The sequence below is a fragment of the Haematobia irritans genome, chromosome 2, assembly GCF_050003625.1.
Source record: "Haematobia irritans isolate KBUSLIRL chromosome 2, ASM5000362v1, whole genome shotgun sequence".
Taxonomy (NCBI): domain Eukaryota; kingdom Metazoa; phylum Arthropoda; class Insecta; order Diptera; family Muscidae; genus Haematobia; species Haematobia irritans.
The window spans coordinates 46,689,871-46,761,959 of NC_134398.1; positions in this window are offsets into that span (position 1 = coordinate 46,689,871).

The following is a 72,089-nucleotide window of genomic DNA, read 5'->3' on the forward strand; positions in this document are numbered from 1 at the left end:
TCTATAGAAATAAAATTTTGACAACATTTTCTATAGAAATAAAATTTTGACAACATTTTCTATAGAAATACAATTTTGACAAAATTTTGTAGAGAAATAAAATGTTGACATAATTTTCTATAGAAAAAAAAATTGATAGAGTTATAGAAATAAAGTTTTGATAAAACTTTCTACAGAAAAATTGATAAAATTTTGACAAAATTTTGTATAGAAATAAAATTTTGACAAAATTTTCTGTAGAAATGAAATTTGGAAAAATTGTCTATAGGAATAAAATTTTAAAAAATTTTCTAAAAGAAAAAAATTTTGACAAAATTTTTTAGAGAAATAAAATTTTGACAAAATTTTTTAGAGAAATGAAATGTTGACAACATTTTTTAGAGAAATAAAATTTTGGCAAAAATTTTTGTGGAAACAAAATCTTTACAAAATTTTCCAAAAAAATTAAAACTATACTTTATATTCCAATTACATTTATCAACAACAATTTTGAAAAATTTTCTATAGAAATAAAATTTTGACAAAATTTTCTATAGGAATACAATTTTGATAAAATATTCTATACGAATAAAATTTTAACAACATTTCTAGAAAAAAAAATTTTGACAAAATTTTCTTTAGAAATATTTTAAGAAAATTTTCTATAGAAATAAAATTTTGACATAATTTTCTATAGAAAAAAAAATTTGATAGAGTTTTCTAAAGAAATGAAGTTTTGATAAAACTTTCTACAGAAAAATTGATAAAGTTTTCTATAGAAATAAAATTTTGACAACATTTTCTATAGAAATAAAATTTTTACCAAATTTTCTAGGGAAATAAAATTTTGGCAAATTTTTTTAAAGAAACAAATCCTTTACAAAATTTTCCAAAAAAAAAATCTGATTTTGACAAAATTTTCTATAAAACTAAAATTTTGACCAAATATTTTTTTGCATGCTAAGCACAAAAAATTTGACCAAAATTTTCAAAATAATATTTTGTTTTTGTTAAAATTTAAACTATTAAAACTATTCTTTAGTATCAGAATGGTCTATAAAATTGTTCTACAATTTCTACCTCGGATATCATTCATTTATCCTCAATATCATTCAGCATCCCTTACATTTCCTCATACACGCAGAGAAGAAACATGATTGTCACAATCATATTCGAAGAGCAAAATAATATGATAACAGCAATTTTTGCGGCGACCTTGTAACATTTTAATCTGCAACCATGTTGGCTCAGTGAACATGGTTCTAAGAAAAATACAATTGTCCTCATCTAAAATGTTATTATATTGATAAAAAGAATTTTGTTTCCATTAAAAGACAATGGTCACGATCTAAAATGTTATGTTATTCGTCAAAAATGTTTTTCTTCTAGTTAAAAGAACATGGTCACAACCTAAAATGTTTTGATTTTTATGAAAAACCTTTTTTCGTCGTCGAAAAAAGGACGCCACTTGAGAAAAGAAAACACAAAATCAACTTTATTTATTTGTTTATATTTATTTATAAACTAATTCATTGTTTATTTGTATTTATAATGTCGTGCAAGCAAACATCACATATTTTTACACACTCTAGTTTGGTTCAATTTCAACAATAAGTAATCATTCCATATTTACTTCGTGCCCATCAAATGTACAAACACAGACATCATATAACTGCAAATAAAAATAAATTATGCCATATGTCAAAATGCAGAACAAAAACCAGGTACATTTGTTTCAATTACACTTTCCTTTTTTGTATTCACATAAAACCACGTGCCATTTCTGAATAAATAAATTAACACAAAACACAATAATTCCGTATTCTCCGTCCATTCCAAGAAACAATCAACACACGACTGACGCTCAAAATGAAAATCGTGTGTACCTGCTCAATGTTTTTATAAATTTCTTGTCGCTGCAAAAAAATTAAATGGTCACGAAAACAATGTACATGGTCTTTATGGCCATGTAATGGTTGTAGACATGTCTATACGTAAACTATAAAAATATTTTTTTCTCTGCAAAGAAGTAAAAAAAATTGAATGGTCAGGTACATAATTTTCCTGACCATATAATGGTCTCAAATTTTATCATTTAAATAATAGAACATGTTTGTGGCATTTGAGAACCATTTAAATGCTTATTGCCAACATATATTTTTCTCCGCTCGAATATTATTTTTACAAAGACAAAATACATGGTTTTCGCGACAATTACATACTCCAAATAAGCATTAAATGGATGCGGCAACCATGTCCAAACATGTTTTTTCTGTGCGTGTACTCCAATTACATTTATCAACAACAATTTTGACAAAATTTTCTATAGAAAAAAAAATTGAACAAAAATTTCTATAAAAAATAAAATTTTGACAAAATTATCTATAGAAATAAAAATTTGAAAAAAAAAATTCTATAGAAATACAATTTTGACAAAATTTTCTATAGAAATACAATTTTTGAAAAAAATTTCTATAGAAATACAATTTTGACGAAATTTTCGATAGAAATAAACTTTTTTCAAAATTATCTATAAAAATGGAATTTTGACAAAATTTTCTATAGAAATAAAATTTTGAAAAAAAATTCTATAGAAATAAAATTTTGAAAAAAAAATCTATAGAAATAAAATGTTGACAAAATTTTCTAAAGAAATAAAATTTTGTATAAAATATATATAGATATTATATATATTTATTAAATTTTGAAAACATTTTTTATAGGAATAAAATTTTGACTATATTTTCAATAGGAAAAAATTTTCTGTTTTTGACAAAAATCTGTACTTTAGTATCAGAAAGTTCTATAAAATTGTTCCACCATTTCTATCTCGAACTTCAAATAAAATCGTTTTTTCATCAATATAATTGGCATCCCTTACATTTCCTCATTTTCCAATTACATTTATCAACATCTTCTCCATTGTCCACCTACATAACCGGAGACTAGTCGAAATTCAGCAAAGACATTGTAATTTTCATTCTTTCAATAGCCAAAATTTCGCTATGATCATCATTATCCTTGAATTGCTGGTTACAGGATATTTTAACAGTCAATCGCATAGCTGTGTAGTCTGTGTTTCCAAATTAAAGAGTTATGCTGGAAATGTGTGTGTTCAAATAGCCTCCATTGCTTTACAAGCTCGTTGTCTTGATATCCGTTTAGTGGGAAATTTAGGTCACGTTTTTTTACTGCCAAGCGAAAATGGTGAATTGACAAAAAGCCGGTCGTCTATTCAATAGAGCCCACAGGCGAAAAGTGTGGATGAAAAATGAAAATTTTATCTCTTTTTTTTGAGTTTAGGCTTTAAGGATTGTAAAACAAAATGGATTGAAGAAGAATTCTTGATTTAAAATATTTTTATTAAATATTATATTTTTGGTTTAGAATTCCACATTTGCTAACCCACCAAGAAGAAGTTTTTGGTCAAAATTGCCAAGCTATGGTAATCCACCGAAACTATGTACCACGTAATCATAATTAAATTGCTTCTCTTTTACTTGATAAAAATTTTTAACGAAATTTATAAAACAAACAATGACCCCTCATTGAAATGTTAAACCTCTTTAAAGTACTTTCCATTAATATTCCCAGGCTATTTTGTTGTTTTACACAGTCTAATATTCTTAGGAACAAAGTTTCCTTTGCTGGGAAACTTTTTTCTCGGTTTTTTTTTTGGAAATAACTTTCATGGCTACTTTACAAAGCTTTTGAGTAGGTTGGAAAATCTTATGAGAAATGCCTTCGACCATCTCATTATCGTCTGCCAAGTACATTAGATGTAAGGCCAACGGATGTGGAGAATATGGTAAAGTTAGACAGGATAACTCTAATGAAGCCTTCACTATAGTGTAAAGCAATGTTGAATAATGTTTTATATTCTCAGCAAAAAAAAAAAAAAATGGAGCACTATTTCAGCAGAATTGTAAAGGGGATCTCCACTTAATTAATTACTCGAATTAGTAAAGAAATGCAGAAATTACTAATAACAGGTAAGGTTTGTTTATTGTTATAGAGACGTAGCCCCAATGGAAAGAGCCGAGGTCGTCTATAATGTTGGAAAATTGGCCTAATTGATAAAGATTGTTTAAACTCGGTCTTATCAATGATAATATTCACTATCTTTCGATGAGATTGGAAAAGCATGTAGGAACTTGCATTTGAATTCAAGTATATTTCGGGATCAATTTTGTAAGGTCATTATGGTCCCATACAATAATAGCCAATTTTTTCTAATAGTTATTATTAAGCACTTCTACTTTGGAGTATTGACATAAACAGTAATTTGTTCTCTATAAATGAACCCGGGCCGTATCTTAAATACCCACTACCATGAATCAAATATAACACAGAAAAAATATCACCAAAATATTTCCAATTAAAAAGTTGATTGAAGTTAAAATTTTTTCAATTAATAAATTAATTGATACTAGAGGTCTGCATCGAATAACTTTTTACTACATGCACGCTCACAAAAAATCGCTTCTGTAACATATACTCCCAAACATATTTTGCTTCAAGCATATACATTCTTGGGTATTGCCCAAACATTTATATGTTTGATCTCTACCAATATATAATATGTTTGAAAGCATATTTGTCTAAACAATTTATGTTTGGGTAGTCTAAGTTCCAAACATGTTGTATTTTTGCATCCAAATTCAATAATGTTGTCTTCCAAAAAACAATATGTTATTTTGTGAACATATAATATGTTTGGAAGCATTTTGCACCCAAAAATATTATATGCTTAAAAAATTCTCCCAAACAATATTGTGCTCAAAATTTTATTTATTTATTTATATATTTACAATCATAGTGAATTATGAAAATAAACAGGTAATATAGGTGCTAACAACATAGGTTTTCGACCTGAATGCTCAAAATTTTGTTTCTGTCTAATTGTATATTCCCCCACATCTTTCTCACTTCCAAGATATTTTTTAGTTCTTAGCACCTTTTTCTGTAATACAAACATTGTAGAAGAAATTATTCAATTTTTTTTATTTTAATTTTACCTTTTGCCGGACGGGGATTCGAACAGCGGACCACACAGTTTGTAAGGATCAAAGAAGTAGCTGATCAATTGCCCAAGGAAAAATAAAATGTTAATTTTGTAATAACAAGCAACAACCACCAACTTAATTCAATATCGCTCCCTGTTAAATAGCGCTCCAAGCTACTAAACACATATATGTTTATAGGCTATTTCTAAATTAATATATGTTTGCATCCAAGCATATTATATTTACAAACATTTTATGTCCCAAACATAATATGTTCTAACATATTAACATATATGTCCCAAACATGTTATGCTAGTTTATGAGCATTATATGCTTGCACTCAAAAATATTGTGTTTAAAAATTTGTGTTCCAAACATATAATGTTTATAGCCAAACATATGAAAAACAGTCTTTTTCATCCGTGTGTATGTAATTCGCTGTCGAATATAGTACAAACACTGTCTTTCTCTCAGAGCGCAAGTAGTGAAATGAAGAGAACACTTGCTTGTCAAATAGCACTTATCAGTGCTGCCGCTAGTGAAAAATTGAGTGAAGTAGATTTTGGAAAAAAGTGGAGTAGATTGAATAAAATTGAAGTAGCATACATTTTTGAAAACAACAGAATTCATTGTATTATACCCTCCACCATAGGATTGGGGTGGGGTCGAAATATTGCTCTAAGACCCCATAAAGTATATATATTCTGGGTCGTGGTGAAATTCTGAGTCGTCTGTTGAAATCACGCTAACTTCCGAACGAAAGAAGCTGTCGACTTGAAACTTGGCACAAGTAGTTTTTATTGATGTAGGTCGTATGGTATTACAATTGGGCCATATCGGTCCACTTTTACGTATAGCCCCCATATAAACGGACCCCCAAATTTGGATTGCAGACCCTCTAAGAGAAGCCAATTTCATCCGATCCGGCTGAAATTTGGTACATGGTGTTAGTATATGGTCTCTAACAACCATGCAAAAATTGGTCCACATCGGTCCATAATTATATATAGCGTCCATATAAACCGATCCCCAAATTTGGCTTGAAGAACCAAAAGAACCAAATTTCATACGATCCGGCAGAAATTTGGTACATGGTGTAAGCATATAACAAATAAAAATTTGAAGCAGAACAAAAAGTGAAGCAGATTTTTGGAAGAAGGAGTGACGAAGTAAATTTTGTGAAAATGAAGCAAAATACTTCGATTGAAGTAGTAGCGGCAGCACTGGCACTTATCCGAAACAATATGTGGTCTGAAAAGGAACAATAAAAATGTAAATAATTGAGAAAAAGTACAACATGGATTCTCTTCACTTCACGACGTACCACAAGTATTTCTCAGTTATGTGCGAAGCCAAGCTTTCCATTATTATTAATCATAGATATGTATGTATGTCACACACTTACTTTAACGTTTGCCGTTCTTTATAACAAACCGAAAACATATATTATGGAGAGTAACTGTTTTTTTTTTTGTATTTCTGAAACTGCACGTGATCACTCTGAGTACACTTCAAAAAGAGAGAAAGAGGAATATGTGTTTGTTGGTAGCAGTGGTGCCAACTGTTTTGGGCAGAAAATCGTCAATTTTAAAAATATTTCGTCAAAATCATCAATTCATCCCAAAGAATCGTCCCTCATAAAACAGTTGAAAATAAGATTTAGGAACAAAATAAAAGTTTTATTCAAACATCTGAGGCATCCATATATTGTATACACGATAAAGCTGTTATTAAACAAGTAAGTAAAGTAGAAAGTCGGGCGGGCCGACTATATCATACCCTAAACCACTCTTGCTGAATTAGTAATCATAAGCATTTGTGGGGTAACATTAATATAGGTCTGGGAAATAAACCGCAGTTGCATATTTAAGAAAATTAAGGGGTACGTGTTTATGGGTGCTTTGTCTCAATCTGACTATAGCTCATAGTCAATGTTGCCAGGGAAAATGTTCGGTTTACTCTACAAGGACAAAAAAAGTTCCCTACTTTCCCATACATTCCCAAACAATTTGCCCTACAATATTTTTCGTTAAATTTAAACAAATTTTACAAAACAAAAATGGTTCTAAGTATTTCATTATCTTAAAATATGAAAATGCAACGTATATAACCTAGAAAATTAATTTGTATTACCATCACGGTTGCCACAGTTGGTAGAATTCTACCAAAAATAGTATTTTTTTTTTTTGTTAAATCTCTATAGAAATAAAATTTTGGAAAAAGTTTCTATAAACAATTTTTTTGAGAAATTTTTATATACAAATAAAATTTTGATAATAAATTCTATAGAAATAAAATTTTGAGAAAAAATTCCATAGAAATGAAATTTTGAGAAAAATTTTTATAGAAATAATATTTTGAAAAAAAATTTCTATAGAAATAAAATGTTGACATAATTTTCTATAGAAATAAAATGTTGACAAAATTTTCTACAGGAATAAAGTTTTGACAAAATTTTCTCTAGAAATCTTTGTTTGGTAGATTTGTGGTAATTTGTAGTAATATTCAAATTTTGTTACATTTTTTTGCACGAGTGGTAGCTGTTGTTACCACACATTGTTAAAAATTAAGCCTTGCCGGCTTCTAATTTCCTAATCTAGAGCCACCAAAATGTAAAAATTTTTACAAATTGTGTTGAGTGAAAATGTCCATACATTGCGGCCTTACGTCCTACAAGACGCTAAATATTAGAAAAAACCTACATATAGGCAATTTCCCCTACTTCTAGCAACACTGGCTGTAGTTGATATTGCACCTACGGAGTTAGTATGCCACTAATATTGAGCCCATTATTAAAAAAGAGTAAATCGCTCAATTAGTGTGGGTAATAAATCCAAATTTGTAAAAATCGAGCAATATTCTTATGTAAGAGCTACAAATACGTACACCCTCAAAAAAAAATCGCTTCTCTAACATATGTTCCAAACATATTTTGCAGGAAGCACATATATTATTGGATACTGCCGAAACATTAATATGTTTGTTTTATGTGAGCATATTATATGTTTGGAAGCATTTTGAGTCCATAAATAGTATATGCTTGGAAGAATTCCTCAAAGAAGATTCCCTCACATAATTTTCACTTCCACGAAATTTTTGAGTTCTTCGCATCTTTTTCTGTAATACAAATATGCTGTTTTTCAAATGTATATTCTCTTGGTTCCGAATGTCTATTCTCTTTATTCCGAATACTCATTCTAATATTCAAATTAAATAATATTTAGACTTAAGCATATTACATTTTTGGCCTTATCATGAAACAGTTTTCCGAAACTACATACAAGCGGTTTCACACAAATTTCTCTCATTTCATTCTCGCTGTGTTATGTTGATATCTTTTTATTCAACCCTCCCGCTTTCCATCTCTATTTCTTTCTCTATACTAACTCTCTCTATCGCTCTCTGAATAAAGTATCACAACATATATATGTTTGCTCGAAATTTGTAAATTTATATATGTATACATTCACACATATTATTTTTATGAAACATTCATGCCCCAAGCATAATATATTCTAACATATTTACATATGTGTCCCAAACATTTTGTGTTGGTTTAGGAACATTACATGTTTGCACTTAAATATATTGTGTTTAAAAATTGTGCCCGAAACACATTTTGTTTATATCGGAACATATGAAAAACAAATTTTTCTAATAGTGTATAAATACGATCGGCCAGTACATCAAAATTTGAAATTTGAGTAACATTGGTTAATAACTAAAAGTATTATGGCCATATTTGGGAAAATCGAGCGATGCATATATATGGAAGCTATATGTAAATCTGAACCAATTTTCATAATATTTTGCGGGTTTGATTAATACCACAAAAGGTTACCTTGTGCACAATTTGAGTAAGATCAGTTAAGAAATGAGGCCTGTATGGTCAAACATAAGGTTATTAGGGACGAATTTTTCAAAATCGGGCGATACATATATGGGAGCTATATCTGCATCTGAACCGATTTTGATGAAATTTTGCACATATAGTTAGTACTATAGAGGACTGGATCTAGCCAACTTTGAGTAAGATCGGTTAATACATAAGGATTCTATGGCCAAATTTGGGAAAATCGGGCTATACATATGTATGGGAGCTATATCTAAATCTGAACCGATTTCGATGATTTTTTTTTCACATATAGTTAGTGCTATAGAAGACTACATTTAGCCAAATTTGACTAAGATCGGTTTGATAAATAAGGGTTTTATGGCCAAATTTAGAAAAATCGGGCGATACATATATATGGGAGCTATAGCTAAATCTGAACCGATTTGGATGAAATTTTGCAGACTTGAAGGGCGATGAAAAGGATTACCTTTTGCCAAGTTTGGTGACGATCCGTTTGAAAAAAAGCGCAACGTGACCCCATTTGTCGAAATCGGGCGATACATATATATGGGAGCTATATCTAAATTTGATCCGATTTCTTCCAAATTCAATAGCCTTCGTCCTTGTGCCCAAAAAACTCCCCGTAACACATTTCATCAAAATCGGTTGATAATTGCGACCGGAATCCTGTGAACAACAAATACGTGGACAGACGGACGGACACCAAGCGCTAGATCGACTCAGGAGGTGATTCTGAGTCGATCGGTGTATATTTTATGGGCTCTAAAATCAATATTTCTGGTAGGCACATTTTTTGGCAGATCAAACTTATTATATCCTGACCACTATGTGGTTTACGCTATAAAAATGTAGGAAACATTTCACGTACAACTTTGACCTCTGTGGTCATATGACGGAAAATCGGGCGAAAGATATATATGGGAGCTATATCAAAATCTGAACCGATTTCAAAATTAGCACGCATATGCAGAACCTTAATTATACTCCCTGTGCAAAGTTTCAAGTTTAATTCTACTCCGTCTGCAAAATTTCACGTAAATCAGAGTAACACTTTTGCCTCTGTGGTCATATTAGTGCAAATCGGGCGAATGACATATGTATATGGGAGCTATATCTAAATCTGAACCGACTTCAACTAAATTTGGCACAATTAACGATACCATTAAACGTACCTCTTGTGCAAAATTGAAGCAAATCACGGAAAAACTGTGGTTTTTGAGGCCATATAAGTCCAAATCGGACGAAAGATATATATGGGAGCTATATCTAAATCTGAACCAATTTCAATCAAATTTACCAAGCATTGGTAGAATGCCAATTCTACTCTCTGTGCAAAAGATGTGTATGGGAGCTATATCTAAATCTAAACCGATTTGGGTAATATTTTGCAAGTTTTTCGAGACTCATAAAATATTCGGATGTATAAAATTTGAAGAACATCGGTTGATAAACACGCCAATTATGACCAGATCGGGGATAAATATATATGGCAGCTTTATCTAAATCTGAACCGATTTGTTCCAAAATCAATAGCGATTGTCTTTGTCCCAAAGAACGACCCTATGTCAAATTTCAGGCGATCGCACTTAAACTGCGACCTGTACTTTGCACACAAAAATACATGAACAGACAGACAGACGGATATCGCTAAATCGACTCAGAATTTAATTCTAAGACGACCGGTATACTAAACGGTTCTCAGACTTTTTCTTCTCGGTGTTACATACAAATGCACAAACTTATTATACTACAGTAGTGGTGAAGGTTATAAAAAGCGAGTTATAAAAATTGAATTAAAAGAACTTTCTGTATAGTTAACATAAAGAACATGTTTGGGAGGACGTTCTTGGAAGTGCTATTAAAGTAGTGCCTTTAGAAGAACTTCTAATTTTTTTTGGTGGGTTCATATGGCACTAAAGACATTTTTGCAATTTTTAAACTCACTTTTTCCTTCAAACTACGAAATTTTCTTTAACAAGTGAATGAAAAGAATTATGTCTAATAACTTTGTTTAATTTGTCGAAAAATATTTATTTATTTTTTTTTTTGAAATCGGCATGACATATGCAAATGCAGTTTAGTTAAAATTTTCTAAAATTAACCTAATTTTTCTAATATTAACCCAAATTTTATTTCTGGTGGGTTCAATGTTGTTTGAGTGAATGTACACGGATGAAAAAGACTGTTTTTCATATGTTTGGCTATAAACATTATATGTTTGGAACACAAATTTTTAAACACAATATTTTTGAGTGCAAGCATATAATGTTCATAAACTAGCATAACATGTTTGGGACATATATGTTAATATGTTAGAACATATTATGTTTGGGACATAAAATGTTTGTAAATATAATATGCTTGGATGCAAACATATATTAATTTAGAAAAAGCCTATAAACATATATGTGTTTAGTAGCTTGGAGCGCTATTTAACAGGGAGCGATATTGAATTAAGTTGGTGGTTGTTGATTGTTATTACAAAATTAACATTTTATTTTTCCTTGGGCAATTGATCAGCTACTTCTTTGATCCTTACAAACTGTGTGGTCCGCTGTTCGAATCCCCGTCCGGCAAAAGGTAAAATTAAAATAAAAAAATCATAAAATTGAATAATTTCTTCTAAAATGTTTGTATTACAGAAAAAGGTGCTAATAACTAAAAAATCTCGTGGAAGTGAGAAAGATGTGGGGGAATATACAATTGGGCAGAAACAAAATTTTGAGCATTCAGGTCGAAAACCTATGTTGTTAGCACCTATATTACCTGTTTATTTTCATAATTCATTATGATTGTAAATATATAAATAAATAAATAAAATTTTGAGCACAATATTGTTTGGGAGAATTTTTTTTAAGCATATAATATTTTTGGGTGCAAAATGCTTCCAAACATATTATATGTTTACATAATAACATATTGTTTTTTGGAAGACAACATTATTGAATTTGGATGCAAAAATACAAAATGTTTGGAAATTGACTACCCAAACATATATTGTTTAGACCAATATGCTTTCAAACATATTATATATTGGAAGAGATCAAACATATAAATGTTTGGGCAATAGCCAAAAATGTATATGCTTGAAGCAAAATATGTTTGGGAGTATATGTTACAGAAGTGATTTTTTGTGAGCGTGTACGTTAAAAAAAAAACAATATTTCCTCCGAAACAAAATTTTAGACCCACGAACAAACCTTTTATTTTAAACACATATTTATTTTAGTGTCTCAATAACTTCAATTATTTATTTTAATTTTAATTTAATTTAGTTCATAAATAAATAAATATTTTTTAGTATAAAATATTATACTGAAATGTTTAAATATTTCGTTTTTTTCAGTTCAGTAGCAAAAAGCTTTAGCTCCCCCTTTAAGTGATGATTTTGTTTGCAATATTCCTTTTGTTTTCTCAGGTTTTACCTTTGGGAAAACTTCAACAAATTGCTGGTTAATAATTTTCAAACTTGTTCGACACGAACAAAGAGCAATATGTTAATGACAAACCAAGCCATTATGAACGACACTTACATTTTTTTTCCAAAAAGTTTTCACTTAAGTAAGAAAATAGAAAAAACTTCACTGTTGCCACAAGAGCCACTAATTATGCCGCAAGCATACCTCAAAGAAGTTCAAAGAACCAAAGTTAAAATTGTGGAAAATAATATTTTCCTGGCAGACATTCCATGATGTGTGCAGAATCAAATCCGAGAAAGTTTTACGAAGGCAAACTAAAACTTCATAGAATATAGAAATGTGACACAAAGTTTAAGAATGAAGGACAAACTAAAATACAATGAAAAACAAGAAAACTAAATATTTCCTTAAGTTGAAAACCAGAATAGAATGGACAAATGGTTATTAAATTGTGGGGAACATGTCCACGGGGAAAGAAGCAAATTTGGGTAAAGTTTTCTTATCTCGAGAAACATAGAAATTTTCTATTGATAAGTTCTAAATTATTTGGAAAACTGGTTTAATTGTCGAGGAGTTTTCCCAAGCAGAAGCTCATACACCATCAAACATTTAAGCTGTAACACATGGCAGTTAAGTGATATGAAATATGAGACTAGAGTGAATTTCGGATTAGTCTTATCGCTGGTCAGGAAGTAAAATTATGAAAAGATTTTTTTTAACTTTCGGACAGAAAAGGGGAGAACCCCGCAGTACACCCACGAATGATTTTGTACCTTTTGCGTATACAAATTTAAACCGATTTTAGTTTTCATGGTTCAATACTTTTGACGAAATAATTCAATATTTTGAGAAAGTCTTATTTATTTGTTAAAGGCTGTTTGTAAATAGTTGAAAAAGTTTTGACAACATTTTCTATAGAAATAAAATTTTGACAAAATTTTCTATGGAAAAATTCAAAAAAAAAACAAGTAAGGAAAGTCTAAAGTCGGGCGGGGCCGACTATATTATACCCTGCATCACTTTGTAAATCTAAATTTTCGATACCATATCACATCCGTCAAATGTGTTGGAGGCTATATGTAAAGGTTTGTCCCAAATACATACATTTAAATGTCACTCGATTTGGACAGAATTTGATAGACTTTTACAAAATCTATAGACTCAAACTTTAAGTTGGCTAATGCACTAGGGTGGAACACAATTTTAGTAAAAAAAATATGGGAAACATTTAAATCTGAAGCAATTTTAAGGAAACTTCGCAAAAATTTTTTTATGATTTATCGCTCGATATATATGTATTAGAAGTTTAGAAAAATTAGAGTCATTTTTACAACTTTTTGACTAAGCAGTGGCGATTTAACAAGGAAAATGTTGGTATTTTGACCATTTTTGTCGAAATCAGAAAAACATATACATGGGAGCTATATCTAAATCTGAACCGATTTCAATCAAATTTGGCACACATGACTATATTACTAATTGTACTCCTAGTGCAAAATTTCAATCAAATTGGGCCAAAACTCTGGCTTCTGGGGCCATATAAGTCCATATCGGGCGAAAAGTATATATGGAAGCTATATCTAAATCTGAACCGATTTCAATCAAATTTGGTACACATGCTTATACTACCAATTGTACTCCTTGTGCAAAATTTCAAGCTAATCGGGATACAACTCTGGCTTCTGGGTCCATATAAGTGCATATCGGGCGAAAGATATATATGGGAGCTATATCTAAATCTGAATCGATTTCAACCAAATTTGGCACGCATAGCTACAATGCTAAATCTACTCCCTGTGCAAAATTTCAACCAAATTGGGCCAAAACTCTGGCTTTTAGGACCATATTAGTCCATACCGGTCGAAAGATATATATGGGAGCTATATCTAAATCTGAACCGATTTCAATCAAATTTTGCACACTTGACTATACTACTAATTGTACTCCTACTGCAAAATTTCAACCAAATTCGGCCAAAAATCTGGCTTCTGGGGCCATATAAGTCCATATCTGGCGAAAGATATATATGGGAGCTATATCTAAATCTGAACCGATTTCAATCACATTTTGCACACTTGACTATACGACTAAGTGTTATGTTTGTACAAAATTTCAAGCAAAGCGGTATAAAACTCTGGCTGCTGGGTCCATATAAGTGCATATCGGGCGAAAGATATATATGGGAGCTATATCTAAATCTGAACCGATTTCTTCCAAAATCAATAGCGTTCTATTCTGACCCAAATTAGGGACATGTGCCAAATATGAAGGCGATTGGACTTAAATTGCGACCTAGACTTTGATCACAAAAATGTGTTCACAGACAGACAGACGGACGGACGGAGGGACGGACGGATGGAGGGACGGACGGAGGGACGGACGGACGGACGGACAGACGGACATGGTTATATTGACTCAGGGACCCACCCTGAGCATTATTGCCAAAGACACCATGTGTCTATCTCGTCTCCTTCTGGGTGTTACAAACATATGCACTAACTTATAATACCCTGTTCCACAGTGTGGCGCAGGGTATAATTATAGAAACACAATTTTGGCAAAATTTTCAACATAAATAAAATTTTGACAACATTTTCTATAGAAATTAAATTTTTGCAAAATTTTCTATAGAAATAAAATTTTGAAAAAGTTTTCTATAGAAATAAACTTTTGAAAAAAACTTTCTATAGAAATAAAATTTGGCAGCAGTTTCTATAGAAATAAAATTTTGACAAAATTTTCAATAGAAACAAAATTCTCTACAGAAATAAAATTTTTACAAAATTTTCTACATAATAAAAATGTTGACAGAAATAAAATTTTGGCAAAATTGTCTATAGAAATAAAATGTTGACAACATTTTCTATAGAAATAAAATTTTGATAAAATTTTCTTTAAAAATTAAATTTTGACAAAGTTCCCTACAGAAATAAAATTTTGAGAAAAATTTTCTATAGAAATAAAATGTTGACAAAATTTTCTACATATATACAATTTTGACAACATTTTCAATAGAAATAAAATGTTGACAAAATTTTCTTTAAAAATACAATTTTGACAAAGTTCGCTATAGAAATAAAATGTTAACAAAATATTTTATAGAAATAAAATGTTAACAAACTTTTTTATAGAAATATAATGTTAACAAAATTTTTTATATAAATAAACTGTTGACAACATTTTCTATAGAAATAAAATTTTGACAAAATTTTCTATAGAAATAAAATTTTGACAAAATTTTCCATAGACATAAAATTTTGACAACATTTTCTATACAAATAAAATGTTGACAAAATTTTGTATAGAAATAAAATTTGGCAACATTTTCTATAGAAATAAAATTTTGACAACATTTTCTATGCAATCGGTTCAGATTTAGATATAGCTCCCATATAACAGGTTGATAAGTCCACGGTCTGACACATTGTTGGCTTTGCTAGTATTAAATGCATATTATTTTTATATAGTACCAACCTTCAAAAGATTCGTGTCAAAATTTGACGTCTGTAAGTCAATTAGTTTGTGAGATAGAGCGTCTTATGTGAAGGAAATTTTTTTTATTGTTGAAAAAAATGGAAAAACAGGAATTTCGTGTTTTGATAAAATACTGTTTTCTGAAGGGAAAAAATACGGTGGAAGCAAAAACTTGGCTTGATAATGAGTTTCCGGACTCTGCCCCAGGGAAATCAACAATAATTGATTGGTATGCAAAATTCAAGCGTGGTGAAATGAGCACGGAGGACGGTGAACGCGGTGGACGCCCGAAAGAGGTGGTTACCGACGAAAACATCAAAAAAATCCACAAAATGATTTTGAATGACCGTAAAATTAAGTTGATCGAGATAGCAGAGGCCTTAAAGATATCAAAGGAACGTGTTGGTCCTATCATTCATCAATATTTGGATATGCGGAAGCTCTGTGCAAAATGGGTGCCGCGCGAGCTCACATTTGACCAAAAACAACAACGGTTTGATGACTCCGAGCGGTGTTTGCAGCTGTTAACTCGTAATACAACCGAGTTTTTCCGTCGATATGTGACAATGTATGAAACATGGCTCCATCACTACACTCCTGAGTCCAATCGACAGTCGGCTGAGTGGACAGCGACCGGTGAACCGTCTCCGAAGCGTGGAAAGACTCAAAAGTCCGCTGGCAAAGTAATGGCCTTTGTTTTTTGGGATGCGCATGGAATAATTTTTATCGATTATCTTAAGAAGAGAAAAACCATCAACAGTGACTATTATATGGCGTTATTGGAGCGTTTGAAGGTCGAAATCGCGGCAAAACGGTCCCATATGAAGAAGAAAAAAGTGTTGTTCCACCAAGACAACGCACCGTGCCACAAGTCATTGAGAACGATGGCAAAAATACATGAATTGGGCTTCGAATTGCATCCCCACCCACCGTATTCTCCAGATCTGGCCCCCAGCGACTTTTTCTTGTTCTCAGACCTCAAAAGGATGCTCGCAGGGAAAAAATTTGGCTGCAATGAAGAGGTGATCCCCGAAACTGAGGCCTATTTTGAGGCCGAAGGAGTACTACCAAAACGGTATCAAAAAATTGGAAGGTCGTTATAATCGTTGTATCGCTATTGAAGGGAACTATGTTGAATAATAAAAACGAATTTTGACAAAAAAATTTGCTTTTCTTTGTTAGACCGGGGACTTATCAGCCAACCTGTTATTTGTATTGCCCGATTTTGAAAAATTTTCCTTAATAACTCTATTTTGACCAAAATAGCCTTAATTATTAACCGATCTTACTGAAATTTAGCAGAAGGTAAACTTTTGTGGTATCAACCAAATATCTTCCAAATCGGTTCAGATTTAGCTTCCATATATGCATGGCTCGATTTTTCCAAATTTTACCATAATACTCTTAATTAGTAACCAATGTTACTAAAATTTCAAATGATAACCCACAAATGCTTTTGTTTCCTAATTCAGTAGGGGTGGTTTAGGGTATGATATAGTCGACCCGTCCGAGTTTCTACTTTACTTACTTGTTTTGAAATAGGAAATTATGGAAAATCCTTAACAACGTAATTACTCGTTTAATTAGATTATTTCCCGGTAAGAGAAAAAAAAACCTTGAAAATAAATTTTTTGTTTCTGATTTTAAAGTGCTAAAACAACAAAAAACATGATGGCATTAGCAGTTTTTGCAGAATGCCAGCCTCATTGAAAATGAATTAGTTGAACTCATAGGCAGAGAATGAAACCGCCGCGTTGCGCCGCCGATTTTCGCCGCCGTCGACCATTTTTTGCCAGTCGACGCCGCCGCAGAATATTTTGAAAATTTAGCTCAGAAAATTTAAATGAAATGGAGATCTGATTGTAAAATTTGTTGTACAACTAATCTCATTACCGTTCGGATAATTTCAAATTGATTTTATTATGGATAATTGTCCGCCGCCGAATAGGCAAATTTATATCCTCCGCCGCCGAAGGCAAAAATTTTGTGTCAGCTGCCACCGACAAAAACTAGTCGGCTTCATTCTCTGTTCATAGTATGTTTACATTTTATAAAACCCGAAAATTGGTAAAAGTATTTTTTCGCTAAAAAAATTACCTTTCTAAAAAATTGAATTTTCCATTCGTGCTCTAAAATCAATCATGTTTCCTTCCATTACAAGCTTAAGTAAACAATCTAAATTATTCTTGTTTTAGTTGCTTGAACACTTGATGTTTTTTTTAGTTTCTCGATTGTTATATTCCTTGTCTTTTGTTTTCCCCAAAATAAAATAAAGAAACAAAAACTTCATTGCTCCCAATTGATGTGGAGCAATTTAGTAAATGCCCTAAAAGACATTTAATTACAGACAACTAGAATGCTTCGATGGAATGTTGTACTTAAGCGGTCATTCTCATCTTGGCCAAGATGGGTCACTGCTTGGAATGGTTTTTCGTAATGGCATCTGTGATAGCGGTATCAAAAAAAAAAAAAAAAAACTTAATGCTTTTTTGCTTTGTTAACATTTTGAAATTCATTCGGAATTGATAAACAAAATGTTCTATTAAAAAATTTCCATTACACATTACAAGGATTTTAGGTACACCTAGAACCAAGGAATGCAAAAATATTGAAAAGGTCTTGTATTCGATTATAATACACTCCACTATTGAATATAAATTTTCACCATCTACACTGTGTTTCATATGTTTGGGTGTAAACATTTTATGTTTGGAACTCAAATTTTTTAACACAATGTTTTTAGTTCTAGCATATAATGTTCATAAACTAGCATAATATGTTTGGGACACAGGTCGAAAACCCATGTTGTTAGCACCTATATTACCTGTTTATTTTCATAATTCATTATGATTGTAAATATATAAATAAATAAATAAATATGTTTGGGACATAAAATGTTTCTAAATATAATATGCTTAGATATATTAATTTGGAAATAGCCTATAAACATATATACGTTTAGAAAGAGAGACCTAGAGAGTATGTTGTAAGTAAAATAATGGAAGTAACCAACTGGCGCCTTAAAAATATATCCACACAAAGAAGCTTTCATTAAAATTTTTTACTACTTTAGTGTATGCCTAAGGTGAAACATAATATGTTTGAACAATACAAACAATATTTTGTTTCGACCAATCCTGAAAATACATATGCTTGAAGCAAAAAAATCGCTTTTATTTTTATTTTTATAGAAAATTTTGGCAAAATTTCTATAGAAAATTCGGTCAAAATTTTAATTCTACAGAAAATTTGGTCAAAATTGTATCTCCATCGAAAAATTTGTTTGACAAATAATTTTGTCAAAATTTTAATTTGCTGGAAGATTTTGTCAAAATTTTGTTTCTTTAGAAAATTTTGTCAACATTTTAATTTGATAGAAGATTTTGTCAAAATTTTATTTCTATAGAAAATTTTGCCAAAATTTTATTTCTATAGAAAATTTTGCCAAAATTTTATTTCTATAGAAATTTTGTCAAAATTTTATTTCTATAGAAGAGTTTGTCAAAATTTTATTTCTATAGCAAATTTTGTCAAAATTTTATTTCTATAGAAAATTTTTTCAAAATTTTAATTCTGTAGAAAATTTTTTCAAAATTTAAATTTGATAGAAGATTTTTTCAAAATTTTAATTTGATAGAAGATTTTGTCAAAATTTTGTTTCTATAGAAAAATTTTGTCAAAATTTTATTTGTATAGAAAATTTTTTCAAAATTGTATTTCTATAGAACATTTTGTCAAAATTTTATTTCTATAGAAAATTTTGTCACAATTTTATTTCTGTAGAAAATTTTGTCAAAATGCTCTCCTTGATATTAGAAAGTACTTTCCTGCTTCCCAAAGGAAATTAGTGAGAAATACTTGGATATACAACAAAATTGTATACTAATCGAATATTTTTATATATTAAATTTTTTATTTGTCATGTTACTTACCTATTCATTTATTGACAACTTCCGGTGTTGTTTATACTCTCCAAAAATAGTTACATCCTTGTTGTTTGTTTATGTCTTCCATTTACATATTGAAAATTTTTTCCAAAGAAAGCATAAATATTTGCTGCTTTTGTTTTGTTGTTTTTTTTTTTTTCAATAACACATTTTCTAAATATTTTCTTTGAACTTTTCAACACAATTTTGAAATTCTTTTGGCTTTTCTTGTTTACACAAACTCAAAATTATTTAGTGCATTGATCTTGTCGTTGACATTAACACTGAAATATTTTTAAAGGCGGAATTCTCTAGCATTATTTTTTTTTTTTGTTTGCATTTGATCTAATTTTACTCGTTTTTCTTTTATTCTATGAAATTCTTTGCGACATTCTGTCGCTTCAAAATGCCTATGAGGCATCATTGCATATTTAAGCGTAGGATGTGAATTTGTTATTCATTGGAGATAAATGTTGACTAGATTAGTGGTTGTCAATGTACACGGGAGAAGCAAATAATTCCATATTTTCCAAAATGCTGATATATGGTAAAAATGTCGGCATATACACTAAAAAAAACATGCCCGTTTCCAAGATTTTGTCTTTACTTTAACAAAGTCCTTTAATAACGAATTAACGACAACTTTATTTTCCAAATGCAGACTCGACTTCCAGTAAAAATGATGCTATGTTTCCAGTAAAAACGTCTTTAAAACAAAGTGTTGGAACATATGTCCTATTTTTGAACGATTTTTTGCTTTGTAGTCAAGATGCCAAAAGGCGACAAATTAAAGACAATTCCATTAATTTTAAAGAATTTTTCTGAATTATTAAAGTTAAGTTGACTTTAGCTCAAAATTTTTTTCTTTCATGTTATGATACCCATTTTTAAGTCAAATCACTTAATTATAACGACAATACGACTTCATTTAAAAATGTATCAACTTTTGGACAATAAAAAAACTTTATAATTGAGAAATACGTCTTCTATGCTAAGCAAAATTTGAATTCGTATTTTAAAGACCTGAAATCTTTGGCCTCACAACAATATTTTTTTCAGTGTACATGTATGAATTTAAGCACTTTGATTATATTTATATAGAAACTATTTAGTGGAAATACAAAATATTGCAATAAAATTAGATAGCAGTTTGGAAGTTCCTCACCAAAACATGGCCTTTAAATACCTGTAGATATTAATTTCTAGTACCAATTATCACAGAAACCAAGACGAAATATCCTCAAAATAAGTAATAGAAGATTTTTTATCCTTAATTCAAAGATTCCGTATCTCAGTTATTTTAAATCAAAAATGTTTGTCTTTACTTTAAGGAAAATTTTCCTTAGTTCCAAGCAGGTCTGTGGAGTCGGAGTCTGAAGATTTTGTTGGAGTCGGAGTCGTAAAAATTTTGCTCGATTCCAACTCCGGCTAAACCAAAATTTTAACAAGTATATACGACCGTAAGTTCGGCCAGGCCGAATCTTATGTACCCTCCACCATGGATTGCGTAGAAACTTCTACGAAATCGAATTACTTGGGTTGTGTTATCGTAAAACTTCTTAACATCGTTTTCTAAATTGTGAGTTAGTGGTATTTATTAGACAACAAAGTTATGTATAGGTAAGTCCACAAATAGTTACGATAATCGATATGGACCTTTGCACGGAACGTAGAGAGCCAGAATTGAAATATGGAGGTCGCTTATATGGGGGCTATATACAATTATGAACTTGATATGGACCAATTTTTGTGTGATTGGGGATCGATTTATCTGAGGGCTATATATAACTATAGACCGATATGGACCTAGTTAGGCATGGTTGTTAACGGCCATATACTAGCACAATGTACCAAATTTCAACTGACTCGGATGAAATTTGCTCCTCCAAGTGGCTCCAAAACCTAATCTCGGGATCGGTTTATATGGGGGCTATATATGATTATGGACTGATATGGACCACTTTTGGCATGGTTGTTAAATATCATATACTTCCACCACGTACCAAATTTCAACAAGATCGGATGAATTTTGCTTCTCCAAAAGGCACCGGAGTTCAAATCTGGGGATCGGTTTATATGGAGGCTATATATAATTAAGGACTGATGTGAACCAATTCATGCATGGTTGTTGGATACCATATGCTAACATCACGTACCAAATTTCAAGCGAATCGGATGAATTTAGCTCCTCCATGAGGCTCCGGAGGACAAATCTGGGGATCGATTTATATGGGGGCTATATATAATTATGGACCGATATGGACCAATTCTTGCGTGGCTGTTAGAGACCATATACTAACACCACATACCAAAATTTCAACCGGATCGGATGAATTTTGCTCCTCTAAGAGGCTCCGTAGGTCAAATCTGGGGATCGGTTTATATGGGAACTGTAAATAATTATGGACCGATTTCGACCGATTTTTGCATTGGTGTTTGAGGGCATATATTAACACCACGTACAAAATTTCGACTGAATCAGATGAATTTTGGTCTTCTAGGAGGCTACGAAGGTCAAATCTGGTGATCGGTTTATATGGGGGCTATATATATAAATATGGACCGATGTGGACCACTTTTTGCATGCTTGTTAGAGACCATATACTAACACCATGTACCAAATTTCAGCCGGATCGGATGAAATTTTCTTCTCTTAGGGGATCCCCAAGCCAAATTTGGGAGTCCGTTTATATGGGAGCTATACGTAAAAGTGGACCGATATGACCCATTTGCCTGAGGTCAAAGATTTCATGTCTTTAAAATACGATTGCTATTTTTTCTTAGCATAGAAGACGCATTTCTCTAATATAAAGTTTTTTCCTTGTGCAAAAGTCGATAAACTTTTCAATGAAGTCGTATTGTCCTTATATTTAAGTGAAAAAAGAAAAAATGTTTGGGCTAAGGTCAACTTGAGTTTAATAATTCAGAAAAAATCTTCAAATTTAATGAAATTGTCTTTAAATTTGTTGTCTTTTTGCATCTTGACTACAAAGCAAAAAATCTTTCAAATATAGGGCATGAGTTTCAACACTTTATTTTAAAGACGCCTATATCTATATATTGTCCATATTTTGGAAGTGGCCACTTATACGACGTTATTTTTAATGTGATAATAGGCAAATGTCTCACAAAAATTGTCCACTTAAGTGTCCAGTTTTCAGAGTATCCAAGTTTGAGAGGTTTTAATGTATATATTTTTTTTAATATGTTAATTTATAATATTCTAGAAAAATTAATATTTTAACATTATGACATTGAGATTAATAAATTCTCCAAACAAAAATACCTTTTTTGTGAAAAATAATCCTTAAATTGATTATGTCTGATTATGAGTTTACTAATCCAATATACTCCAATATGCTCATTTTCATATATTTCACAATTTTTATTTTTGACATCAAGAAGGAAAACGAGTAAAAAAGATCACATCATAATTGACGCCCACCGACGAAGGTCAACCACATTGAAATCGTTGAACGAACATTCTCAAAATTTATGGGAATTATTTTATTGGAATATATATTTTTTTTCAATATTTTATTCTTAAGATTTTTTGCATTCCTCGAAAATAATTTCACAATAAACACATAGCACTTTTAGTTTTATTATTTTTTTTTTTTGCAATAAATTTTCTTAAATTCAATTATAACTATATATTAAAACGCTATGCATTGACACACATATGTTCAAAATGATTATTATTTTTCTTTCTTTTTTATGTATTTTTTGTTTTTCTTTTTGGCTTGCCTTATAGAAGTTATGACACATTTGTATTAATTACTAAAAACAGAAATAGCAAGATTAAATTAACAAAAAAAAATAATAATAAAATAATAATTGAAAAATAAACGCGCGTAACCGTATTAAGCTGGGTGCTAGCTGCTAGCTAGCTAACGTAACGATCTGATGGCAGGCACTGACAAAAATCACACACTCTAATAAAAATTAATTTTGCGTATGATTTGCACCAAATTCAATTGCCACAGCATCAACAACACACACGACAAGGCGGACGACAACAAACGAATTAAATTTTTCAACCAATCACCGTAACATTGGTGGCCAAAATTGAGAATGCATTTTAAACAGTCACCATTAGCTGTTCTCAACTTTGCAACAAGCACTCGTTGCATTCAAAAACAACTAGCCCCCCCCCCCCCCCAAAAAAAACAACAACTTGATATCAACGAGCTACATATGCGTCGTCGTCATCGTCGTCTTGGTCGTTGTTGAAACGTCACAAATGTTGACAGACATTTCAAGCCAAAGAAATCGAAAGTGAATTGTGTGACGAACACGACGTATGGCCAGATTATGTGGGCATTGTAAGACGTCAACGTTGCCGATAAAGCCGGTGTTGTTGCTGATATTCGTTGCTGCAATTCATGTTTGAGCCTCGATGCAAAATTCAAATCAATAGAATAGAGTGTGTGTATGTGTGTGTGTGCGTATGTCACCAAACAAACACTCATTCTATTGGAAAAAGCCAAAAGATAAACATCACGACACTGGTGAACAACAACAACAACATTAACGTAATTTAGGGAGCTGTACATTTGTTGGAGCCTACCCCTCATAAAATCTAAAACAAGCTTAACACTCACACTTCCACACACAAACTCACTTTTATTCATGCCTCACCATGGGTAGGAGAACATTGTAACTGCACTCGAAGGCGATGACAGAAATATCGGCTCAATAGGCAGGCATTGTAGCTGTCTCTGCCCAAAATGCCGAAAAGTAAACGACCTTTATGGCCATATAAACATCAACACTAGATTCTTGATAATGTTGGTTCAACAACAATAACAATAAATAAACACTTTGGATATTTTTTATCTCTCTCACTTTTCGATATGGTCTTGCTTGCCACATGCAACACTTCATTCAATTTTTTTTGGAAACCACATAAATTTTCCTTAAAATTTTCTTTGGGTTTTTTGTCACACCACACAATGTTTCACCATTTTATTCTCCCAGCTGGGTGAGGAGTGTTTATTTTTTTTTGGTTCACTTAATATTGTTGTTCGCTTTTTTGAATTCCGTTATACTACAACCGCTCACGCCGAACGCACAATTTAAACTGAATATACACGCATTGTTGAAATATTTTCATCAGTCAATTGCTTGTTGCAATTGTTCGTTTTGTTATGTTGAGGGGGTCGGCTATCTGTCCAATTCATTCGTGCGGTTTTCGTATGTTTTGATTTTTTTCTTCGGTTCAATTGTCTTGCAACAAACCGCTACATATTTTGCTGGCAACATTGTTGCCTTGAAAATTTTGTTTTAGTGGGTTAGCAACATGCGTAAGCAAATGGAAACATACGAAAACAGCAAGCTACAAAATTATGTTTGCAACAAATGTTGATTGTGTTTTTATTGATGAGAATAACATGTTGAAATTGCATATCTTATATTACGTTCACAATAGGCAAGAAATCTCGACCAACATTTTTTTACAAATTTTATATGGCGGAATTTTGGTAATAAAAAAACAGTTATTATAGTAACCGCTAAGGACATTAACAGAGTCCACATTCAGCTCTAAACAGTTCCCACTAATGTTGCATTATTTGAGTGTTCTGCACTTCCAGACTTAACGAATTTTTAGTGCGTGCATTGACAACATCATGGACTTCTTAGGTGTATTGGAGTGACAACCAGATACGATTCGCATCGCGATTTTCGGGACCATCTATCGATTTATACATTGGGTTTCATTGATGACCGAATGAAGAAAATCCGCTCTGGTGGTCGGCTAAGAACCTTATGCCACTCTCCAAATGCTCCAATATCTTCGTAGAAACTATCTGGGCAACGGAGCTTTTGGCGGCCTTTATCGCTTAGGGGACCTCCAACTGACTAAAGATCATACGGGTTGTCCCAATTTTCTGCCTCCACCATCTTGAAGCCTAAAGTTCATTGTGATTGGAAGGGGGGCTGGGGTCGTACTATGCTTACATGTCACATTGTCAGGGCCACAAGGTCGGAACTGTCTTTAATTACACCGGGTGAATTATAGCAAATCGCCCTAATACGGTCGTCGACCCTCACTGCAGTCGGTCCTACATACCGGGGTCGACACAAGGAACCCAACCTTGTCCAAGGATTGCAACCCCCCTATGGGAACACAGGTATGTATGAAATTCCATACCCTCTCCCTTTCCCAAATCCCAATCCAAATTCCATCCCAACCCCATCTCTTTTTCCATCCTGGGCAGAATCTGACGGCCAGTCTGCTCAGAATTCTTCTCCTATGTGTCGGCGACATTTAACGCAATCCAGGACCAGTGAAGTACGTGTGTCCAGTATGTTCTCGGCAAGTCACGCGTGGAGGTTACTGGTTAGCTCTGACCTCGTGGCGCAGACTAAATGGCATGTAGACATAGCCATGAACTCTGAACACCTCCACGGTGACTTTGGGACAGATACCGTTATTCCAGAGAAAAGAACGTCTATGAACTTTTGTAAAGCTAGCTGGGAGCTGTTTACCTCGCTAACCGAGTACGAGTTTGCCACTGCCCTCTACCAACGTCAGCGCCGGCTGGAGAGAATTTCTTCAGGGATGTCTTAAGTGGGGCTTGCACTGTATACCAGTGGGATGGATCCTCGACATCCGTCCGAATTTCCCCATGGAGGCATCTAGGTTGGCAGATAAGAGGGATCCGGAAGGTAGAAGGTAGAGCTGACCCCAGGATCCCGAGTCTCGCTAAGAAGATTGGCCGGCTTGTGACCACCCATATGTGAGAGAAGTGGCGCAAGCATTTAGAGGAGTCTGATTTTGGATCCAAACGGCTGTGGTGTACCATCAGGAACCTCTCGATGTTTGTACGATCGTAAAGCTGGATGTGTTCAACGAATTCTATGGGGAAAACTGTTGCTAAACGGGCAGCTTCATTGGGAGTTCGTCCCTCAAAACCAATGGCAAAATGCTTCGTTTTTGGTGGGTTACGGAAATTTAAGATGGTTCGATTCATCCAAGATACTTTCTGCTCCCTGATGGTGGTGTTTATATCAAGCCTAAGGTTCACTACGAATGGGAGGTGGCCTCAGGTTAGGACTATGTCTACGTCGCCACGAGCATGAACTGACTATGATCACATTGGGGAAGCTACGGCAAATCGGCTTTATGCGGGTTGGATGACTTTCACATTCTGATCGACAGGTAGGACAGTCCGCTTAACATTGAGGTGTTTCTCGACTGCTGGTGACGTAGCATCTAGGGCAGTCGTGGTACTCCTCTCTGAGCGAAATCCGTGCTGGTGATTGGCTATGTACCTTGATCCTCACCTAACAATCTGATGCAATATCTTTTTAGGAAACCATATGGGACGTTGAGTTTTTGCCTGGGTTTATCGTCTGTAGAATATGCTACTTAGTGACAACTATAGTGGGGACGTATGAACTGTGGGCACGGGAACTACGTCCCAATTTTCGGCCAGCACGTAAGGATGGCAGAATTATCTGCTGAATTATCTGCCGAAAACTGTCATTTTCGGGTACCATCTCTTGGAGTTTATCCTTTTTGGGTAAGAGAGGTTCATGAAGATTAGATCTACCGTTCTGTGGAGCTTACTCAAAGCTCAATCATTCTAAGAAACCATTTGGGCGGCCAGACTTTCATCACTTTGTAAGCATCCCCTTGACTGAAGATTATCGAGGCCATCTTAACACTATGTCTGCACGATCTTGAAACTGGAGGTGCTCAACGGAAGATTCATGATGATTAGCTTAAAAAAAAAATCACAAAAGATCTGTTCCCTAATAGTGGTGATTTACCCAAGCTCAATGTTCTCTGTGCTTGGATGGTGTCCTGAATGTAGGAATATGGCTATGGAACGTTGGGTGAAGTACTGCAAATCCCCAGGTGTTGCCCGGCGGCTTTTATGGCCTTGTGATCATCCGTCTGAACTCTATGTCTGCACGATCTTGAAACTGGAAATTCTCAACGAAAGATGTTGCTATATTGGATTCCTTCAGAGTTCATCCCTCAAAATACAATAACACATACATTCAGTTTTTGGGGTTAGAGAGATTGATGATGATTAGCTTAAAATAACTCCACAACCATCCTGTTCTCTTATAGTGGTGCTTATTCCAAGCTCAATATTCTCTGTGCTAGGATGGTGTCTTGAATATAGGAATATGTATACGTCGTCAGGTCCACAAAATCAGAATGACTATGGTAACGTTGGGGGAAGTACGGCAAATCACGTGTATGCGATTTGGTTGGTCCTTGTTTATGGCCAAGGAATCCGTGTCTTTCTCGTTCATCCCTCGTGTGAGCATACAGACCGCCAGGACGGATAGTGCGGTCACCATTGATGTATTGTCCATCTGTTATTGTCGCGTCGGTCAAGCTTTCATTGGCTTTTATCGCATTATGGACGTCCTCTTGACTGAAGATTAGTGAAGGCCGTCTGGGACTCTATATCTGCACGATCTTTAAGCTGAAGGTGTCCAACAAGAGATGTTGCTTTACTGGATTCCTTCGGAATTCGTTCCTCAAATACAATGACAATTAACTTCCTTTTTTGGGTTCGAGAGATTAACAAACGTTCTGTTCTCCTATAGTGGTGCTTATTCTAAGCTCAAATTTCTCTGTGCTTGGCTGGAGTCCTTAATGTAGAAATATGACTATGTCGGTAGGTCCACAAATCAGCATGACTATGGAAACGTTGGTACAGTTCTGATAGTCCGCTCACCAATGAGGTGTTTCACCTCTGTTGTTAACATAGCACCTAGATCAGTTCTACCTGCGCGCAAGCCATGATGGTGGTTTGTTAATTACCTTGCTCCACGCCTACTAATGAGCCATGAGAACAGAACTTTTGTGCGGCCTATTGCTACTCAGTCCCTCTGATATTTGGTGGATATCTCAACCTGGGTTGTTGTGGTACTACGCTCTGTGGAAAAGCAGTGCTGATGGTTAGTTATATACTTTGCTCCACACCTACTAATGTGCCCCAAACGCAGAGAGCTTGTACGGGGCCACTTTCTGTTCAGAGCCCTTATATCTCGCCCATGGCAGTGGTGACACTCCTACATACACACACAAATCGTGTATGCGATTTGGTTGGTCCTTGTTGATGGCCAAGAAATCTGTGTCTTTCTCGTTCATCCCTCGTGTGAGCATACAGATCGCCAGACCGGATAGTGCGTTCACCGTTGAGGAATTGCCCGTCTGTTATTGTTGCAGCAGTCAAGCTTTCGGTGGCTTTAATCGCATTATGGACATCCTCTTGACTGAAGATTATTGAAGGCCGTCTGGTCTCTATATCTGCACGATTTTGAAGCTGAAGGTGCCCAACAAAAGATGTTGCTTTACTGGATTCCTTCGGAATTCGTCTCTCAAATACAACGTTTTTGGGTTCGAGAGATTAACAAACGTGCTGTTCTCCTATAGTGGTGCTTATTCTAAGCTCAAATTTCTCTGTGCTTGGATGGAGTCCTTAGTAGGAATATGACTATGCCGTTAGGTCCACAAATCAGCATGACTATGGAAACCTTGGTACAGTACTAAAAAGCATCTATCATGGATGGCATTCAGTTCGTCAGGCTGAATAGTCCGCTCACCAATGAGGTGTTGACCATTGGATCAGTTCTAGCTGTGCGAAAACCATGCTGGTGGTTTGCTAATTACCTTGCTCCACACCTACTAATGAGCCATGAGAACAGATGTTTTGAGCGACCTATTGCTACTTAGTCCCTCTGATAACCACTTGCTGTTAAGCCCCCTGATATCTCACCCATGGCAGTGGTGATACTTCTACATACACACACGTCAGAACATTGCATCAAACTTTTGTGGGAATCTAGAGGGTGTTATTGAGTTACATTGGGAATTTTTCACGGTTTAATATCGGAACCGGAAGGGACCTTGCTACGTTTTACTTATTTACTTCAAATTTTCAAGAGATCTCTTGAGACGAGGACAAAATCTGTAAGAGAGACTGGCAATCGTCAGTAAGACTTTTAAACGAATGCCAATAGCCGAATCTTTGGATCCAAGTCAACTTTTCTTCGAATTGTACGTGAATAGGTCATTAAAACTAAAACAGACGGGAGCCTCTGAGCCATATAACCTTGAAAATAATATTAGAATTTTTCAACAAACTCTCACCATTGAGGAAAAAATTGCAGACACAAAAGAAAACTAAAGTGAATGGATTTCGTATGTCCCATCCCATCAGAGTAAATTGAACGAATGTTCGGCATATCATTTGAGTAACTTCTTGTTATTTCTAATGGCATTTTTGACTAATTAGTCAAACCTAAAATGTCCGGTGACACATAAGAAAAATAGTTTTTCTTTCGATTCCATTGCATTGCGGTTGCTTACAGCCACAGGGATGGATAACAATGTGGCTGTGTTTTTATTGGATATATGCCATTTTTTTTTTTGTTCTGTTGGTTGTTTGCTAAGCGCCACCAAACCAATAGAACTGGCAGCAAGTGTTTTAATTTGTATTTTCACAGCTTTACACTGACAGTTCGTTGACAGTTTCATGATGCCTTACGAATGGATTTGCTTATTAATGGCCTTATGTGTTCTTTAGAATTTAAGTGATTTATGATTTTTGTCGAGGAGGCGGAACACTGGCAATAGAGCTTCATTGTTGGCATGAAGATGATTACGATATAAAAACTAAAATATATTTGTCATATTCCGAAAATTTGTGGAAAGTTTGAGACCGATACAAAGTTCGGTTTCGCAGTAAAAATCGTGAAATAAATCTAAAATAAATGTTTTTGAATTAATTCCTCTAACGGCCATTTTCATGTAGCTCCGTTAGGCTTTAACTGTCAGTTAACGGAAAGTAAATTGCAAATATCTTCTCTCCGGTTAACTTTAACTGAAAAATTTTCGTCAGTTAAGTTCCTGACTGGCCTATGGAATATAAAGGGCAAGATGGCAGATTCGTCTATAATACGGTTTAAAAGTTGGTTAGTTAACGGAACACTAACGGAGCTTTATGAAAATGGCCGTAAGTTAGTTCACCTGTGAAACATGAACTAAGTTCATTTTAATACTTTCAGTAACAGAGATTCTATATCCAATTTTTCATTGCTTTTATACCCTCCACCATAGGATGGGGGTATATTAAATTTGTCATTCCGTTTGTAACATATCGAAATATTGCTCTTAGACCCCATAAAGTATATATATTCTGGGTCGTGGTGAAATTCTGAGTCGATCTAAGCATGTCCGTCCGTCTGTTGAAATCACGCTAACTTCCGAACGAAACAAACTATAGACTTGAAACTTAGCATAAGTAGTTGTTATTGATGTAGGTCGGGTGGTATTGCAAATGGGCCATATTGGACCACTTTTACGTATAGCCCCCATATAAACGGACCCAAAGATTTGGCTTGCGGAGCTTCTAAGAGAAGCAAATTTCATCCGATCCGGCTGAAATTTGGTACTTATTGTTAGTATATGGTTTCTAACAACCATGCAAAAATTGGTCCATATCGGTCGATAATTATATATAGCTCCCATATAAACCGATCCCCAGATTTGACCTCCGGAGCCTCTTGGAGGAGCAAAATGCATCCGATCCGGTTGAAATTTGGTACATGGTGTAAGTATATGGTCTCTAACAACCATGCAAAAATTGGTCCACATCGGTCCATAATTATATATATCCCCAGATTTGGCTTGCGGAGCCTCTTAGAGAAGCAAATTTCATCCGGCTGAAATTTAGTACATGGTGTTAGGTATTGCAAATGGGCCATATCGGACCACTTTTACGTATAGCCCCCATATAGACCGATCCCCAGGTTTGACCTCCGGAGCCTCTTGGAGGAGCAAAATGCATCCGATCCGGTTGAAATTTGGTACGTGGTGTTAGCATATTGTCTCTACCAACCATGCAAACATTGATCAATATCGGTCCATAATTATATATAGCTCCCATATAAACCGATCCCCAGATTTGACCTCCGGAGCCTCTTGGAGGAGCAAAATTCATCCGATCCGGTTGAAATTTGGTATGTGGTGTTAGTATATGGTTTCTAACAACCACGCAAAAATTGGTCCACATCTGTCCATAATTATATATAGACCCCATATAAACCGATCCCCAGGTTTGACCTCCGGAGCCTCATGGATGAGCAAAATTCATCCGATTCGGTTGAAATTTTGTATGTGGTGTTAGTATATGGTCTCTAACAACCAGGCAGGAGTTGGTCCATATCGGTCCATAATTATATGTAGCCCCCATATAAACGGACCCAAAGATTTGACTTGCGGAGCTTCTAAGAGAAGCAAATTTCATCCGATCCGGCTGTACTTGGTGTAAGTATATGGTCTCTAACAACTATTCAAAAATTGGTCCATATCGGTCCATAATTATATATAGACCCCATATAAACCGATCCCCAGGTTTGACTTCCGGAGCCTCTTGGAGGAGCAAAATGCATCCGATCCGGTTGAAATTTGGTACGTGGTGTTAGCATATGGTCTCTAACAACCATGCAAAAATTGATCAATATCGGTCCATAATTATATATAGCCCCCATATAAACCGATCCCCAGATTTGGCTTGCGGAGCCTCTAAGAGAAGCAAATTTCATCCGATCCGGCTGAAATTTGGTACATGGTGTTAGTATATGGTCTCTAACAACTACTCAAAAATTGGTCCACATCGGTCCATAATTTTATATAGTCCCCATATAAACCGATCCCCCGATTTGGCTTGCGAGGCCTCTAAGAGAAGCAAATTTCATCCGGCGGAAATTTAGTACATGGTGTTAGCATATGGTCTCTAACAATCATGCAGGAATTGGTCCATATCGGTCCATAATTATATGTAGCCCCCACCGTGGTGCAATGGTTAGCATGCCCGCCTTGCATACACAAGGTCGTGGGTTCGATTCCTGCTTCGACCGAACACCAAAAAGTTTTTCAGCGGTGGATTATCGCACCTCACTAATACTGGTGACATTTCTGAGGGTTTAAAAACTTCTCTAAGTGGTTTCACTGCAATGTGGAACGCCGTTCGGACTCGGTTATAAAAAGGAGGTCCCTTGTCATTGAGCTTAACATGGAATCGGGCAGCACTCAGTGATAAGAGAGAAGTTCATATAAACCGATCCCCAGATTTGGCTTGCGAGCCTCTAAGAGAAGCAAATTTCATCCGATCCGGCTGAAATTTGGTACATTGTGTTAGTATATGGTCTCTAACAACTACTCAAAAATTGGTCCACATCGGTCCATAATTATATATAGAACGCATATAAACCGATCCCCAGATTTGGCTTGCGGAGCCTCTAAGAGAAACAAATTTCATCCGATCCGGCTGAAATTTTGTACATGATGTAAGTATATGGTCTCTAACAACCATGCAAAAATTGGTCCACATCGGTCCATAATTATATATATACCCCATATAAACCGATTGCCAGGTTTGACCTCCGGAGCCTCATGGATGAGCAAAATTCATCCGATTCGCTTGAACTTTGGTACGTGGTGTGAGTATATGGTCTCTAACAACCATGCAGGAACTGGTCCATATCGGTCCATAATTATATGCAGTCCCCATATAACCCGATCCCCAGATTTGACCACCGGAGCCCCTTGGAAGAGCAGAATTCACCCGATGCGGTTGAAATTTGGTACGTGGTGTTACTATATGGTCTCTAACAACCATACAAAAATTGGTCTTAATTGTATATAACCCCCATTAAAACCCGATCCCCAGATTTGACCTCCGGAGCTCTTTGAAGAGCAAAATTCATCCGATCCGGTTGAAATTTGGTACGTGGTGAAATTTGGTACATTGCGCTAGTATATGGCCGCTAACAACCATGCCAAAATTGGTACAAATCGGTCTATAGTTATATATAGCCGATCCCAAAAAATAATCTACCAAAATTTTATGGCTATAGAAAATTTTGTCAAAATTTTATTACTATAGAAAATTTTGTCAAGAGTTTATTTCTATAGAAAATGTTGTCAAAATTTTATTACTATACAAATTTTTGTCAAAATTTTATTACTATACAAAATTTTGTCAAAATTTTATTTCTATAGAAAATTTTGTCAAACTGAATTATTTATGTATTTAATCGGCCTTTTTTGTGTAGTATATACCCCGTATGGACTAACTTACAATTGAGAAGACGATGTTAAGAAGTTTTAAGATACCTTGCCATTGGCGAGTGTTACCGCAAACCAAGTAATTCGATTGTGGATGACAGTCTTTAGTACAAGTTTCTATGCAATCCATGGTGGAGGGTACACAGGATTCGGCCCGGCGGAACGGGCCGTTTTTTCACTTTTAGAAAGAATTAAAATTTAACAAAAATTGTCCCAATGTGCATGTCATCTTTTCTTTTAATGAATATATGGTCGATATTGTTTCATTGGACATATGGATATTGTTTTCCCGGGAAATGTTAGATTAGTTTTTCCCAAAGGGACATATTTAGTTTGACCAAGATGTTTCTTGTTTTTTGCTAATTGTGATGTCACTTTTACCCCATTAATAAGTAATTAATAATAATGTCACATTTACGTTTGCCAAGGTTCTATCACATTTACGTTTGACAAGGTTCTCCACCATATGTCGTGTCGGTTAGATTGTCGATTTTCTGTATGTTGCAGCAAAAAATCTTAAATTATGACTGTCACTGAACCAAACTTCAAACAAATTAATAAACTCATTGGATGGCCTCATTTAATTCAATTGAATGGCTTAGCCCTTGTTATTGTTTCCCAGCACTCAGATAATAAGATATCTGATGTACTAGGGATACAAAAGATGAAAATCGACTTTTCGACTAATCGATTTTTTAATAAAAAATCTTATGTTCCCTCCACCATGGATTGCGTAGAATATTATACTAAAGACTGACAAATACCTTGCCAATGCCAAAGTATCTTAAAACATTGTCTTCCAAATTTTAAATTAGTCCATATGCAGTCCAAGTTACACAAAAAGTGAGATTATATACCTATATCGCTCTTGATCGGTTTATAAACTGATATAAATCAAATTTCTCCACGTTAATTAGAAAACCAAATTTCAAACGGATCGAATGAAATTTGGTTCTCCATGAATAGCCATAATTCAGAACCGATGATGGGTCCATAATTGCATGATTAGTAAAAATCATGCCACGTACCAAATTTCAAGCGGATCGAATGAAATTTGCTTTTCCAGGTGGTTCAAGAAGTAAAATAGATCCATCAATTTATGTTATATGGTGGCTATACACTATCTCACCAAACTGCTAAAGCTATATTTCATTGTATCTCAGAAGCTATAGGGTCGATTCGTTTCAAGTGAATTGTATTTTAAAGATCAAGCTTGAATAATTACTTTCTACTTGACACAAAATCGAATTAAATCATACTATCTAGTTTCTGAGATACGATGAGATATAGCTTTAGCAGTTTGGTGAGATAGTGTATAGCCACCATATAACATAAATTGATGGATCGATTTTACTTCTTGAACCACCTGGAAAAGCAAATTTCATTCGATCCGGTTGAAAGCTTTAACGTTTGGTGTACGGACAATGGTTTTGGATAGTGTATATCATTATGGATCGATATGAACCAATTATTGGATAGTTGTTACAGGACATATACTAAAATTTCATACCAAATTTAAACCGGATCAGGAGAAATTTTCTCCTCCAAGAGGCTCCGCTAATACGATTGCCACAGTTGGCAGAATTCTACCAACAATGGAAGATTTTTTACTGTTTGGTAGATTGGTGGAACTCTTGAAATTTTGGTATATTTTGCAAAATATTCCTCTCCAATTAAGAGGTACTTCAGTTTTCAATAGAAATAAAATTTTTGTCAAAATTTTCTATAGAAATAAAATTTTGACAAAATTTTCTATAGAAATAAAATTTTGACAAAATTTTCTATAAAAATAAAATTTTGACGAAATTTTCCATAGAAATAAAATTTTGACGAAATTATCTATAGAAATAAAATTTTCGGTTATAGTCAGTGGCACTTACCGAAATATTGGATATGAAACAAAATAATGACAAAAGTGACAAAATTGTGTATAGAAATAAAATTTGGACAAAATTTTCTATAGAAATAAGATTTTGACAAAATTTTCTATAGAAATAAGATTTTGACATAATTTTTTATAGAAATAAAATGTTGACAAAATTTTCTATAGAAATAAAAAAGTTTGACAAAATTTTCTATAGAATTAAAATTTTGAAAAATTCATTTATAGGAAAAAAATTTTGACACAATTTTCTATAGAAATAAAAATATGACAAAATTTTCTATAGAAATAAGATTTTGACAAAATTTTCTATAAAAATAAAATGTTAACGCAATTTTCTATAGAAATATAATTTTGACATAATTTTTTATAGAAATAAAATGTTGACAAAATTTTCTATAGAAATAAAAAAGTTTGACAAAATTTTCTATAGAATTAAAATTTTGACAAATTCATTTATAGGAAAAAAAAATTTGACAAAATTTTCTATAGAAATAAATTTTAACAAAATGTTCTATAGCAATAAAATTTTTGGAAAATTTTCTATAGATCTACATTTTTGAGAAAATTTTCTATAGAAATACAATTTTGACAAAATTTTCCATATAAATAAAATTTTGAAAAATTTTTCTATAGAGATAAGATGTTGACAAAATTTTCGATAGCAATACAATTTAGAAAAATTTTCTATAGAAAAAAATTTACAAAACTTTCCATAGAAAGAAAATTTTAACAAAATTTTCTTTAGCAATAAAATTTTGTCAAATTCTTCTATAGAAATAAGACATTGACAAATTTTTCTATAGAAATAAAACTTTGACACATTTTTCTATGGAAATAAAATTTTGACAAAATTTTCTAAAGAACTAAAATTTTGAGAACATTTTCTACTGACAAAATTTTCGATAGAAATAAATTTTTGACAAAAGGTTCTATATAAATAAAATTTTGATAACATTTTCTATAGAAATAATTTTTTTCTTTTGTTATTGTTGTTTCTGTAGCAATAAAATTTTGTCAAATTCTTCTATAGAAATAAGACATTGACAAATTTTTCTATAGAAATAAAAGTTTGACACATTTTTCTATGGAAATAAAATTTTGACAAAATTTTCTAAAGAACTAAAATTTTGACAACATTTTCTACTGACAAAATTTTCGATAGAAATAATTTTTTGACAAAAGGTTCTATTGAAATACAATTTTGATAACATTTTCTATAGAAATAATTATTTTCTTTTGTTATTGTTGGTTTATTCTTTAAACATTTTGTTGTTTTTGATTTCAGCTTAAAACCATGCATTGACTAAACTACAAGTGTAGCTTAACCAACAGAGGAAAAAATCTTTGTCAAATTTATTTGGGCAAAGCCCTACAGACTGCAAGATGGTTGGATGGACGCACGTTTCGGAATTACCACATTCCTCATCAGCATCCTCTACTTAATTTTCTATAGAAATAAATTTTGAAAACATTTTCTATAGAAATAAAATTTTGACAAAATTTTCTATAGAAATAAAATTTTGACATTTTTCTATAGAAACAAAATTTTGACATAATTTTCTATAGAAATAAAATTTTGACCAAATTTTCTATAGAAATAAAATTTTGATAAAATTTTCTATAGAATTAAAATTTTGACAAAATGTTCTATAGAAATAGACAAACATTTTTCTATAGAAATAAAATTTTGACATAACTTTCTATAGAAATAATATTTTGACCAAATTTTCATAGAAATAAAATTTTGATAAAAATTGCTATAGAAAAAAAATGTTAACAAAATTTTCTATAGAAATAAGATATTGCCAAAATTTTCTATGGAATGTGGCCAAAATTTTTTATAGAAATAAAATTTTAACAAAATTTTCTATAGAATTAATATTTTGACCAAATTTTCTATGGAAATAAAATTTTGACATAATTTTCGATCGAAATAAAGTTTTGACAACATTTTCTATAGAAATAAAATTTTGACAAAATTCTATAGAAATAAAATTATGATAAAAATTTCTATAGAAATAAAGTTTTAACAGCATTTTCTATAGAAATAGAAATAAGATATTGCCAAAATTTTATATGGAAATAAAATGTTGCCAAAATTTTGTATAGAAATAAAATTTTAACAAAATTTTCTATAGAATTAAAATGTTAACAAAATTATCTATAGAAATAAAACTGTTACAAAATTTTCTATAGAAATAATATTTTGACCAAATTTTCTATAGAAATAAAATTTTGACAAAATTTTCTGTAGAAATAAAATTTTGATAAAATTTTCTATAGAAATACAATTTTGAGAAAATTTTCTATAGAAATAAGATATTGCCAAAATTTTCTATAGAAATAAAATGTTGCCAAAATTTTCTATAGAAATAAAATTTTAACAAAATTTTCTATAGAATTAAAATTTTAACAAAATTTTCTATAGAAATAAAATTTTAACAAAATTTTCTATAAAAGTAAAATTTTCTATAGAAATAAAATTTTGACAAAATATTCTACAGAAATAAAATTTTGACATAATTTTATATAGAAATAATATTTTTACCAAATTTTCTATAGAAATAAAATTTTGACAAAATTTACTGTAGAAATAAAATTTTGATAAAATTTTCTATAAAAATACAATTTTGACAAAATCTTCTATTTAAATAAAATTTTGACAAAATTTTCCATAGAAAGAAAATTTTGACAACATTTACCATAGAAATAAAATTGTTGAACTCATTATCTATAGAAGTAAAATTTTGAGAACATTTTCTATAGAAATAAACATTTGACAAATTTTTCTATAGAACATTCTTTTGATTACATTTTCTATAGAAATAAAAGACTACTTTTTCACATTACAAAAAAAGTCGAAAAATCTACTTTTCCCAATTTGGCAAAAGTCGACTGATTTCATTTTCATTGGAATTCCTACTTCGCACATGCAAGCAGCTTTAAAGTGTCAGTGGTTTCGCCTCATACAAGAGTATAATTCATAATTTTATGACCAAGTGTTTGCATGGCTGTTATTGTATGCATGTATTAAAGTCCAATCTACGCAACACATACACACAAACATACATTGTACACAGGATAATCGTGCATGGTTATCAATGCATATATGATGGTCTTACATAGTCGTTGAAATGCCATAAAACAGCGAGTTGGTGATATAGATCTCATTATAAAGCCAATCATCATGCAATTGTATTATTATCCGATTTCTTGTAAATGAATAGCTCAAACATCATAGTCATAATTAAGGCAAGAATGAATTTAAAATAGTGAATGCATAAGACTTTCATATAAATCGATCCCTAGACTAGGCTATGGCCAGTTCTGTGTACCCACATTCACCTGATAAAAACTATAAAAAACATTTTGTTTTAATTTTTTAACTTTTGTAAAAAACAATTAGACTGTAGTTATGGCAATGATTTATATGTGCCAAACAAACTATAGAAGAAAACTCATGGTTTTTTATTATTTTCCACCTCAAATTATAATCTATGGCAAGCAATACCTCTAGCTCAGTGCCCATATGATGATCCCACAAAGGACTTTACTAAAAACATAAGCAGGTCAGTAGAGCACTTCAAAGGCAGAATATGCATTTATCCTGGTAATGTAATAAATTTATTTAATTGCCATGACATTATTATGTTCCATAATTGCTATAAGCACTCGAGAACACACAGCTCAGGAATAAACGCTCATAGGTCCACCATAAATGCGATGAATAATTGCTACTTACACAACGGTAAAATAATATTTAATGGTATGGTAAATTAATCTTTTTGGTTGCGTTTTATTACTTTTCATGTAAAATTATTTTTTTTAAGATATTTTCTTTAATCTCCTGAAAACTATTTTATGCGTATGTGTATGTCCATGAAAGGATATCTTTCCTTTCTGGCATATAGCAGTGGCATTATATTTCCCATAATTAAGATAATTTTTGTTCAGTACCATCTTTTGTAGGGTTTCTTTCATAGGCATTTATTCTTCATATCAAATATCATAGTAGCTCCATTTCTTCATCCATGTTTTCATGCTATTTACTACTTTTCTTTTTCTTTCTGTTATGTTTATTTAAACAACGAGTGCATATGGAGACACTTACAGTCTCAAACTCCAGTCTCAAAGTAGTATATAAGAACAAAATAGATATGCAGGGTGGTTGATATGTTTTGCAAACCACTTCAGGCTACTATCATTGGGAAACCGCTTGTCTGAGAGCTAACAGATTTATCCAGTCACATTTTATTGTTTACAAGCGTACACAATCATTTTGATCTATTGCATTCGTAATGGAATTCAATCACGATAGAGTGAATGATTTATTTGGCGAAAATTTTACCAAAAACACTACTAAAAAAATTTCTATAGACAATTTTGTCAAAATTTTATTTCTATAGCAAATTTTGGCAACAATTTTTTCTATAGAAAATTTTGTTTAAATTTTATTTCTATAGAAGTTTTTGTTAAAATTTTATTTCTATAGAAAATGTCGAAATTTTATTTCTGTAGCAAAATTTTGTCAAAATTTTATACCTATAGAAAATTATGTCAATAGTTTATTTCAATAGAAAATTTTGTCATAAGTTTATTTCTATAGAAAATGTTGATTAAATTTTATTTCTATTAAAAGTTCTGTCCAAATTTTGTTTCCATAGAAAATTTTTATTTCTATAGAAAATTTTGTCAAAATTTTATATTTATAGAAAAATTTGTGTAAATTTTATTTCTATACAATTTTTGCCAACATTTTATTTCTAAACAAAATTTTGTCAATAGTTTATTTATTTAGAAAATTTTGTCATAAGTTTATTTCTACAGAAAATGTTGTCAAAACTCTATTTCTATAGAAAATTTTGTCAAAATTTTATTTCTGTAGAAAATTTTGTCAAAATTTTATTTCTATAGAAAATTTTGTCAAAATTTTATTTCTATAGAACATTTTGTCAAATTTTTTTTTTAGAAAATTTTGCCAAAATTTTATTTCGATAGAATTTTTTTCCAAAATTTTATTTCTATAGAACATTTTGCCAATTTTTTTTTTTTATACAGAATTTTGTCAAAATTTAATTTCTATAGCAAATTTTGTCAAAATTGTATTTCTATAGAAGATTTTGTCAAAATTTTATTTCTATAGAAAATTTTGTCAAAATTGTATATATATAGAAAAATTTATCTAAATTTTATTTCTCGGGAAAAATTTGTCAACATTTTATTTAAATAGAAAATTTTGTCATCATTTTATTTCTATAGAAAATTTTGTCAAAATTTTATTTCCATAGAAAATGTTTTCAAAATTTTGGTTCTATAGAAAATTTTATGAAAACTTTATTTCCATAGAAAATTTTCTCAAAATTTATCTACATTTTATTTCTATAGAAAAATTTGTCAACATCTTATTTCTATAGAAAAATTTGTCAACATCTTATTTCTATAGAAAATTTTGTCATTATTTTATTTCTATAGACAATTTTGTCAAAATTTTATTTCTATAGAAAATTTTACCAAAATTTTATTTTTATAGAAAATTTTGTCAAAATTGTATATCTATAGAAAATTTTGTCAATTGTTTATTTCTATCGAAAATTTTGTCATAAACTTATTTCTATAGAAAATGTTGTTTACATTTTATTTCTATAGAATATGTTGTTTACATTTTATTTCTATAGAAAATTGAGTCAAAATTTTGTTTCTATAGAAAATGTTGTCGAAATTTTTTTTCTGTAGCAAAATTTTGTCAAAATTTTATTTCTGTGGATAAATTTTGTCAAAATTTTATATCTATAGAACATTTTGTCAATAGTTTATTTCTATAGAAAATTTTGTCATATATTTATTTCTATAGAAAATATTGCTTAAATCTTATTTCTATAGAAAATTGTGTCAAAATTTTATTTCTATAGAAAATTTTTATTTCTATAGAAAATTGTGTCAAAATTTTATATTTTATATCTATAGAAAAATTTATCTAAATTTTATTTCTTTAACCCCCATTTTCATGAAGCTCCGTTAGTGCTACGTTAGCTAACGAACTTTTAAACCGTGATATCTACATATCTGTCATCTTGCGTATATATTCCATATGCTAGTTAGAAAGTTAACCGGAGAAAAGATATTTCCATTTTTCTTTCTGTTAACTGGCAGTTAAAGCCTAACGGAGCTACATGAAAATGGCCGTAAAAAGTTTTGCTAACATTTTATTTCAATAGAAAATTTTGTCATACGTTTATTTCTATTGAAAATGTTGTTTAAATTTTATTTCTATAGAAAATTTTTATTTCTATAGAAAATTGTGTCAAAATTTTATATTTTATATCTATAGAAAAATTAATTTAAATTTTATTTCTTTAAAAAGTTTTGCTAACATTTTATTTCATGTTGTTTAAATTTTATTTCTATAGAATATTGTGTCAAAATTTTGTTTCGATAGAAAATTTTGTCAAAATTTTGTTTCTATAGAAAATTTTGTGAAAAGTTTGTTCCTATAGAAAATTTTGTCAAAATTTTATTTCTATAGAAAATTTTGTCAAAATTTTACATCTATAGAAAAAAATTGTCTAAATTTTATTACTCTAAAAGTTTTGCCCACATTTTATTTTTATAGAAAAATTTTTCATCATTTTATTTCCCTAGAAAATTTGGTCATTATTTTATTTCTATAGAAAATTTTGTCATTGCATATCTTATTTCTATAAAAAATTTGTGAAGTACCTCTGAGTTGGAGAGGAATATTTTGCAAAATTTACGAAAACATTAAGAATTTTGCCAATCCACCAGATTATGAATTTTTGCTTGAATTAAAATATTTAAAAATTTACAAAACACATATCACTCCTTAATATTGCGTAAATTGTGTCCATATTTAATCAATATATTTTTATACCCTTCACCACTACTGTGGTACAGGGTATAATAAGTTTGTGCATTTGTATGTAACGCCAAGAAGGAAAAGTCTGAGACCCATCGTTTAGTATACCGATCGCCTTAGAATTAAATTCTGAGTCGATTTAGCGATGTCCGTCTGTCTGTCTGTGTGTCCGTCCGTATGTCTGTCTGTCTGTTCATGTAATTTTGCGCGCAAAGTACAGGTCGCAGTTTAAGTCCGATCGTCCTCAAATTTGGCATAGAATCGTTTTTTGGGACAAAGACAATCGCTATTGATTTTGGAAAAAATCGGTGCAGATTTAGATATAGCTGCCATATATATTTATCCCCGATGTGGTCATAATTGGCGTGTTTATTAACCGATGTTATTCAAATTCAGTACATCCGAATATTTTATGAGTCTCGAAAAACTTGCAAAATATCAGCCAAATCGGTTCAGATTTGATATAGCTCACATATATATCTTTCGTCCGATTTAGACTCATATGACCACAGAGGCCAAAGTTTACTACCGATTTTCCTGAAATTTTGCATAAAGAGTACAATTGACATTATACCAATGTTTGGTAAATTTGATTAAAATCGGTTCACATTTATATATAGCTCCCATATATATCTTTCGTCCGATTTAGACTCATATGACCACAGAGGCCAAAGTTTACTACTGATTTACGTGAAATTTTGCATAAAGAGTAGAATTGACATTCTACCCATGCTTGGTAAATTTGATTGAAATCGGTTCAGATTTAGATATAGCTCCCATATATATCGTTCGTCCGATTTGCACTTATATGACCTCAAAAGCCTGAGTTGTGCCCTGACTTGCTTCAAATTTTACACGAGAGGTAGGTTTAACGGTGTCGTTATGTGTGCCGAATTTGGTTAAAATCGGTTCAGATTTAAATATAACTCCCATATATATCTTTCGCCCGATTTACACTAAAATGACCACGGGGGCCAAAGTTAAACTCCCATTTACGTCAAATTTTGCAGAGATAGCAGAATTATTATTCTAACTATGCATGTCAAATTTAGTCGTAATCGATTCAGATTATATAGCTCCTATATATGTGTACACCATTTTATTTTAGACCCATTTTAAATGGGATTTTCCTCCAATTGACTGCATAGTTTCCACGGAGAATATATTTAATATGATATTTAAGTGTGTCAAGTTTGATCTAATTTGATTCAGATTTAGATAAAGCCTCCATATATTCGTTTTTCCAGTTTATACAAATATGGCCAAAATTCCCTGACTTTATACAAAATTCTGTGATGATTTCCCCATATCTTAGTCATATCCTATACACTGTAATGCCAGAATTTCCACAGAACGGTTGAGGTTTAAATAAGAGCCTTAGTCGCCCGACTTGACCAAATAATATATCACAACCCATACTTGACCACATATCTTGGCGAGATCTAACCAATATCCTTGCCTAGCTGACTTAAATTTTGAGTCTATAGATTTTGTAAAAGTCTATCAAATTCTGTCCATATCGAGTGATAAAATTAAATGTATGTATTTGGGACAAACCTTTATATATAGCACCCAACACATTTGACGGATGTGATATGGTATCGAAAATTTAGATCTACAAAGTGGTGCAATTTAGATCTGCAAAGTGGACTTTCCTTCCTTGTTTTAACTTGCCTTCGTAGTATTTCGTAGGTTTCCTTTTCAAACATTAAACAAATTCATTTCATACACAACTCAACATTCGTAATTTAGTAATTGCTCTCCATAGACATTTCCGTACATCATATACAATTAATCGGATTACATAAAATGTTTTAATGTAAAGTGATAACGATGCCACTTAAGAAAAGAGTTCCTTTATTTTCCTATCATATTGCATTTTCATGCTGAATAAATCAAGTTTAATATTTGCACCCAGCATAATCTTCGAGCATTGGTAAAAAAATTCCTTGAAATTAAAATATTAGCATCGATAACTTACTTGTACACAGCAAAAAATTAACGTACATGGAAGACTTTTTATTCGATTTTTTAAAAGATGTGCCATTTATGGTTGCAAAAGTCAAAAATCGACTATTCCACTAAATCGCCTTTTGTTGAAAAAAGTCGTAAAATCAAAGTCGATTCGCCAAACCGATTTTTCATATTAAAAAAAAATCAATCAAAAGTTGGCTTTTCAGTTATCGCCAAAGTCCAAAGTCCACTTTTTTAAAATTATAAAAAGCCGAAAAATAGACCAAAAGTCGACCAAAAGTCGACTTTTTCGAAACACCAATAAGCCATTGTCGACATCTTAAAAATTTGAAAAAGTCGATAGTCAACTTGTTCAATTCTGATTATAATCCCTAGCGCTACCAGGATGCTCAAATATCAAATGTGGCAATCGCTTTCAATGGGGCCTGTTTATTCAATATTTCATTATGAGTAATGGTTTATATGGGGGCTGTACTAATATATGGTGCAAAAAGAGATTTTTTAGAAAAGTTTTGTTTCATTTTAAAGCTAGTGTGATTTCATCTGACAGATAAACAAACATTACGAGGGTTAAGAGTATTCACTTTATAGAGTCTCAGAGCAAAATTTCAAGTTCTCGTCTCTCTTCAGATCTAAAGAGAGAGTGTGAATTCAGACTTAATTACACACCATAATATGTGTGTCTATAAGCTTCCATCTTTCAGTCTTTGCATTCATTATTGATATACAAATTTCTGTTTTGAAATCCAAATTTTGTTGATGAGTAGCATTACTTCATTATTTTACGTTATAAAGAGTATGGGCTATAGAATATTTTCGAAACCTCTCCGGCTTTGGATTGGAAATCCTACTACTAACGTATGCTGGGTAATTAATAATACATGTTCTTAAAAACATCATTGTTAGTCTAGAGTACTATAATGTCTTCTACTAATTTATTTACCAACATAAACGACACCATCATGAGCTACCGTTAGTGTATATCTACATACACACGCACTATGAGATTTCGCAATTTCAATGAGCTGGAGAGTGTGTCACAGCCATACTAGCATACTATAGTGATGTTGGAGAACATGGAGCACATACACAAGGACTATTCTCATATAACACACATTAGATATATTTGCATTGCTCATAGACCCCCGTTTTAACTAGCGAAGAGAATAAGTGCAAGCATATGAATGGAAAGCAAAGAGTTTGTTGTTTGCCTATGTTTGGCGTAATATCCTCTACTTTGATTTACACATGCAGCAGTTACTAAACATACACATGCAACAAACTCGTTATTCTTAGACACATATTTGCTAATGGGAATAATGGGATTTATCACTGAAATGATATAACGATATGCAGTAATACAATACGAAGGCAAATTCCTTGCAACCCTACAAAATAGCTGGCATGCTTATGCTCGTGTTAACCCTCTAATGCAAAATACCACCTTTATGGGGGACTTTATTACAACAGGGACAAGAAAATTGTTTAAAATAGAAAATGAACTTAGTTACATATATAACATACAATAAACATTTATTAGGGTACAGGATTTCTCCCTACAAGTATTTCTTTATTCTGTTTTTTGTTTTTGTATGATAAACCCTGTATATTTTACCAGCTGGCAAAGACAAAATGTGCCTTTAGAGGGTTAATAGAGATATACCACAGTAATGCGTAAAATATGGTAAATTTAACCACAAACCAAAATTATTGCCATAATGAGTATCCTCTCTTCTGTCAAAATGATGAATAAGTGTTACATACTTATCCCCTAATTAGTTTACATTTCATGCGAAACTATAATAGTTTCGCTAAAGATTTTGGTGGATTGAGCATAATTGCTCTTAATGAGATGGAGTGGCATCAAGCATTAATTAAAAATGGGGCAGAGAAATCCAGAAGATTTGGTACCTATAGAAACATTTTTTTTTTGGTATCAATCAAAATGAATTGATCCAATTAATTTTGAAATTTCTTCAATTATGGAAATTTATGCATCACCGCACTATGGGAAAATGACCAGATTCTGCGGCAAAAACTCAGTTTTTTGATAGTGGAAATATGAAAAATTGATAATGTAAATCTGTTACAGACATCCCATTAGCCCAAAATACAAAATATGAGAAACATTGGTCCATATCGGTCCATAATTATATATAGCCCCTATATAAACCAATCCCCCGATTTGGCTTTCGGAGCCTCTAAGAGAAGCAAATTTCATCCGATACGGCTAAAATTTGGTACATGGTGTTAGTATATGGTCTCTAACAACCATGCAATTGCAAAATTGGTCCACATCGGTCCATAATTATATATAGCCCCCATATAAACCGCTCCCCAGATTTGACCTCCGGAGCCCCTTGGAGGAGCAAAATTCATCCGATCCGGTTGAAATTTGGTACGTGGTGAAATTTGGTACATTGCGCTAGTATATGGCCGCTAACAACCGTGCCAAAATTGGTCCATATCGGTCTATAGGTATATCTAGACGATCCGCAACAATAATCTACCGAAATTTTATTTCGTTATTGTTGTTTTTTTGATCTCAGCTTAAAGCCATGCATTGACTAAACTACAAGTGTAGCTTAACCAACAGAGGAAAAGTATGCTTGTCAAATTTATTTGGGCAAAGCCCTATAGACTGCAATATGGTTGGATGTACAGCTGTTTCGGAATTACCACATTCCTCATCAGCATCCTCTACTTGCAGCAAAACTATCAACCAATTATCAGAATAAATTCGGGTAATTCACTCAACCCAAAGTGAACTACACTTGAACCTCCCGAAAAAGGGTTTGATAGTCGGCTACTGCCGACTATCAAAATGCTGTCACACTGAATTATATACGTATTTAATCGGCCTTTTTTGTTTAATATATACCCCGTATGGACTAACTTACAATTGAGAAGACGGTGTAAAGATGTTTTAAGATACCTTGCCATCGGCAAGTGTTACCGCAACCCAAGTAATTCGATTGTGGATGACAGTCTTTAGTACAAGTTTCTATGCAATCCATGGTGGAGGGTACATAAGATTCTGCCTGGCCGAACTTACGGCCGTATGTACTTGTTTTCTTGTAATTTTAATGTAATACAAACAAACATTTCGTGGAAAAGTACTTTCTGTATTCGCGTATATTCACGGAGATATTGGTATGAGAAGAAGGGTTATTGTGTGTACTTTCATGTGGTGCTAAGCTTAAATCCGGCTGAGTCGGGCTTACGATGAAAAAATTTCAAATATTAAAAAAATTTTGTGTTTTCAAAAATAACCGATTTTCAACTTGTAATATTTTAACTGCAATAGGATCGGAATCCCTTTGGTATCGTAAACTAGATACGTTCCAAATTTTCGGGAAATGTAAAGTATGCTTGTATGGCATCAATAATTAAGAAAACTTTTAATATTTGCGCTCAAGTCAATCAAAAATGGAAGAAACACAAATAGCAGATACGTCGTGTGTACCCATTGGATGCTTGCGAGAAATGAAATTAAAATTATAATAAAAACCGACTTGATCATACAAAGAAGGACTCGAGGATGCATAATATAACAGATGTTTTCTATAGAGCCACTTTTGTGCACAACTTAAGCAAATCAAGGTGAAACTCTGGCCTCTCGGACCAATTAACATAAGTGCATATCGGGTGAAAGATATATATGGTAGCTATATCTAAATCTGAACCGATTTCCACCAAATTAGGCACGTATAGTTGGAATGTTAATTCTACTTCCTGTGCAAAATTTCACGTAAATCGAAGTAAAACTTTGGCCTCTGTGATCACATGTGTCTACATCGGGCGAAGGATATATGGGAGCTATATCAAAATCTGAACCGATTTCAACAAAATTTAGCACACGTGAAAATACTATCAATTGTACTCTTTGTGCAAAATTTGATTCAAATCAGGGTGAAACTCTGGCTTCTGGGGCCTTATAAGTGCATATCGGGCGAAAGATATATATGGGAGCTATACCTAAATCTGAACTGATTTCTACCAAAATCAAGAGGGTTCTATTAGGACCCAATATATATACGTACATGTTCAAAATCTAAAGTCGATTGCAAACTAGACATTGATTACAAAAATGTGTTCACAGGCAGGCTGGTGCAGGGTATAAATATTAACGGTTACAGTGGGCATGTCAGTGGGCGGATCGTTCTGAAAATTTGTATGAGCTCTTCTGACGTTATATACAGCATGTGTTGCAAATTTGAAATCTATAAGAGCATTTTTTTTTTAATTTTTGCCTCTTGAAGCGGTAATTTTCCTCATAGTGCACCGGTGCAATTAACAAAAATAATTGAATAAATTACATTTTTTGTTGAATATTTCTTCCATATTCAAAAATTGTTAATTGAAACAAGTATATATGGCCGTAAGTTCCGCCAGGCCGAATCTTATGTACCCTCCACCATGGATTGCGTAGAAACTTCTACGAAAGACTGTCATCTACAATCGAATTATGGGTTGCGGTAACACTTGCCGATGGCAAGGTATCTTAAAACTTCCTAACACCGTAATATATACCGGGGTATATATTAAACTAAAAAAGGCCGATTAAATACGTATATAATTAAGTTTAAAGTTTCCATAGAAATAAAATTTTGACAATATTTTCTATAGAAGTAAAATTTGGAAAAAATTTTCTATAGAAATAAAATTTGGAAAAAATTTTCTATAGAAATAAAATTTGAAAAAAATTTCTATAGAAATAAAATGTTGACAAAATTTTCTATAGAAATAAAATTTAAACAAAATTTTCTATAGAAATAAAATTTTGACAAAATTTTCTATAGAAATAACATTTTGACAATGTTTTCTATAAAAATAAAATTTTGGTAGATTATTTTTGGCTCGAGTGGCAACCATGATTATGAACCGATATGGACCAATTTTTGTGTGATTGGAGATCGGCTATATATAACTATGGACCAATTATGGCATGGTTATAAGCGGCCTTATACTAACACCACGTTGCAAATTTCAACCGGATCGGATGAATTTTGCTCCTCTAAGAGGCTCCGGAGGTCAAATCTGGGGATCGGTTTATATGAGGGCTATATATAATTATGGACCGATATTCTTGCATGTTTGTTAGAGACAATATACTAACACAACGTACCAAATTTCAATCGGATCGGATGACTTTTGCTCCTCTAAGAGGCTCCGGAGGTCAAATCTGGGGTTCGGTTTATATGGGGGCTATAAATAATTATGGGCCGATGTGGACCAATTTTTGCATGGTCATTAGAGAACATATACCAACACCATGTACCAAATTTCAGCCGAATTGGATGAAATTTGGTTCTCTTAGAGGCTCCGCAAGCCAAATCGGTGGATCGGTTTATATGGGGGCTATATGTAATTATGATCCGATATGGACCAATTTTTGCATGGTTGTTAGAAACCATATCCTTACACCATGTACCAAATTTCAGCCGGATCGGATGAAATTTGGTTCTCTTAGAGGCTTCGCAAGCCAAATCGGGGGATCGGTTTATATGGGGGCTATATGTAGTTATGGACCGATATGGACCAATTTTTGCATGGTTGTTAGAGACCATATACTAACACCATGTACCAAATTTCAGCAGGATCGGATGAAATTTGCTTCTCTTAGAGGCCTCGCAAGCCAAATTTGGGGGTCCGTTTATATTTGGGGCTATACGTAAAAGTGGACCAATTTTTGCATGGTTGTTAGAGACCATATACTAACACCATGTACCAAATTTCTGCCGGATCGGATGAAATTTGCTTCTCTTAGAGGCTCCGCAAGCCAAATCGGGGGATCGGTTTATATTGCACGGTTGTTAAGGACCATATACTAACACCATGCACCAAATTTCAGCTGGATCGGATGAAATTTGCTTCTCTTAGAGGGTCTGCAAGCTAAATTTGGGGATCCGTTTATATGGGGGCTATACGTAAAAGTGGACCAATACGACCCATTCGCAATACCATCCGACCAACATCAAGATGTTTCAAGTCGATAGCTTGTTTCGTTCGGTAGTTAGCATGATTTCAACAGACGGACGGACGGACGGACATGCTCAGACTCAGACGACACCACGACCCAGAATATATATGGGGGCCCAGAATATATTATGGGGTCTGAGAGCAATATTTCGATGTGTTACAAACGGAATGACAAAGTTAATATACCCCCATCCCATGGTGATGCACACAAAAAATTTTTTTCTGATTCAATCACGAAATTAATTGATCCAATTAATTTTTTAATTGAAATGTCTTCAATCACGAAAATGATAGTATCAATCACAGTTTTAATTGGGCATAGAAAAAAATCTTGATTAAAAAATTAATTGAATTCATTACCAAATTTCAATTAATTTTTTAATTAATTCAATTAAAAATTTAATTGATGTTGATTGCAAACTTAATTAATTTATTAATTAAAAAAAGGTAACTATTTCCAATTACCTTTTGAATTGGCTTAGAATTTTTATTTGGATTAACAATTGATTGTTTGAAAAAAAAAAATTTATTAAAAATATAAAAAAATGTTAATCACTTTTTTAACTGACTTAGTCTTCCGAATTTGATTAAAAGTTTATTGTATCAATTAACTTTTTAATTAAAAATTTTAAAATTTTCAATCATTGACTTAATTAGCTTAATGTTTCTATCTTGATTAAAAAGTTAATTGTACCAATTAATTTATTAATTGAAAAAAAATTCAACTTCAATTAACTTTTTAATTGGAAATATTTTGGTGATATTTTTTTCTGTGTGAGTACTTAGAATCAGTTTAGTTTTGTTCGTATTAATATGAATTATAGCCTTCAAACGGCCGACAAAGCCATAATACGCTGCACGATAGAGGCTCTGCGAGAATTTACAGAATTTAAACCAATTGAAATAACAAATATATAGTTTTTATAACATTTTAATTGAAAAGCAGCTGGCTATTATGTACTAACTCTTGTAAGTATTTTGCTGTGAAAAAACTATCCAATAAAAACATTCAACTTTTCTTCTTCTAAAATTTGCTCTCTCTGGCTCTCTTTTGTTGTCTTTTTGAGGTAAACGAACGACTTCCAGTAAAATTTGGTGATAATTATAAAAAGTTATCGGGGACTCGAACGGAGCTATAGTGTCATACCTTTCAATTACCATTTGTTTTAAAGAATGTCGAACTATTCTCTCTTTGTTGACCCAAGTGTTTATGTAAAAAATCATCTCACATAACTATAAGGAATATATGTTTACAAACATTCTCAAATGGTAGCTTATTATCATTCATTTAATTAATGTCGTGGAATTATAGCGCCATAATTATTTTTTTTTTTTTTTTTTGTTAATAACTCTCAATACAATTGTATTGCTCTTGTAAACTACAATGTAGAAATATTTAGTGAACAAATCAAAAGCAATAAATGTCCCCTTATGAATAATTCCATAGTGTCTGCTAGATTCCATCTCAATTCTATGTTGACTACTATTGAATACAAGTGTTTTCCTAATGGCACATTATAATTGACAATCAAATAGGTTGATATTCAAACCATATGGTATAAGGCAATTAATATTACATCGATTTGTTTGTTTTTCTTTAAACCAATTATAGGAAATAGTAAAAGAATTTTATAAAAATGAGGCAATTATGTCTTCTAGTTGATAAGTTCAATGGTAAATACTATTGGAAATAAATCCATATGACATATGATCTTATAATAAATTATGGTAAATGTAATAAGTTGTTCTTTAATGCTGCCTTGGTGGGAAAGTGACTTACACAAAAACACAAGCAAAATAAAAATTATTTATTTCTAGTAGGTCAGGTTATGGCGGCAGATCGTTTTATTTCAGGCTCAGACAGCGGCCGTTTGTTATAGTGCGTTGATGAATAGAGTGCCTATGCAATATGGCATTACACTTTTGTTTGGTCCAAATTGGTAGATGAAATATATGTTCCCAAGAAAAAAGCGGAAGCAAAAAAACAATTGAAATTTTCTTTTTGAATTGGCTCAGAAACAATGAATTTTACATGGTCTTGTCATTGGAAGGAAGTCATATTTTTTAACCACCGCTGCATTTTCTAGTTTTACCATAAAAACGTATTGAATACTACTAGCAAATATTTTATCGAAAAATCCACGTCTATCGAGAAATGGATCGACACATTTGTCAAATATTTTTTTTTTTTAGAAATTTCAATTATTATTATTGATTTGATTTCATCTTAAAACTATTCGTCTATTAAACTAACGGAGTAACAACAAAGGAAAATTATGTTTGTCACATTTATTTGTATAGACTGCAAGATGGTTGCATGGACGGCCATTTCGGAACTTCCACATTCGCCATCAGCATCCCCTGCTTGCAGCGAAACTATCAACCAATTATCAGAATAAATTCGGATAATTCGCTAAACCAAAATGGAATTACACTTGAACCTCTCTTGTAGTTTAGTTAACGCATGGGCAAACAAAAATAATGATTAAAGAAGAAACCAACAATAACAATAAAAAAAAAAAAAATTTCAATTATTTTACTTGTCCTTACTGAGTTTTAAAAAAATTTGAAAACAAAACAAAAAAGTTACTGAAAAATATGGAATTGTTTATAAACAAGTATATACAGCACTAAGTTCGGCCGGGCCGAATCTTAAATACCCACCACCATGAACCAAATATTAGGGTTTCCTTTGAAATTTCAGGAGGGATTGAGGACTTGAGGACACTTCCCGAAGATAAATTTAAAGATTTCACCTATGAGGACTATATCAGATTCTGGATTAATAAGAACCATTTTTGTTTGAGTTTTGGAGGAATCATTAACATCTCTTGTAAGTGTGCAAGAAAATTGTAAAATAACGTCTTGCTTTGAAATCTTGAATCTGTAGATTTTCACCCGTGAAGTATCTGAAATCTGAAAATTTTACATTGAGCTTCAAGCAATTTTCATGATCAGTGCGCTTTCTACACCCTCAAGAAGTGAAGTCGGTCTATATGGAGGCATTACCAAATGGACCGATAAAAACTTAATCCGATACACGTTTTTGTGAGCCTAAAATACCAGAATATTTACAATTTCAGGCAAATCAGATAAAAACTACGGTTTCTTGAAACCCAAGGAGTTAAATCGGGAGATCGTTCTTATGGGGGCTATTCTAAAATATGGACCGATACTCACCGTTTTCGGCACACCTCTCCATGACCCGAAAATACATCTAGATTTCAAATTTCAGGCAAATAGGATAAAAACTTCGGATTCTAGAAGCCCAAGAAGTAAAAACGGGAAATCGGTCTATATGGGGGCTATACCAAAATATGGACCGTTTCTCACCATTTTCGGCACACCTCTTTATGGTCCTAAAATACCTCTAGATTTCCAATTTCAGACAAATTGGATAAAAACTACGGTTTCTATAAGCCCAAGACCCCAAATCGGGAGGTCGTTTTATATGGGGACCATACCAAAACATGGACCGATACTCACAATTTTTAGCACACGTATTTGTGGTCCTACACTACCTCTAGATTTCCAATTTCAGGTAAATTGAATAAAAACTGCGGTTTCTATAAGCCCAAGAAGTAAAATCGGGAGATCGGTCTATATGGGGGCTATACCAAAACATGGACCGATACTCACCATTTTTGGCATACCTCATTATGGTCATAAAATACCTCTAGATTTCGAATTTCAGGCATATTGGATAAAAACTACGATTTCTATAAGCCCAAGACCCCAAATCGGGAGGTCGGTTTATATGGGGACTAAATCAAAACCTGGACCGATATAGCCCATCTTCGAACTTGACCTGCCTGCAGACAAAAGACGAGTTTGTGCAAAATTTCAGCACGATTGCTTCATTATTGAAGACTGTAGCGTGATTACAACAGACAGACAGACAGACAGACAGACAGACAGACGGACATCGTTATATCGTCTTAGAATTTCTCCCTGATCAAGAATATATATACTTTATATAGTCGGAAATCGATATTTCGATGTGTTACAAACGGAATGACAAACTTATTATACCCCCGTCACCATTCTATGGTGGTGGGTATAAAAACATCAAATCTCCCACTACACTCTCCCAAACGCTCTATCTATGTATCACATTACTCTTTCTCTCCATCAATGCATTCCCAATGAATTTCAAACTATTTCCGAGCCAGTATAACAAAAACAAGCACACACACAACTATTCATCCAACAGTTATTCCAACTAATACAAGAAGTCTATATTTTCAGAAAAAAATAAATTTATCCACTAAGACTCGATCAATTTGAAAAATTGAAGCGACTCACCTTATCTACAAAAAAAACTGCTTTCATTTCACACAATATGTACTCAAAAACGTGGCCTATTAATATACAAAAACCTTATACCTCAGACATTTTGCCGATATTTCAAACACAAAAACAAAAAATTTGATAATATTTGCTAATATAAAGTTCCAGATTTTTTGAGTATACGCCATAACTCACTTGTCCATCGAGTTTGGAACTACTGGGATGCAAATCTAACCTATCTTCCCAGGAGTCTAAGTATATGTGAACACATTGGGAAATGTTTGCTCACATCCACAGTCACTCGAACCAAAAATAATCTACCAAAATTTGGAAAAAATTTTACCAACAACTACAAACCAAAAACAAAAAAAACTTATTTTGCAAAATTTTATTTCTATAGAAAGTTTTGTCAAAATTGTTTATCCATAGAAAATGTTGTCAAAATTTCATTTCTACGAGTACACACAAAAAAAAATTTTCTGATTCAATCACGAAATTAATTGATCCAATTAATTTTTTAATTGAAATGTCTTCAATCACAGAAATGATAGTATCAATTAAAAAATTAATTGACAGTCAATTAAAAAATTAATTTATCCAATTAAATATTTAATTGATACTATTAATTTGTGTGATTGATTTTTATTTCAATTAAAAAATTTGTTGACTCAATTAAATTTTTTATTGAAAATTTTTTAAAACTCAATTAAAATTTTAATTGGAAAATTTTTCGTGAATTTTTTTTCTGTGTATAGAAAATTTTGTGAAGATTTTATTTGTATAGAAAATTTGGTCAAACGTTTATTTCTAGAGAAAATTTTGTTGAAATTTTATTTCTATAGAAAATTTTGTCAAAATTTTTTTGTTTTATAGAAAATTATTTCTATAAAAGTTTGTGAAGTACCTCTTAGTCGGAGTGGAATATTTTGCACAATATACCAAAAAATATCAATAATCTACCAATAATTTTATAAAATATATTTAAACATAATTTTTAGATGATGCGTCCGTGTCAAAGAAGAAAATAGGGTAATGCTAAATTCTCCTTAAATTTTGGAGCTGATACATTTTGTTTCACTGAAAGGAAAGGGTCATCTATTTATTATTTGCCAATGGACTCTGATACCTAGTTGTTGATCCCCATTGAACTCAATAAATTTCTGCATTTAAAATAAAAAGCTTAGAAATGTTGACAAACTCCACTGTAATTCACCCAATAATTTCCATGGTCTTTGTTGGATAATGTAACACTTTGTTGTTGCTTTCATTTACCTCTAGACCATATCACAATTGTTTCTAAATGCTCCATAGAAATTAATAGCCCATAGTTTATACTTATTCATAAACTTTTAAGAAAAAGTAAGGCGAACACCGAGTTGGAACACATTTTAAAGCATATTAAGATATATAAATAAATTATTGTTTTGTTATTTTTTTATTATTTTTTTTTTTACTAAAACAAACTAAAAATATAAACATTTAATGTAAGGCTTGGTATCACGGTTGCCACAGTTGGTAGAATTCTATCAAAAATGCTAGATTTTTTACTATTTGGTAGATTTGTAGAATTCTTGATGTTTTGGTAGATTTTGACAAAATTTTGTATAGAATTGAAATTTTGGCAAAATTTTCTATTGAAATAAAATTTTGACAAAATTTTCTATAGAAATAAAATTTTGACAAAATTGTGCATAGAAATAAAATTTTGAAAAAATTTTTAATAGAAATAAATTTTTGACAAAAATTTCTATAGAAATAAAATTTTCATTCGTTTTGTTTTGTTATTGTTGGTTTTGTTCTTTAAGCATTGTTGTTGTTTTTTTATTTCAGCTTAAAACCATACATTGACTAAACTACAAGTGTAGCTTAACCAACAGAGGAAAATTTTGACAAAATTTCTATAGACATAAATTTTTGGAAGAAATTTTTATAGAAATAAAATGTTGAAAAAATGTTCTAAAGAAATAAAATTTAGCAAATATTTCTATAGAAATAAAATTTTGACACAATTTTCTATAGAAATAAAATTTTGACAAAATTTTCTATAGAAAACAAGTAAGTAAAGTCTAAAGTCGGGCGGGGCCGGCTATATTATACCCTTCACCCCTATGTAGGCCAAAATTTGTGTTACCATATCAACTACTTCACATTTGCTGGAAGCTATATAAAGGAGACAATTTTTTTACTTCTACAAGCTATACTTACTTCTAAAAGCTATATAATCTGAACCGATTTTGACTAAATTTGACATGTATAGTTAGAATAATAATTCTGCTATCTATGCGAAATTTCACGTAAATGGGAGTATAACTTTGGCCCCCCTGGTCATATGAGTGCAAATCGGACGGAAGATATATATGGGAGCCATATCTAAATCTTCAACGATTTCAACCAAATTTGGTACAATTACCGATACTACTAAACGTACTCCTTGTGCGAAATTTGAAGCAAATCACGGCAAACCCCTGGATTTTGAGGCCATATAAGTTCAAATCGGACGAAAGATATATATGGAAGCTATATCTAAATCTGAATCGATTTTGACCATATTTGGCACATACAATAGTATCGTTAAAAGTACCGCTTGTGCAAAATTTGAAGTAAGCCAGGGCAAAACTCTGGCTTTTGAGACCATATAAGTCCAAATCGGCCGAAAGATATATATGTGAGCTATATCTAAATCTGAACCGATTTTAATAAAATTTGACACACTTAACGATACTATTAAACGTACCCCTTATGCAAAATTTGAAGCAAATCACGGCAAAACTCTGGCTTTTGTGGCCATATAAGTTCAAATCGGACGAAATATATATATGGGAGCTATATCTAAATTTGAACCGATTTCAATCAAATTTACCAAGCATTGGTAGAATGTCAATTCTACGCTCTGTGCAAAATTTCACGAAGATCGATAGTAAACTTTGGCCACTGTGGTCATATGAGTCTAAATCGGACGAAAGATATATATGGGAGCTATATCTAAATCTGAACCGATTTGGCTGATATTTTGCAAGATTTTTATAAAAGATTTGGATGTACGGTATTTCAAGAAAATCGGTTGATAAACACGCTAACTATGACCAAATCGGGGATAAATATATATGGCAGCTATATCTAAATCTGAACCGATTTTTTCCAAAAGCAATAGCGATTGTCTCTGTCCCAAGAAACGGCCCTATGCCAAATTTGAAGACGATCGGACTTAAATTGCGAGCTGTACTTTGTGCACAAAATTACATATACAGACAGACGGACGGACAGACAGACGGACATGGCTAAATCGACTCAGAATTTAATTCTAAGCCGATCGGTATACTAAAAGATGGGTCTATGACCACTATTTCTTGGCGTTACATACAAATGCACAAACTTATTATACCCTGTACCACAGTAGTGGTGGAGGGTATAAAAATGTTGACAAAATTTTCAATAGAAATAAAATTTTGAAACAATTTTCTATAGAAATAAAATTTTGACACAATTTTCTATAGAAATAAAATGTTGCCAAAATTTTCTATAGATCTAAAATTTTGACAAAATTTTCTACAGAAATAAATTTTTGCCAAAATTTCTATAGAAATAAAATTTTGCCAAATTTTCTATAGAAATTAAATTTTGACAAAATTTCCTATAGTAATAGAATTTTGAGAAAATTTTCTATAGAAAGAAAAATTTTGGCAACATTTTCTATAGAAATACAATTTTAACAAAATTTTCTATAGAAATAAAATTTTGAGAAAATTTTCTATAGAAATAACAAAAGAAATAAAATTTTGAAAAAATTTTCTATAGAAATAAAATTTTGACAAAATTTTCTACAGAAATAAATTTTTGCCAAAATTTCTAAAGAAATAAAATTTTGCCAAATTTTCTATAGAAATTAAATTTTTGCCAGATTTTCTATAGAAAAAAAATTTTGGCAAAATTTTCTATAGAAATAAAATTTTAACAAACTTTTCTATAGAAATAAAATTTTGAAAAAATTTCCTATAGAAATAAAATTTTGAGAAATTTTTCTATAGAAATAAAATTTTAACAAAATTTTCTTTAGAAATAAAATTTTGACAAAATTTTCTATAGAAATAAAATTTTGACAAAATTTTCTATAGAAATAAAATTTTGACAAAATTTTTCTATAGAAATAATATAAAATAAAATTTTTAGAAAATTTTCTATAGAAATAAAATTTTGAGCAAATTTTCTATAGACATATACTTTTGACAAAATTTCTATAGAAATAAAATTTTGAGAAAATTTTCCATAGAAATAAAATTTTGGCAACATTTTCTTTAGAAATAAAATTTTGAGAAAATTTTTATAGAAATATTTTTTTGCGAAATAAGATTTTTTTGTTTGGTAAAATTTTCTTCAAATTTTGGTAGATTATTTTGGACTCGACTATAACTTATTCCCCATGTATCAGGAGCAACGTTGCCACTACGAAATTTTATTTTGGACCAAAATTTTTCCAAAATCGGACCAAAATTCCCTCCAGCCGACCAAATTTCCAATTTCGAAGAAAAACGCTTTAAAAAATATTTTATTGTTGTACATAGTGCATTTATTAAAAAAGTAAAGTAAATCAGAAAGGACTGATATGAATTAGCGGTTGACATCAAAACGTCGACTTTTCAACCTTTTTTTTTAATTTGAAAAGAATTTACTTTTTGAAAAGGTCGAATTTAAAGTCAATTTTAATTGACATCAGCGCGAAATTTTCATTCGCTAATGCCACATTTAAAAAAGGCATTCACGGCTCCAAAGATTTTGTCTTTACGCTAATGATTTACGAATGAGAATTGAAGTGAGGACATATTACGTCACAATATTCTTTTACTACAAGTGAAAGTTATTTTATGTTTCAAGTAAAAAACGATTTTAAAATAATGTGTTAAAACATTTCATTAATTTTGAAGATTTTTTCAGAAATATTAAAGCCATTTTGACTTTAGTAAAACGAAATTTTCTTTAATGTTACGGTACCCAATTTTATGTCGAATCACTTAACTATAATGACAAACGAACTTCATTGAAAAGTTTAGAGACTTTTGGAAAAGGAAAAAAACTTTATTTCAGAGAAATACGTCTTCTATGAAATATTTGGCCTCACAATATTTTTATAAGTGAACATATACTATTGAATATGTGATAGAAATTTTAAATACTACAAAAAATTTATAAATTTGAACAAATTTATGAAAATGGACCAAAATGGTCCAAATTCCGTTTGGTCCGACCATCGGACCAAATTTAAAAATTAGAAATCTTTTGGACCAATTTTGGTCCGATCGGACCAAAACGGCAACGCTTATCAGGAGTTAAACTTTTCTTCTTAAGAGATGAATTTATGCATAACGGTTTTGTTAGCATACATTTGAAACTTATCAACATATCCCTAATGACTATATAGAAAAATGTTTCTAGCAACATTACAAATTACAACATTTCGACTTGCAACTTTTCGGCTATATCGCCTATCAACATATGCGTCAACATTTCTATAAAAGTCATAAACAACATGTTGCCAAACAAATTAACACGAACCACCTGTTGCTAATGCACTTGATCCTACAATTGCTATTTGCAAATAAATTTCAATTAAATGTTTCTGTTTCGAATGCTGCTGTGTGCTCTCTCATGGGGATAATTGTAAACAGGTGAGCACTGTCTATTTTAAGCGGATAATTGTGATGATTGCATTGGTTAATCGGATTGAATGGTTGTGGCAAAAAGATGTGATATAATATCAATTGATTTATATGATTTAGAAGACATTAGTTGAAGTATTTGAGTGTTAGAGAAGATTTACGACTAGAGAAGAGTATGATGATTTTAATCATATATTTCCGTTTGACATGTGAAGCAAGTATGGCAATGTCAATTAAGATCACGTCAAGGTTGAAAATTTCCCATATATTCTATAGAATAAATATCGAAAGTTGTTAGGCGTTGCATTAGTTTCTGAAAATTGAACGTGAGTTTTTTTTTCTATATTTATGGAAGTCATAACTAATCCGAGTCTTTATGATTGATGAATACCATTATGATGATGCCATCATTTGAATTTGAACAAATCGATGATTTTACTTTGGAAAAGGAAAATTGTGACATTTGTATGGGGTTAAAGTGGCAGCCCGATTATGTTTCAGGCTCACTTAGACTATTCAGTCCATTGTGAGATACCCCATTAAATTAAAAGTACCTATTACATATGGGCACTTCTAGTTTTAAACGCTGAACCTTCTCGATTATATTCTTCTGTTGAACCAACCAAATTGCTCCAAAAACATTAGCAGACTGCTAAGTTAACGTTTTCCAGGTCCGACAGTAATCTAAAGCTATATGCCCCTAAAATTTGCTTACGCTTTACACAAAATGCAGGACACTCACACAAGAGGTGTTTAATTGATTCATTTTCCTCTGCATCATGACAGCTCATACAATAGTCATTATACTTCGCGCCAATAGTTGTTGCAAAATCACCTGTCAGGCAGCGACCCGTTATAGCAGATATCAGTAGTGATATCTGACATCTTGAGAACACTAGCATATCAAGTGTGCGGTTTAAGTTTAAACGGGCCATATTTGTTTGGTGTCGTTACAACCCTTGCAATTCTCCCATCGAACATTTACCATCATAACAGCCTTCTCATGCAGTAAGAGCTTGCAGGTAGCCAGAGGCATACCAACAGATTCTAGTTCCCCTGGAATATGTGAGATAGTCCCTAGCTTTGGTAACTCATCCGCTTCGCAGTTCCCCAGTTTCAAAGTTGATGTTCATACCACCACGACCATATTTCCGCCAAATGGTAGGAAAGCTGATTGGAATAGGTATAGGGAATCGTTCAATATGATGATACCGGAAATACCAGAGACAAACATTCAAATATGAGCACTGTGCAAGATGTCGACCACGCAATGGAGCGGATTACTAAGGCCTTCAATATCTCACTGAAAGCTGTATATCCTAGAGGGAAGAATCGACCAACATGGTGGTCTACGAAGTTAAATAATATGAGGAAATCCTGCAGGAAGCTCTTTAAAAAGGCAAAGTCCACCAGAGCTCCTGAGGATTGGGACGCTTACAAGAAGAATCTGAGAGGATACAAGCGAGGACTGAGCTCAGCATAACTCTTGGAATGATTACTGCAGCAGTATTGAGAATACGTCCGAGGCTTCCAGACTACGGAAGGTACTAGCATCCACTAACTCTGCTCCAGATTTCATTAAAACATCGGGGGGCAATTGGACAACGTCCAGTGAGGAGACGTTGGAGGTACTATTGGACACACATTTTCCTGGAAATCAGACGGTTGAACCATGTTCTGGGGGTGCCACAGCGGCTCAGCGGTCATTTCCTATCCAGGAAATTGTATCGGAATCTAGAATAAAATGGACGTTAAATAGCTTTGGACCATTCAAATCCCCCGGACCTGATGGAATTACTCCGGCGGAGTTACAAGCAGTGACTGACCCCTCCCCTGGTTGTCGGCGATATATACAGGATGTATCAACTTAGCATATATTCCAGGAAAGTGGAGGGAAACAAATGTCGTTCTCATACCTAAAGCGGGAAAAGCCTCTCACTCGAGTGCGAAGGATTTCCGAGCAATCAGCTTATCCTCATACCTACTTAAGACTCTGGAGAGGATGATAGATATTTATCTTAGAACTAGCGCCGATTCAAGTTTGCTCTCGAAACGACAGCATGCATACTCGAAGGGCAGGTCTACTGAGACCGCAGTACATGAACTAGTCAGCTTTATTGAAAGCTCACTATCTGTCAATGTATACACAATCGTGGCGTTTCTAGACATCGAAGGGACATTCAATAACGACCATCCGAGCTCGATGTTAAATGGACTGACAACTCCGAATGTTGATCCAGGTATACTTAGGTTGTTAGACGAACTTCTAATGAAGAGACGTATTTCAGCCATACTAGGACAAGCAAGGAGGAGTTCTATCACCTCTTCTTTAGAATGTTACAATAAACAACCTTCTGGTTTCCCCAGAAAAAGAAAGGATAAAAGTGGTGGCATACGCAGATGATGTGGTGCTAGCAGTCAGGGGAAAATTCCCATCCACAATCAGAGATATTATACAGAGAGCCCTCCGGATGACTAAGAAATGGGTGAAAGAGAATGATCTTGGATTAAATCCTGCCAAGACAGAATTAGTCATGTACTGCAAAGTTCGCAAAACTCCCATGGTTAAGCCCATATCCTTAGGGGGTATTGAAATTCCCTTTGGTGAGTGTGCAAAATACCTTGGTGTTATTCTGGACAGGAGGCTGAACTTTAGGCTTAATATTGAAGAAAGGGCGAGGAAAGCCACGGTAGCTTTGTACTCGTGCAAAAAGGCAATAGGAAAAAAGTGGGGGCTAAAACCGAAGCAATGGCTATACACGGCAGTGGTTAGACCTATAATGCTATATGGTGTTGTAGTCTGGTGGCCGGCACTTCAGCAACCGACAGGTTTAGATAAAGTTCAGCGTATCGACTCAATGTTCATTATAAACACCGCATGTCGTCTTGGTCCATCCATCTCATCCAAACGACCAACCTTCTAATCGGCGGTTGGAAGATCCAGGTTACATTCCTTTAGTCTGTTTAGTATCGACTCAGGATCAGATGGGTTTGCAGGTATCCATACATGTGCTCTAGGTTTAGCCGGTATTTCTTTTTTTTATCGACTAACTCCAAAGCGGCTCCTACCCAAACTTCACCAAATAGCATCAAAGTAGCATTAAAGCAATCCATAGTCCTGGTCCGCAAATGCTATTAGCTTATATCGTCCTTGATATCATCCAGCATCTTGTCGTCGAGGACTTGGTACGTGAAAATTTTTTCGCACCTCTGAGTAGACGCCAGAGATCGCGTTCTCAATTTCACCCCATTTTTGCTTTGGAACCATACCGTCCAATGCTCCTTAATTAATGATAGCCATCACAAGGCTGTCTTTTGCAACTGAGGCAAACGATTTTTGATCCCGTTTAGAGTATGGCAGTTCATCCGGTGATCGTTCCCTTTTTCCAGCTTCAAGAATTTCTTGAGCCCATTTTAAGGAATCGCTTTGCTAGTCGACAACGTGCTTGGATTGATAGATCCTAATTTCTTTAGGATAAACAAAGCATTTTTGCGTTCTTTGAATCTCTTTCGTGAGGGATTACCTCCTTTTGAAGTCGTTACCTTAGAAAAGGTTCGACTTGCCAAAGTGTTGCCACCTGTCGACCCGTCTACAGGTCGACTAATTGGGCCTGACTCTTGGTCACTGCCCAAATTCATAACTTCAGTCGATACCCGTCCACTGGACCCTGAAGTTAGCCACCCAGTGGATGACTTTGAATTTCGCTGCATGGTGGTTATATTTTCCACCACACGTGAAATTCGTAATAAGTACTTATTACGATGAAATAATCCGCTATGAAAAAAACACGTCCGTTCAGTCCGACGGTTGAATTGAAATTCTGACCACAGGAATATACCGGGGAACCTGAGTTGATGTTGAGCAAATTCTACATAAATTTAATTTTACGCAATAAGAGCTTCCTATATCTTTTGCTCAAAGTTGTCATCTAAGAAATTCTTTTTGATTTAATTACATGAAATACTTCTTCATATTTCGCCAGCAGCTACTTACGTGATATACATGTGAAACGAATCCAATATTCATTTCATTTTTAAATTAAAACACATTTGTAATTCATATGAAATGACTTCTGGATGCTGGAAGCTCCTATTACTTTTTTTTCATGAAATACAAAACCATTTCATTGCAAATAGCATGTTGTAGTGCAAGAATTTCAATCACATCAACATCTATCATTATCGTTATAATTTAAGTATGTGAAACAAAGGACATAACAATAATTTACACTTGGCAAGATTCAGTGTTAAAGGGTATTTGCTAGCTAGTGTGTGTTTTAAAGGTACCATTGGGATGTAAAACAAATACAGGATCCTTTCATATCTCACAACGATTGTGACAATGACTATATTTTGTGGTTAATTTAGGGTTATTGGATATCTCCAATATGGGAGATGGTATTGGTATCATCATACTGATAAATATAGTAAATATGGGAACAATCTACAAAATAATGATTATATGCACTCAAAAAACAAGTAAAGTAGAAAAGTCTGGGGGTGCAGCGGGACTATAGCATATCATTGATATACACGCAAAAAAATAATTCTTTCCTCCCAAACGAAATTTTAGACAAACAAAGTTCGTTTCTCATTTGCTTTTCGTTGAAAGGAAGTGTATTTGGAAGAAAAGTCTATTTTTTTGTGATAAACGTTTATTCTTTTCCAGGATGTAAAAACAATTTCATAAAGACTAACTCAAAAAATTTTTTTTTCTGGCTAATTGCATTTTCCCTCACATCTTTCCCACGTCCACGAAGTTTTTTAGTTCTTACCACCTTTTTCTGTAACACAAACAATGTAGAAGAATTTATACGATTTTATAAATTTTTAATTTTTTTTTACCTTTCGCCTGGACGGAGAATCGAACCGCGGACCATGCAATTTGTAAGCCAACACACTATCCACTGAGCCATGTAGCCGTTATTGTCATCAATAGACAATTACCCATATAACTAAGTTATATTTATATAGCATAGCTTGCGGCGCCCACCAGCCGATTAAACAAAGTTTATTTAACAGAAAAATACATTTAGTTGGGCACCGTGGAGCAGTGGTTGCACGTCTGACTTGCATGGCAAGGGTCGTGGGTTCGATCCCTGCTTCGACCAATGTTTTTTTTTTTTTTTTTTTACATATATTCCAGATATGATCGGAAGATTCCGAAAAAATTTTCAACATTACATTCTACTATATTAAATTTTTACTATGAACTGTAAAATGTGTCTTATTAAAGACCTAAATTTAGAAAAGAACAGTGTTTGATATAAACGAAATGGACTGTGTTGTTGGTTCAAAAATAACTTTTTTTACTGAAAAAATAAAAATCTTGTAACAAACGAATTTTTTTGGTGATAAAAGAGTATACTTTTCGAAGCAATTCAAAAAACTCTAACAAAAGAAAAACGTTTTCGGTACACGTTTTCCAAACGTTTTTTTTCTTTGCGTGTAGGTTTGAGATATAACAAGTATACACGGCCGTAAGTTCGACCAGGCCGAATCTTATGTATCCTCCACCATGGATTGCGTAGAAACTTCTACGAAAGACTGTCATCCACAATCGAATTAATTGGGTTGTGGTATCTTAAAACTTCTTAACATTGTTTTATAAATTGTGAGTTAGTCCATACGTGGTATATACTAGACAAAAAATGTATGTATAGGTATGTCTACAAATAATTACGAATCGATATGGACTTTTTCACGGTACGTAGGGAGCCAGAATTGAAATATGGGGGTCGCTTATATGGCGGCTATATACAATTATGAACTTGATATGGACCAATTTTTGTGTGATTGGGGATCGATTTATCTGAGGGCTATATATAACTATAGACCGATACGGACCTAGTTAGGCATGGTTGTTAACGGCCATATACTAGCACAACGTACCAAATTTCAACTGACTCGGATGAAATTTGCTTCTCCAAGAGGATCCAAAACCAAATCTCGGGATCGGTTTATATGGGGGCTATATATGATTATGGACTGATATGGGCCACTTTTGGCATGGTTGTTAAATATCATATACTACCACCACGTACCAAATTTCAACCAGATCGGATGAATTTTGCTTCTCCAAAAGGCACCGGAGCTCCAAAAGGCACCGGAGGGATCGGTTTATATGGGGGTTATATATAATTATAGACTGCTATGAACCAATTCCTGCATGGTTGTTGGAACCCTATACTAACATCACGTACCAAATTTCAACCGAATCGGATGAATTTTGCTCTTCCAAAGGGCTCCGGAGGTCAAATCTGGGGATCGGTTTATATGGGGCTATATATAATGATGGACCGATTTCGACCAATTCTTGCATGAGTGTTTGAGGCCATATATTAACACCACGTACCAAATATCAACTGAATCAGATGAATTTTGCTCTTCCAAGGGGCTCCGGAGGTCAAATCTGTTGATCGGTTTATAAGGAGGACATATATATTTATGCACCGATGTGGACCAATTTTTGTATGGCCTTTAGAGACTATATACTAACACCATGTACTAAATTTCAGAAAGGATCGGATGAAATTTGCTTCTCTTAGAGGTTCCGCAAGCCAAATAGGGGGATCGGTTTATATGGGGGCTATATATAATTATTGACCGATGTGGACAAATTTTTGCATAGATGTTAGAGACTATATACTAACACCATGTACCAAACTTCAGCCGGATCGAATGAAATTTGCTTCTCTTAGAGGCTCCGCAAGCCAAATCGGGGGATCGGTTTATAAGGAGGCTGTATATAATTATTGACCGATGTGTACACATTTTTGCATAGATGTTAGAGATCATATACTAACACCATGTACCAAATTGCAACCGGATCGGATGAAATTTTCTTCTCTTAGAGGCTCCGCAAGCCAAATCTGGGCATCGGTTTATATGAAGGCAATAAATAATTATGGACCGTTATGGACCAATTCTGACATGGTTGTTAGAGACCATATACTAATACCACGTACCAAATTTCAACCGGATCGCGCGAAATTTGTATCTGTTAGATGCACCGCAAGCCAAATCTGGGCATCGGTTTATATGAAGGCAATAAATAATTATGGACCGTTATGGACCAATTCTGACATGGTTGTTAGAGACCATATACTAATACCACGTACCAAATTTCAACCGGATCGCGCGAAATTTGTATCTGTTAGATGCTCCGCAAGCCAAATCTGGGGATCGGTTTATATCGGGGCTATATATAATTATGAACCGATGTTTACCAATTTTTGCATGGTTATTAGAGACCATATACTAATACCATGTACCAAATTTTAGCCGGATCGGATGAAATATGCCTCTCTTAGAGGCATAATCTGGGGGTCCGTTTATATAAGTATTAGTGAACTGATATGGCCCAATTGCAGTACCATCCGGCCTACATCAATAACAACTAAAGGGTGATTTGTTAAGAGCTTGATAACTTTTTTTTAAAAAAAAACGCATAAAATTTGCAAAATCTCATCGGTTCTTTATTTGAAACGTTAGATTGGTCCATGACATTTACTTTTTGAAGATAATTTCATTTAAATGTTGACCGCGGCTGCGTCTTAGGTGGTCCATTCGGAAAGTCCAATTTTGGGCAACTTTTTCGAGCATTTCGGCCGGAATAGCCCGAATTTCTTCGGAAATGTTGTCTTCCAAAGCTGGAATAGTTGCTGGCTTATTTCTGTAGACTTTAGACTTGACGTAGCCCCACAAAAAATAGTCTAAAGGCGTCAAATCGCATGATCTTGGTGGCCAACTTACCGGTCCATTTCTTGAGATGAATTGTTCTCCGAAGTTTTCCCTCAAAATGGCCATAGAATCGCGAGCTGTGTGGCATGTAGCGCCATCTTGTTGAAACCACATGTCAACCAAGTTCAGTTCTTCCATTTTTGGTAACAAAAAGTTTGTTAGCATCGAACGATAGCGATCGCCATTCACCGTAACGTTGCGTCCAACAGCATCTTTGAAAAAATACGGTCCAATGATTCCACCAGCGTACAAACCACACCAAACAGTGCATTTTTCGGGATGCATGGGCAGTTCTTGAACGGCTTCTGGTTGCTCTTCACTCCAAATGCGGCAATTTTGCTTATTTACGTAGCCATTCAACCAGAAATGAGCCTCATCGCTGAACAAAATTTGTCGATAAAAAAGCGGATTTTCTGCCAACTTTTCTAGGGCCCATTCACTGAAAATTCGACGTTGTGGCAGATCGTTCGGCTATTCATGATGAAATGTCAAAGCATACTGAGCATCTTTCTCTTTGACACCATGTCTGAAATCCCACGTGATCTGTCAAATACTAATGCATGAAAATCCTAACCTCAAAAGAATCACCCTTTACTTGTGCCAAGATTCAAGTCGATAGCTTGTTTCGTTCGGAAGTTAGCGTGATTTCAACAGACGGACGGACGGACGGACATGCTCAGATCGACTCAGAATTTCACCACGAACCAGAATATATATACTTTATGGGGTCTTAGAGCAATATTTCGATGTGTTACAAACGAAATGGCAAAGTTAATATAACCCCATCCTATGGTGGAGGGTATAACAGGTTGGCTGATAAGTCTCCGGTCTAACAAAGAAAAACACATTTTTTATTATTCAACATAGTTCCCTTCAAGAGCGATACAACGATTATAACGACCTTACAATTTTTTTATACCATTTTGGTAGTACTCCTTCGGTTTTGCCTCAAAATAAGCCTCAGTTTCGGCGATCACCTCTTCATTGCAGCCACCTTTTTCCCTGCGAGCATCCTTTTGAGGTCTGAGAACAAGAAGAAGTCGCTGGGGCCAGATCAGAGAATACGGTGGGTGGGGAAGCAATTCGAAGCCCAATTCATGAATTTTTGCCATCGTTCTCAATGACTTGTGGCACGGTGCGTTGTCTTGGTGGAACAACACTTTTTTCTTCTTCATATGGGGCCGTTTTGCTGCGATTTCGACCTTCAAACGCTCCAATAATGATAGACCATTTATAAATCACTGTCGATGGTTTTTCCCTTCTCAAGATAATCGATAAATATTATTCCATGGGCATCTCAAAAAACAGAGGCCATTACTTTGCCAGCGGACTTTTGAGTCTTTCCACGCTTCGGAGACGGTTCACCGGTCGCTGTCCACTCAGCCGACTGTCGATTCGACTCAGGAGTGTAGTGATGGATGATGTTTTACGAGTTAACAGCTGCAAACACCGCTCAGAATCGTCAACACGTTGTTGTTTTTGGTCAAATGTGAGCTCGCGCGGCACCCATTTTGCACAGAGCTTCCGCATATCCAAATATTGATGACTGCTACGACCAACACGTTCCTTTGATATCTTTAAGGCCTCTGCTATCTTGATCAACTTCATTTTATGTTCATTCAAAATCATTTTGTGCATTTTTTTGATGTTTTCGTCGGTAACCACCTCTTTCGGGCGTCCACTGCGTTCACCGTCCTCCGTGCTCATTTCACCACGCTTGAATTTTGCAAACCAATCAATTATTGTTGATTTACCTGGGGCAGAGTCCGGAAACTCATTATCAAGCCAAGTTTTTGCTTCCACCATATGTTTTCCCTTCAGAAAACAGTATTTTATCAAAACACGAAATTCCTTTTCCATTTTTTTTCACAATAACAAAAGTTGCTTCACAAAAGACGCTCTATCTCACAAACTAATTGACTTACAGACGTCAATCATGTGAAGGTTGGTACTATATAAAAATAATACGCATTTAATACTAGCGACGCCATCTATGTGTCAGACCGGGGACTTATCGGCCAACCTGTTAAAAAGGCAAGGGGAATTCATATTCAACGACCAAACATCGAAAAATAGAGTACTACATCTACCCAAACTTAAAAATTTTAAACAAACCGTAGACATTTTCGAAAAGTCGGCAAGATAGTAGGTCGCCTTTTAGACCAGATATTGAAAAATAAACTAGCGGATCTTTGTCTAGAATCCAACCCCTAAACTTTCCTGAAATGTCAAGCAAATTGGAGAACTGTAACAAAATGTTTTCGACACTAATAGCTAGGATGGACTCAGTGTGAGGGTCGTTACAAAATATTTATTTTTTCCTAGACCTCCAGAGAGAGAGAGAGAGAAACACCACAAATAACACATAAAAAATATTTACTAACACACATTGTTATACAATCACAATAGTCATAGCAGTTAATGGCAAATGCAGTTCACAATTTAGGTTTCCACACACAGGTAGCCACTCTCCACGGGACTGGGGATGGGAGGAAAGACCTACTGGCGATAAGGCGGGGTACCGGATATCGTGGGCAGCGAACGCAAGACGACTGAAGAAAATTTTACTTCGCTGACGACGAAGGAGTTTGCCTGACGAAAATTATACTTCAAAGGCTAGAATATAGGATTTTGTCTGAAGAGGAGTATACTACGCAGTCTGTTCGACGAAGATTGTACTTCACTAGCGAGGGTGGAATGTACTTTGCAGACGTGGATAAGGAAGGAATTTGTCTGACGAATATTGTACTTAATTGGCGAGGAGGGTTTGTACTTCGCAAACGCGAATGGGAAGGAGTCTGTCTGACGAAGCGTACACATCTCAGGCGACGAGAGGAGGAGTTCATCCGACGAAAATTGAGCTTCGAAGACGAGTGAGGAGATGTTTGCCAGACGAAGATTATACTTTGCAGAAGTGAAGGGAGAAGAGTTTATCCGACGAAGATTGTATTTCACTGGAGAGGGGGAATTGCACTGCACAAACACGGATGGCGAATGAGTTTGTCCGACGAAAATTATACTTCAAAGGACATGATTGAGGAGTTTGTCAGACTAAGATTATACATCGCAGGCGTAGCTTCGCTGAATGGGCAGGATGGGAGGACGGACCTTCTACTACTGGCGACAAGGCGACAAGGTATCGAGGACGGCGAACGTAGGACGACTGGCAATGATTATACTTTGCAAATATCGAGGGAAGTAGCTTGCTTAGTTAGCAAGTAGCAGGGATGGTATTTGTTTGACGAAGATTATATTCCTCAGACTATGGGGGGAGGAGTTTGTCCGACAAAAATTGTACTTCACAGGCGAGAATATAGGATTTTGTCTGAAGAGGAGTATACTACGCAGTCTGTTCGACGAAGATTGTACTTCACTAGCGAGGGTGGAATGTACTTCGCAGACGTGGATAAGGAAGGAATTTGTCTGACGAATATTGTACTTAATTGGCGAGGAGGGTTTGTACTTCGCAAACGCGAATGGGGAAGGAGTTTGTCTGACGAAGAGTATACATCTCAGGCGATGAGAGGAGGAGTTCATCCGACGAAAATTGAACTTCGAAGACGAGTGAGGAAATGTTTGCCAGAAGAAGGTTATACTTTGCAGAAGTGAAGGGAGAGGAGTTTATCCGATGAAGATTGTACTTCGCTGGAGAGGGGGAATTGCACTGCACAGAGACGGATGGCGAAGGAGTTTGTCTGAAGAAGATTATACCTCTCAAGCGAAGGAGTTTGTCCGACGAAAATTGTACTTCAAAGTCCAGGATTGAGGAGTTTGTCAGACGAAGATTATACATCGCAGGAGTAGCATCGCTGATTTGACAGGATGGGAAGACGGTTCTTCTACTGCTGGCGACAAGACGAGGTATCGTGGACGGCGAATGCAGGACGACTGACGATGATTATACTTCGCAGTTAACGAGGGAAGTA